This window comes from Triticum urartu, chromosome 1 (assembly GCF_003073215.2).
Source record: "Triticum urartu cultivar G1812 chromosome 1, Tu2.1, whole genome shotgun sequence".
NCBI classification, from domain to species: Eukaryota; Viridiplantae; Streptophyta; class Magnoliopsida; order Poales; family Poaceae; genus Triticum; species Triticum urartu.
The window spans coordinates 514,633,451-514,703,879 of NC_053022.1; the positions used below are offsets into that span (position 1 = coordinate 514,633,451).

The 70,429-nt window shown below is 44.4% G+C and overlaps 1 protein-coding gene and 1 non-coding gene across 3 annotated transcripts; one reads left to right on the forward strand and one right to left on the reverse strand.

Moving 5' to 3' along the window:
* Window positions 1–41,832: 41,832 nt before the first annotated feature.
* LOC125524453 (carnosine N-methyltransferase-like) lies at window positions 41,833–50,636 on the forward strand. Of its 2 annotated transcripts, XM_048689511.1 has the most exons (19): window positions 41,833–42,065; window positions 43,197–43,269; window positions 43,362–43,405; window positions 44,029–44,071; window positions 44,147–44,317; window positions 44,491–44,646; window positions 44,970–45,011; window positions 46,035–46,100; window positions 46,247–46,291; window positions 46,403–46,476; window positions 47,166–47,230; window positions 47,310–47,376; window positions 47,477–47,590; window positions 48,245–48,318; window positions 49,616–49,713; window positions 49,912–49,971; window positions 50,057–50,125; window positions 50,195–50,248; window positions 50,348–50,636. In XM_048689511.1, exons 1-19 carry the CDS (start codon window positions 41,986–41,988, stop codon window positions 50,417–50,419), a joined length of 1,467 nt encoding a protein of 488 aa, XP_048545468.1. In that variant the 5' UTR covers window positions 41,833–41,985; the 3' UTR covers window positions 50,420–50,636. The 2 variants fall into 2 exon arrangements, with proteins under 2 accessions (XP_048545468.1, XP_048545473.1); XM_048689516.1 differs by lacking the exon at window positions 44,970–45,011.
* A 1,233-nt stretch (window positions 50,637–51,869) lies between these two features.
* Window positions 51,870–51,941, reverse strand: TRNAD-GUC. Its single transcript has one exon. It is a non-coding gene; the product is annotated as a tRNA-Asp (tRNA).
* Window positions 51,942–70,429: the final 18,488 nt, after the last annotated feature.

The following is a 70,429-nucleotide window of genomic DNA, read 5'->3' on the forward strand; positions in this document are numbered from 1 at the left end:
ATTGTCACCACAGATAAGCACATGCAAGACATACATCAAGTGTTCTCAAATCCTTAAAGACTCAATCCGATAAGATAACTTCAAAGGGAAAACTCAATCCATTAAAAGAGAGTAGAGGGGTAGAAACATAATAAGATCCAACTATAATAGCAAAGCTCGTGATACATCAAGATCGTACCACCTCAAGAACACGAGAGAGAGAGAGAGAGATCAAACACATAGCTACTGGTACATACCCTCAGCCCCGAGGGTGAACTACTCCCTCCTTGTCATGGAGAGCGTCGGGATGATGAAGATGGCCACCGGAGAGGGATTCCCCCCTCTGTCAGGGTGCCAGAACGGGTCTAGATTGGTTTTTGGTGGCTACGGAGGCTTCTGGCGGCGGAACTCCCGATCTATTCTGCTCTTTGATGTTTTTAGGGTATATTGATATATATAGGCGAAAGAAGTCGGTCAGGGGATCCACGAGGGGCCCACGAGGGTGGGGGCGCACCTAGGGGGTAGGGCGCACCTCCCTGCCTCGTGGCTTCCTTGAAGCTTCCCTAACGTCTACTCCAAGTCTCCTGGATTGCTTCCGTTCCAAAATAACTCTCCCGAAGGTTTCATTCCGTTTGGACTCCATTTGATATTCCTTTCCTTAGAAACACTGAAATAGGCAAGAAAACAACAATTTGGGCTGGGCCTCCGGTTAATAGGTTAGTCCCAAAAATAATATAGAAGTGTATAATAAAGCCCATAAACATCCAAAACAGATAATATAATAGCATGAATACTTCATAAATTATAGATACGTTGGAGACGTATCAATTACCCAATGTCACTTGGGAATCCGTGAGTTGAGTGCCAAATCATACATCAAGTGAGTCGATATAATAGCCCATTGTCACCATGGGTATTCATATGCAAGACATACATCAAGTGTTCTAAAATCCAACAACTATTCGATCTGATAATAGTGAAACCTCAAAGGTAAAAACTCGATTAATCACAACAAGATAGAGAGGGGAAAACACCATATGATCCAACTATATTAACAAAGCTCGTGGTACATCAAGATCATGCCAAATCAAGAACAAGAGAGAGAGGGAGAGAGACGGAGAGAGAGAAAGATCAAACACATAGCTACTTGTACATGCCCTTAGCCTCGAGGGTGAATGATACGTCTCCAACGTATCTATAATTATTTATTGTTCCATGTTGTTTTATTATCAATCTTGGATGTTTTATAATCATTTTATATCATTTTTGGTACTAACCTATTGACATAGTGCCCAGTGCCAGTTCCTGTTTTTCCATGTTTTTTACATCGCAGGTAAACAATATCAAATGGAGTCCAAATGGCACAAAACTTTACGATGATTTTTATGGGCCAAAATGAAGCATTTGGGCCCTGGTTGCACCTGGGGGGGTGCCCCGAGGGGGGCACAACCCACCAGGGCGCGCCAGGAGGCCCTGGCGCGCCCTGGTGGGTTGTGCCCACCTCGGGTGCCCCCTGGACCGCCTCTTTGCTCTATAAATACCCAAATATTCCCAAAACCCTAGGGGAGTCAACCAAATATTCATCCAGCCGTCCCAGAGTCCAGAAACACCAGATCCAATCTAGACACCATCACGGAGGGGTTTACCACTTCCATTGGTGCCTCTTCGATGACGCGCGAGTAGTTCTTTGTAGACCTTCAGGTCCGTAGTTAGTAGCTAGATGGCTTCATCTCTCTCTCTTGATTCTCAGTACAATGGTCTCTTGGAGATCCATATGATGTAACTCTTTTGCGGTGTGTTTGTTGGGATCGATGAACTTCGAGTTTATGATCAGATCTATGTTTTTATATCCATGAAAGTATTTGAGTTTCTTTGATCTCTTTTATGCATGGTCTCTTATAGCCTCGTATTTCTTATCCAATATTTGGCTTTTGTCTGGCCAACTCGATCTATTTATCTTGCAATGGGAAGAGGTGCCCGGTAGTGGGTTCGATCTTACAGTGCTTGATCCCAGTGACAGAAAGGGAACCGACACGTATGTATCGTTGCCACTAAGGATAAAAAGACGAGATCTATATCTACCGCCATATAGATAAACGGATCTTGTCTACATCATGTCATCGTTCTTATTACATTACTCCGTTATTCCATGAATTTAATACACTAGATGCATGCTGGATAGCGGTCGATGTGTGGAGTAATAGTAGTAGATGCAGGCAGGAGTCGGTCTACTAATCTTGGACGTGATGCCTATGTAATGATCATTTCCTGGATATCGTCATAATTATTTGAAGTTCTATCAATTGCCCAAAAGTAATTTGTTCACCCACCATTTGCTATTTTTCTTGAGAGAAGCCACTAGTGAAACCTACGGCCCCCGGGTCTTATTTCTCATATATTTGCCTTTGTGATCTACTTTTTCCTTGCTTTTATTTTCAAATATATTAAACCAAAAACACAAAAATACTTTGCTGCACTTTATTTTATTTGCAATCTATTTATCCAATCTATTACAACCTTTCTCCCGTCAACTTGCCAATTTCTAGCGCCGTTACTCGAAAGGGATTGACAACCCCTTTAACACGTCGGGTTGCGAGGTGTTGTTATTTGTGTGCAGGTGCTATTTACGTTGTGTTGCTTGGTTCTCCTACTGGTTTGATACCTTGGTTTCGTAACTGAGGGAAATACTCTATCGTCATTGTGCTACATCACCCCTCCCTCTCCGAGGAAATACCGACGTAGTTCCAGCTACCATCAAGGAGAATTTCTGGCGCCGTTGCCGGGGAGGATCTTCAACATAATCAGGTTCCTAATCACAAATCTCATCTCCTTGCAATTTACATTATTTTCCATTTGCCTCTCATTTTCCTCTCCCCCACTTCACAAAAATTTGCCGTTTTATCCGCCCTCTTTTTTGTTCGCCTTTTTCTCGTCATATCTCATGTTTGCTTGTGTTGCCATGTGCCTTCTATTTGCTTGCATCTTCGCTTGTTAAAAATATATTGATATGGATCCTCACTCACTTGCTAATCTTTTTAAGATATCCAATTATGATGAACCAATCTCTAATGAGTTGAGTGCAGTAGATTATCTTTATGTATTTTTGCTTGAGAATGATGAATCTGAAAATTGTGATGAAGTGTTAAAAGAAGGAATTTATAAAGTAATTCATGATAGCTCATTGAATGAAAAGCATGATTGCAATGATGTTATTGTAAATTCTATTCATGTCGATTGTGCTAATAATATGCAAAAATCCAAGCTTGGGGATGCTAATATTGCTATGTCCACTACTTATTGCAATGATCATGATTGGGGTGATAATGATTCTTATGATCTTGACAGTTTATTTAAGCCTCATGATGAATATGTTTGCAATAATATTGAAAGTGGGTTCGGAAGAGTGTCAACTCTAGGTAAAAATAATCCCACATATTTGGAGAGTGTTCAATCTTGTGATTTTTTTGATAAAAGTGGGTTTGGAGAGGTCATGACTTTAGTTGATGTTAATCCCACTATCTTGGAAGATTATAAGACTTTTATGCATGTGGATCGTGAAAAGAAAATTTTATATGATAGCTATATTATTGAATTTGATTATGATCCTACATGTAATTATTATGGGAGAGGAAAATATTGTGGTAGAAATTTCCATGTTACTAAATTACCTCTAGTTATGTTGAGATTGCTATTGTTTCTTTCTTCTTACTTGCATGTGCTAGATGTTTCTTGTCTTGATAATTTGTTTGCTTATAAAATTCCTATGCATAGGAAGTATGTTAGACTTAAATATGTTTTTCACATGTTTTGTGATGCTCTCTTTGTGTTACAATTATTATCTTTCATGTGAGCATCAATAAATGCCTAGCTAAGGGCGTAAAACTATAGTGCTTGTTGGGAGGCAACCCAATGAATAAAATTTATTTTTGCTTTTTGCTTTCTGTTATTGTGTGTTAGCACAATTATTCTACTATTATTATTGTGTTTTTTTGTTTCAATTAGTGTTTGTGCCAGGTAAAGCATCTAGGATCTTCTTGGGCAATAGTTGTTTGATCTTGCTGAAAAAAACAGAAAGTTTGCGCTCACGAAATTAATTTCATTTTTTACCAGAGAGCGATAAAATACCCATTCCACTTGAAGTAGATCAACATACAAATTTCACAGGTCGTCCTAATTTTTCAGAGTTTTTTGGAGTCACAGAAGTATTCGAAATAGTCAGATTGCTATAGACTGTTCTGTTTTGACAAATTCTGTTTTCTTTGTGTTGTGTGCTTATTTTGATGTCTCTATGGTTTTCTTTCATGAGTTTTTGACATATAAAAGTTGGAATATAGTAGATATAATACAAAAACAAAATATGAATTGGTTTGATACATCACTTATAGTAGTGGTTTATTATTCTTATACTAACGGATCTCATGAAGGCTTTGTTGAGTTTTGTGTGATTGGAGTTTTCAAGTTTTGGGTTATCTTACGATGGATGAAGGAAGGATGTTAGAGCCTAAGCTTGGGGATGCCCTAGCATCCCAAGCAATTATCCAAGAATGAGCAACCAACTAAGCTTGGGGATGCCCCCGAGTGGCATCCCCGCTTTCTTCCAACAACTATCGGTATTTTACTCGAGACTATATTTTTATTCGTCACATGATATGTGTTTTGCTTGGAGCGTCTTGTATGATATGTGTCTTTGATTGTTTTTTTTGTGTTTTAAGTTATCAATCCTTTCTGGACACACCTATTTAAGAGAGCCAAAATTATGTCATGACTTGCTAGAATTGCTCTCTATGCTTCACTTAAATCTTTTATGATCTAGGACTTGCTCTAGTGCTTCACTTATATCTTTTTGAGCATGGTGTGCTTTCTTATTTTTGAAGAAATGCTCTCTTGCTTCACTTAGATTTGTTTGAGAGTTAGTAAAATTTTGAAGAAATTCTCTCTTGCTTCACTTAAATTATTTTGAGAGAAAGAAAATTTGTTATGCTCATGATCTTCACTTATATTTGGTTGAGCTTATGAAAAGCAACTCATGAAAATTAGTCCAAAAGTGATAGATATCCAAGAAGGAGAAAGTAAAAGAAAATGTCATGAAGATCATTGGACAAAATAAACTTGATTCTTAGTAATAGTTTTGAGATATGATAATGTGATATGTGAGTCATCTTGATGAGTAATTATGCTCTAGTAAGAATATGGGTGTTAAGGTTTGGGATTCCCTATGCAAGTACGAAATTCAATAGTCATGCAATGAAAATTATATCCTACTTGTGGTGCATTATTAGGTGTTAATTATGCTTAATGCTTGCTTATGAGATTATTCGTTTCTTGGTTGGTCGCTTCCCAATCTTTTGCTAGCCTTCATTTTGCACTAAGTATGTGTTGGAAATATGCCCTAGAGGCAATAATAAATTGGTTATTATTATATTTCCTTGTTCATGATAATCGTTTATTATCCATGCTAGAATTGTATTGATAGGAAACTCAAATACATGTGTGGATACATAGACAACACCATGTCCCTAGTAAGCCTCTAGTTGACTAGCTCGTTGATCAATAGATGGTTACGGTTTCCTGACCATGGACATTGGATGTCATTGATAACGGGATCACATCATTAGGATAATGATGTGATGGACAAGACCCAATCCTAAGCCTAGCACAAGATTGTGTAGTTCGTTTGCTAAAGCTTTTCTAATGTCAAGTATCATTTCCTTAGACCATGAGATTGTGCAACTCCCGGATACCGTAGGAGTGCTTTGGGTGTGCCAAACGTCACAACGTAACTGGGTGGCTATAAAGGTACACTACAGGTATCTCCGAAAGTGTCTGTTAGGTTGGCGCGAATCGAGACTAGGATTTGTCACTCCGTGTAAACGGAGAGGTAACTCTGGGCCCACTCGGTAGGACATCATCATATTGTGCACAATGTGATCAAGGAGTTGATCACGGGATGATGTGTTACAGAACGAGTAAAGAGACTTGCCGGTAACGAGATTGAACAAGGTATCGGGATACCGACGATCGAATCTCGGGCAAGTATCATACCGATAGACAAAGGGAATTGTATACGGGATTGATTGAATCCATGACATCGTGGTTCATCCGATGAGATCATCGTGGAACATGTGGGAGCCAACATGGGTATCCAGATCCCGCTGTTGGTTATTGACTGGAGAGTTATCTCAGTCATGTCTGCATGGTTCCCGAACCCGTAGGGTCTACACACTTAAGGTTCGATGACGCTAGGGTTATAGGGAATAGATATACGTGGTTACCAAATGTTGTTCGGAGTCCCGGATGAGATCCCAGACGTCACGAGGAGTTCTGGAATGGTCCGGAGGTAAAGATTTATATATGGGAAGTCCTGTTTTGGTCGCCGGAAAAGTTTCGGGTTTTATCGGTAATGTACCGGGACCACCGGGAGGGTCCCGGTGGTCCACCAAGTGGGGCCACCAGCCCCGGAGGGCTGCATGGGCCAAGTGTGGGAGGGGACCAGCCCCTGGTGGGCTAGTGCGCCCCCCCACTTGGGCCTCCCCTGCGCCTAGGGTTGGGAAACCCTAGGGGTGGGGGCGCCCCCCACTTGGCTTGGGGGGGAAGCCACCCCTTGGCCGCCGCCCCCTTGGAGATCCATCTCCTAGGGCCGGCCCCCCCAAGGCCCCTATATAAAGAGGGGAGGGAGGGCAGCCGCACCCCTTGCTCTTGGCGCCTCCCTCTCCCTCCGTAACACCTCTCCTCCCCGCTTGCGCTTGGCGAAGCCCTGCCGGGATCCTGCTGCATCCACCACCACGCCGTCGTGCTGCTGGATCTTCATCAACCTCTCCTTCCCCCTTGCTGGATCAAGAAGGAGGAGACGTCTTCCCAACCGTACGTGTGTTGAACGCGGAGGTGCCGTCCGTTCGGCACTAGGTCATCGTGACTTGGATCACGTCGAGTACGACTCCATCAACCCCGTTCTCTTGAACGCTTACGCGCGCAATCTACAAGGGTATGTAGATGCACTCCTCTCTCCCTCGGTGCTAGATGACTCCATAGATTGATCTTGGTGTTGCATAGAAAATTTTAAAATTTTGCTACGTTCCCCAACACTCGGCGTTTCGGTGCGGCGTAGGGGTACATGTAAATGGTCGTCGTGGTACTCGCGTTCGTTTCAGTAACTCGTTCGAAGCATCTGTGTGTTCTTCGGTGGTGTACTTGGCGATATCTGAGACGACCTTGACGCATCCGTTGTAGAGGTACTGGCGTTCTGTAACGTAGTTGTACACGCGTCGTTTAACTTGTCGATCCAAATGCTGCCGCTGTGTACTTGCGCTAATCCATGTTCGGGTGGTCGAACTTTGACATCAACAGCAACACAAGTGGAGGTACATGATTACAGTGCGCGTCGTCCACTACGCAGACAGGGCATGCAAGTCGTGTGGTACTTCTCGAGTAGTAGTAGGAGAAGCCGGGTCGTGTGCTCGTCAGCAGCAGCGAAACACGTTGTGCTGCTCAAAGAAGGCGCGACGCGCTTGCGGCCGAACGGAGGAGGAAGAGGCGCGGGCGCGAGGTGACGAAAGCAGCAGCTGCAAAGGGCAGAGCAATCGCACTGCGGCGCAGCTCGACGGCGGCAAGCAGCCAAGGGAACCGGGCAGGACGAAGGAGAGGCCGGCTGCGTACAAGAAGCAAACGAGGCGCGGCTTCGGTCCATGGCGACGGCGAGGCGGGTCAAGGGCGGCGGTGCTCCTGGTTCCAGCGGGAGGAAGAACATCCCAGTCGCCGCTCGAGAGGCGCGAAGCAGAGGGAGGAGAGGAGGCTCCAGCTTGGTCGTGGCCTCGTCGGCCGGCGAGGTGGAGCTCCGGTAGTGGCTCGATGGACAGAGGAGCTGGGTGGCTATGCGCGGGATCCAGAGAGAGAGAGAGAGAGATGGGGGTCGCGTGGGATCGAGAGGAAAGGGGTCGAGGGGATCGGGATCGAGCCGAGGGCTCTGCGGCACTGAGGAGAAGGGTTCGGCTGCACTAGGGGATCGATAGGAGGCAGCATTAGAGGAAAAGGTCGAGGGAGAGATGCTCGTTAGGGTTACGGGAGGAGTGGGCTGACTGCTGCTGGGCCTGCGGCTACAGGAGGCCCAAGAGGCAAGGCTAGGGTCTCTCTCTCTCTACTAAAAGAAAAGAAAAAAACAGAGATTAAGAAAGAAAAGAAAGAGGGGTTAGGGGAAGAAGTTGGACACGCAGATAATTTTCCCTGACTCACAAAAATGTGCTTGTTCCGGGAAAATAGAAAAGGCCATGATTGAGAGATCTAAATTTAAATCCATTTGAATTTAATTCAAATGGTTTGAATAAGTTCAAGGTAATTAAGAGTCCAAAAATATTCGGATTTTTGGTGGAGCTCCGGAAAATGACGAAAGAATAAATGGCAAGGTTAGAGAGCAACTCGAAGCAGAAAAGACTTGAGAGTTTAAATTGCAAGTGTGTCACGGTAATTCTAGAAGAATGGAAATATTTATAATAGCTCCCTAATATCGGGAGGATATGTTATAAAGAGAAGTCACCCTTCCCTCGGTTTAAATGGACCGAAGATCCATGCAATTTATTTAGTGAGTTTTAAAACGGGTTACATGATGACATGATGCAATGCACATGAAACTCAAGCAAACGACAAGGCAACAACAGCGATAACTGGAAGACACCTGGCGCATCGGTCTCGGGGCGTCACAACATCATCCCGCAACTAACTCATTAGTTGCAATGCTTGCAAGTCTTAAGTGATGTGCATTACCGAGTGGGCCCAGAGATACCTCTCCACAATCGGAGTGACAAATCCTAATCTCGAAATACGCCAACCCAACAAGTACCTTTGGAGACACCTGTAGAGCACCTTTATAATCACCCAGTTACGTTGTGACGTTTGGTAGCACACAAAGTGTTCCTCCGGTAAACGGGAGTTGCATAATCTCATAGTCATAGGAACATGTATAAGTCATGAAGAAAGCAATAGCAACATACTAAACGATCAAGTGCTAAGCTAACGGAATGGGTCAAGTCAATCGCATCATTATCCTAATGATGTGATCCCGTTAATCGAATGACAACTCATTCTATGGTTAGGAAACTTAACCATCTTTGATTAACGAGCTAGTCAAGTAGAGGCATATTAGTGACACTATGTTTGTTTATGTATTCACACATGTATTATGTTTCCGGTTAATACAATTCTAGCATGAATAATAAACATTTATCATGAGATAAGGAAACAACTAATAACTTTATTATTGCATCTAGGGCATATTTCCTTCAGTCTCCCACTTGCACTAGAGTCAATAATGTAGTTCACATCGCCATGTGATTTAATACCAATAGTTCACATCACCATGTGATTAACACCCATAGTTCACATCGACATGTGACCAACACCCAAAGGGTTTACTAGAGTCAATAATCTAGTTCACATCGCTATGTGATTAACACCCAAAGAGTACTAAGGTGTGATCATGTTTTGCTTGTGAGAGAAGTTTAGTCAACTACGGGTCTATCACATTCAGATCCGTATGTATTTTGCAAATTTCTATGTCAACAATGCTCTGCACGGAGCTACTCTAGCTAATTGCTCCCACTTTCAATATGTATCCAGATTGAGACTTAGAGTCATCTGGATCAGTGTCAAAACTTGCATCGACGTAACCCTTTACGATGAACCTTTTGTCACCTCCATAATCGAGAAACATATCCTTATTCCACTAAGGATAATTTTGACCAATGTCCAGTGATCTACTCCTAGATCACTATTGTACTCCCTTGCCAAACAGTGTAGGTATACAATAGATCTGGTACACAGCATGGCATATTTATAGAACTATGGCTTAGGCATAGGGAATGACTTTCATTCTCATTCTTCTGTCGTGGTCGGGCTTTGAGTCTTACTCAATTTCACACCTTGTAACACAGGAAGAACTCTTTCTTTGACTGTTCCATTTTGAACTACTTCAAAATCTTGTCAAGGTATGTACTCATTGAAAAAACTTATCAAGCGTCTTGATCTATCTCTATAGATCTTGATGCTCAATATGTAAGTAGCTTCACCGAGTCTTTCTTTGAAAAACTCCTTTCAAACACTCCTTTATGCTTTGCAGAATAATTCTACATTATTTCCGATCAACAATATGTCATTCACATATACTTATCAGAAATGTTGTAGTGCTCCCACTCACTTTCTTGTAAATACAGGCTTCACCGCAAGTCTGTATAAAACTATATGCTTTGATCAACTCATCAAAGCGTATATTCCAACTCTGAGATGCTTGCACCAGTCCATAGATGGATCACTGGAGCTTGCACATTTTGTTAGCACCTTTAGGATCGACAAAACCTTCTGGTTGCATCATATACAACTCTTCTTTAAGAAATCCATTAAGGAATGTAGTTTTGACATCCATTTGCCAGATTTCATAAAATGTGGCAATTTGCTAACATGATTCGGACAGACTTAAGCATCGCTACGAGTGAGAAAATCTCATCGTAGTCAACACCTTGAACTTTGTCAAAACCTTTTTCGACAAGTCTAGCTTTGTAGATAGTAACACTACTGATGGGCTGAGTAATTTCAAAAATTTTCCTACGCACACGCAAGATCATGTGATGCATAGCAACGAGGGGGAGAGTGTTGTCTACGTACCCAACGCAGACCGACTGCGGAAGCGATGACACGACGTAGAGGAAGTAGTCGTACGTCTTCACGATCCAACCGATCAAGCACCGAAACTACGGCACCTCCGAGTTCGAGCACACGTTCAGCTCGATGACGATCCACGGACTTCGATCCAGCAAAGTGTCGGGGAAGAGTTCCGTCAGCACGACGGCGTGGTGACGATCTTGATGAACTACAGCAGCAGGGCTTCGCCTAAACTCCGCTACAGTATTATCGAGGTATATGGTGGCAGGGGGCACCGCACACAGCTAAGGAATAGATCACGTGGATCAACTTGTGTGTCTAGAGGTGTTCCCTGCCTCCGTATATAAAGGAGTAGAGGGGGGGAGGCTGGCCGGCCAAGGAGGAGGCGCCAGGAGAGTCCTACTCCCTCTGGGAGTAGGATTCCTCCCCCCCCCCCAAATCCTAGTTGGAATAGGATTCGCGGAGGGGGAAAAGAGGAGGAGGGGGCCGTCCACCTCTCCTAGTCCTAATAGGACTAGGGGAAGGGGGAGGCGCGCAGCCCATCTAGGCAGCCCCTCTCTTTTCCACTAAGGCCCACTATGGCCCATTTAGCTCCCGGGGGGTTCCGGTAACCCTCCCGGTACTCCGGTAAAATCCCGATTTCACCCGGAACACTTCCGATGTCCAAACATAGGCTTCCAATATATCAATCTTTACGTCTCGACCATTTCGAGACTCCTCGTCATGTCCGTGATCACATCCGGGACTCCGAACTACTTCGGTACATCAAAATGCATAAACTCATAATATAACTGTCATCGTAACCTTAAGCGTGCGGACCCTACGGGTTCGAGAACAATGTAGACATGACCGAGACACGTCTCCGGTCAATAACCAATAGCGGGACCTGGATGCCCATATTGGCTCCTACATATTCTACGAAGATCTTTTATCGGTCAGACCGCATAACAACATACGTTGTTCCCTTTGTCATCGGTATGTTACTTGCCCGAGATTCGATCGTCGGTATCCAATACCTAGTTCAATCTCATTACCGGCAAGTCTCTTTACTCGTTCTGTAATACATCATCCTGCAACTAACTCATTAGTTGCAATGCTTGCAAGGCTTATGTGATGTGCATTACCGAGAGGGCCCAGAGATACCTCTCCGACAATCGGAGTGACAAAACCTAATCTCGAAATACGCCAACCCAACATGTACCTTTGGAGACACCTGTAGTACTCCTTTATAATCACCCAGTTACGTTGTGACGTTTGGTAGTACCCAAAGTGTTCCTCCGGTAAACGGGAGTTGCATAATCTCATAGTTATAGGAACATGTATAAGTCATGAAGAAAGCAATAGCAACATACTAAACGATCGGGTGCTAAGCTAATGGAATGGGTCATGTCAATCAGATCATTCAACTAATGATGTGACCTCGTTAATCAAATAACAACTCATTGTTCATGGTTAGGAAACATAACCATCTTTGATTAATGAGCTAGTTAAGTAGAGGCATACTAGTGACACTTTGTTTGTCTATGTATTCACACATGTATTATGTTTCTGATTAATACAATTCTAGCATGAATAATAAACATTTATCATGATTATAAGGAAATAAATAATAACTTTATTATTGCCTCTAGGGCATATTTCCTTCAGTCTCCCACTTGCACTAGAGTCAATAATCTAGATTACACTGTAATGATTCTAACACCCATGGAGCCTTGGTGCTGATCATGTTTTGCTCGTGGAAGAGGCTTAGTCAATGGGTCTGCAACATTCAGATCCGTATGTATCTTGCAAATCTCTATGTCTCCCACCTGGACTAGATCCCGGATGGAATTGAAGCGTCTCTTGATGTGCTTGGTTCTCTTGTGAAATCTGGATTCCTTTGCCAAGGCAATTGCACCAGTATTGTCACAAAAGATTTTCATTGGACCCGATGCACTAGGTATGACACCTAGATCGGATATGAACTCCTTCATCCAGACTCCTTCGTTCGCTGCTTCCGAAGCAGCTATGTACTCCGCTTCACATGTAGATCCCGCTACGACGCTTTGTTTAGAACTGCACCAACTGACAGCTCCACCGTTTAATGTAAACACGTATCCGGTCTGCGATTTAGAATCGTCCGGATCAGTGTCAAAGCTTGCATCAATGTAACCTTTTACGATGAGCTCTTTGTCACCTCCATATACGAGAAACATATCCTTAGTCCTTTTCAGGTATTTCAGGATGCTCTTGACCGCTGTCCAGTGATCCACTCCTGGATTACTTTGGTACCTCCCTGCTAAGCTTATAGCAAGGCACACATCAGGTCTGGTACACAGCATTGCATACATGATAGAGCCTATGGCTGAAGCATAGGGAACATCTTTCATTTTCTCTCTATCTTCTGCAGTGGTCGGGCATTGAGTCTGACTCAACTTTACACCTTGTAACACAGGCAAGAACCCTTTCTTTGCTTGATCCATTTTGAACTTCTTCAAAATCTTGTCAAGGTATGTGCTTTGTGAAAGTCCAATTAAGCGTCTTGATCTATCTCTATAGATTTTTATGCCTAATATGTAAGCAGCTTCACCGAGGTCTTTCATTGAAAAACTCTTATTCAAGTATCCCTTTATGCTATCCAGAAATTCTATATCATTTCCAATCAGTAATATGTCATCCACATATAATATCAGAAACGCTACAGAGCTCCCACTCACTTTCTTGTAAATACAGGCTTCTCTGAAAGTCTGTATAAAACCAAATGCTTTGATCACACTATCAAAGCGTTTATTCCAACTCCGAGAGGCTTGCACCAGTCCATAAATGGATCGCTGGAGTTTGCACACTTTGTTAGCTCCCTTTGGATCGACAAAACCTTCCGGTTGCATCATATACAACTCTTCTTCCAGAAATCCATTCAGGAATGCAGTTTTGACATCCATCTGCCAAATTTCATAATCATAAAATGCGGCTATTGCTAACATGATTCGGACAGACTTAAGCATCGCTACGGGTGAGAAGGTCTCATCGTAGTCAACCCCTTGAACTTGTCGAAAACCTTTTGCGATAAGTCGAGCTTTGTAGACAGTAACATTACCATCAGCGTTAGTCTTCTTCTTGAAGATCCATTTATTCTCAATTGCTTGCCGATCATCGGGCAAGTCAACCAAAGTCCATACTTTGTTCTCATACATGGATCCCATCTCAGATTTCATGGCTTCAAGCCACTTTGCGGAATCTGGGCTCACCATCGCTTCTTCATAGTTCGTAGGTTCATCATGATCTAGTAGCATGACTTCCAGAACAGGATTACCGTACCACTCTGGCGCGGATCTCGCTCTGGTCGATCTACGAGGTTCAGTAGAATCTTGACCAGAAGTTTCATGATCAACATCATTAGCTTCCTCACTAATTGGTATAGATGTCGCAGAAATAGTTTTCTGTGATGTACTATTTTCCAATAAGGGAGCAGGTACAGTTACCTCGTCAAGTTCTACTTTCCTCCCACTCACTTCTTTCGAGAGAAACTCCTTCTCTTAGAAAGGATCCATTCTTAGCAACGGAAGTTTTGCCTTCGGATCTGTGATAGAAGGTGTATCCAATAGTTTCCTTTGGATATCCTATGAAGACACATTTCTCCGATTTGGGTTCGAGCTTATCAGGTTGAAGCTTTTTCACATAAGCATCGCAGCCCCAAACTTTTAGAAACGACAACTTTGGTTTCTTGCCAAACCACAGTTCATAAGGCGTCGTCTCAACGGATTTTGATGGTGCCCTATTTAACGTGAATGCGGCCGTCTCTAGAGCGTATCCCCAAAACGATAGCGGTAAATCAGTAAGAGACATCATAGATCGCACCATATGTAGTAAAGTACGATTACGACGTTCGGACACACCATTACACTGCGGTGTTCCGGGTGGCGTGAGTTGCGAAACTATTCCACAATTTTTCAAATGTACACCAAACTCGTAACTCAAATATTCTCCTCCACGATCAGATCGTAGAAACTTTATTTTCTTGTTACGATTGTTTTCAACTTCACTCTGAAATTCCTTGAACTTTTCAAATGTTTCAGACTTGTGTTTCATTAAGTAGATATATCCATATCTGCTTAAGTCATCTGTGAAGGTGAGAAAATAACGATATCCGCCACGAGCCTCAATATTCATCGGACCACATACATCTGTATGTATGATTTCCAACAAATCTGTTGCTCTCTCCATAGTACCGGAGAACGGTGTTTTGGTCATCTTGCCCATGAGGCACGGTTCGCAAGTACCAAGTGATTCATAATCAAGTGGTTCCAAAAGTCCATCAGAATGGAGTTTCTTCATGCGCTTTACACCGATATGACCTAAACGGCAGTGCCACAAATAAGTTGCACTTTCATTATCAACTTTGCATCTTTTGGCTTCAACATTATGAATATGTGTATCACTACTGTCGAGATTCATCAAAAATAGACCACTCTTCAAAGGTGCATGACCATAAAAGATATTACTCATATAAATAGAACAACCATTATTCTCTGATTTAAATGAATAACCGTCTCGCATCAAACAAGATCCAGATATAATGTTCATGCTCAACGCTGGCACCAAATAACAATTATTTAGGTCTAATATTAATCCCGAAGGTAGATGTAGAGGTAGCGTGCCGACCGCGATCACATCGACTTTGGAACCGTTTCCCACGCGCATCGTCACCTCGTCCTTTGCTAGTGTCCGCTTATTCCGTAGTCCCTGTTTCGAGTTGCAAATATTAGCAACAGAACTAGTATCAAATACCCAGGTGCTACTGCGAGCTCTAGTAAGGTACACATCAATAACATGTATATCACATATACCTTTGTTCACCTTGCCATCCTTCTTATCCGCCAAATACTTGGGGCAGTTCCGCTTCCAGTGACCAGTCTGCTTGCAGTAGAAGCACTCAGTTTCAGGCTTAGGTCCAGACTTGGGTTTCTTCTCCTGAGCAGCAACTTGCTTGCCATTCTTCTTGAAGTTCCCCTTCTTCTTCCCTTTGCCCTTTTTCTTGAAACTAGTGGTCTTTTTAACCATCAACACTTGATGCTCCTTCTTGATTTCTACCTCCGCAGGTTTCAGCATCGCGAAGAGCTCGGGAATAGTCTTGTTCATCCCTTGCATATTATAGTTCATCACGAAGCGCTTGTAGCTTGGTGGCAGTGATTGGAGAATTCTGTCAATGACGCAATCATCTGGAAGATTAACTCCCATCTGAATCAAGTGATTATTATACCCAGACATTTTGAGTATATGCTCACTGACAGAACTGTTCTCCTCCATCTTGCAGCTATAGAACTTATTGGAGACTTCATATCTCTCAATCCGGGCATTTGCTTGAAATATTAACTTCAACTCCTGGAACATCTCATATGCTCCATGACGTTCAAAACGTCGTTGAAGTCCCGATTCTAAGCCGTAAAGCATGGCACACTGAACTATCGAGTAGTCATCAGCTTTGCTCTGCCAGACGTTCATAACATCTGGTGTTGCTCCAGCAGCAGGCCTAGCACCCAGCGGTGCTTCCAGGACGTAATTCTTCTGAGCAGCAATGAGGATAATCCTCAAATTACGGACCCAGTCCGTGTAATTGCTACCATCATCTTTCAACTTTGCTTTCTCAAGGAACGCATTAAAATTCAACGGAACAACAACACGAGCCATCTATCTACAATCAACATAAACAAGCAAGATACTATCAGGTACTAAGTTCATGATAAGTTTAAGTTCAATTAATCAAATTACTTAAGAACTCCCACTTAGATAGACATCCCTCTAATCCTCTAAGTGATCACGTGATCCAAATCAACTAAACCATAACCGATCATCACGTGAGATGGAGTAGTTTTCAATGGTGAACATCGTTATGTTGATCATATCTACTATATGATTCACGTTCGACCTTTCGGTCTCCGTATTCCGAGGCCATATCTGCATATGCTAGGCTCGTCAAGTTTAACCTGAGTATTCTGCGTGTGCAAAACTGGCTTGCACCCGTTGTAGATGGACGTAGAGCTTATCACACCCGATCATCACGTGGTGTCTGGGCACGACGAACTTTGGCAACGGTGCATACTCAGGGAGAACACTTCTTGATAATTTAGTGAGAGATCATCTTATAATGCTACCATCAATAAAAGCAAGATAAGATGCATAAATGGATAAACATCACATGCAATCAATATAAGTGATATGATATGGCCATCATCATCTTGTGCTTGTGATCTCCATCTTCGAAACACCGTCATGATCACCATCGTCACCGGCGCGACACCTTGATCTCCATTGCAGCATCGTTGTCGTCTCGCCAATCTTATGCTTCCACAACTATCACTACCGCTTAGTAATAAAGTAAAGCATTACATCGCGATTTCATTGCATACAATAAAACGACAACCATAAGGCTCCTGCCAGTTGCCGATAACTCGGTTACAAAACATGATCATCTCATACAATAAAATTCAGCATCATGTCTTGACCATATCACATCACAACATGCCCTGCAAAAACAAGTTAGACGTCCTCTACTTTGTTGTTGCAAGTTTTACGTGGCTGCTACGGGCTTAAGCAAGAACCAATCTCACCTACGCATCAAAACCACAACGATAGTTTGTCAAATAGACTCCGTTTTAACCTTCGCAAGGACCGGGCGTAGCCATACTTGGTTCAACTAAAATTGGAGAGACAGTTTCCCGCAAGCCACCTATGTGCAAAGCACATCGGGGGAACCGGTCTCGCGTAAGCGTACGCGTAATTTTGGTCCGGGTCGTCTCGTCCAACAATGCCGCCAAACCAAAGTATGACATGCTGGTAGGCAGTATGACTTATATCGCCCATAACTCACTTGTGCTCTACTCGTGCAAATAACATCAACATAAATAACCTAGGCTCGGATGCCATTGATGGGTTTCGTAGTAATTTCAAAAATTTCCTACGCACACGCAAGATCATGTGATGCATAGCAACGAGAGGGGAGAGTGATGTCTACGTACCCACGCAGACCGACTGCGGAAGCGTTGACACAACGTAGAGGAAGTAGTCGTACGTCTTCACGATCCAACCGATCAAGCACCGAAACTACGGCACCTCCGAGTTCGAGCACACGTTCAGCTCGATGACGATCCCCGGACTCCGATCCAGCAAAGTGTCGGGGAAGAGTTCCGTCAGCACGACGGCGTGGTGACGATCTTGATGTACTACAGCAGCAGGGCTTCGCCTAAACTCCGCTACAGTATTATCGAGGACTATGGTGGCTGGGGGCACCGCACACGGCTAAGGAATAGATCACGTGGATCAACTTGTGTGTTCTAGGGTGCCTCTACCTCAGTATATAAAGGACCAAAAGGGGGGAGGCTGGCCGGCCACAAGGGGCGCGCCAGGAGAGTCCTACTCCCTCCGGGAGTAGGATTCCCCCCCCCCAATCCTAGTTGGAATAGGATTCCTCGGGGGGGAAAGAGAGAGAGGGGGCCGGCCACCTCTCCTAGTCCTAATAGGACTAGGGGAGGGGGGAGGCGCGCAGCCCACCTTGGGCTGCCCCTTTCTCCTTTCCACTAAAGCCCACTAAGGCCCATATGGTTCCCGGGGGGTTCCGGTAACCTCCCGGTACTCCGGTAAAATCCCGATTTCACCCGGAACACTTCCGATATCCAAACATAGGCTTCCAATATATCAATCTTTATGTCTCGACCATTTCGAGACTCCTCGTCATGTCCGTGATCACATCCGGGACTCCGAACTAACTTCGGTACATCAAAATGCATAAACTCATAATATAACTATCATCGATAACGTTAAGCGTGCGGACCCTACGGGTTCGAGAACAATGTAGACATGACCGAGACACGTCTCCGGTCAATAACCAATAGCGGGACCTGGATGCCCATATTGGCTCCTACATATTCTACGAAGATCTTTATCGGTCAGACCGCATAACAACATACGTTGTTCCCTTTGTCATCGGTATGTTACTTGCCCGAGATTCGATCATCGGTATCTCAATACCTAGTTCAATCTCCATTACCGGCAAGTCTCTTTACTCGTTCCGTAATACATCATCCCGAACTAACACATTAGTTGCAATGCTTGCAAGGCTTATAGTGATGTGCATTACCGAGTGGGCCCAGAGATACCTCTCCGACAATCAGAGTGACAAAACCTAATCTCGAAATACGCCAACCCAACATGTACCTTTTGGAGACACCTGTAGTACTCCTTTATAATCACCCAGTTACGTTGTGACGTTTGGTAGTACCCAAAGTGTTCCTCCGGTAAACGGGAGTTGCATAATCTCGTAGTTATAGGAACATGTATAAGTCATGAAGAAAGCAATAGCAACATACTAAACGATCGGGTGCTAAGCTAATGGAATGGGTCATGTCAATCAGATCATTCAACTAATGATGTGACCTCGTTAATCAAATAACAACTCATTGTTCATGGTTAGGAAACATAACCATCTTTGATTAATGAGCTAGTCAAGTAGAGGCATACTAGTGACACTTTGTTTGTCTATGTATTCACACATGTATTATGTTTCCGATTAATACAATTCTAGCATGAATAATAAACATTTATCATGATTATAAGGAAATAAATAATAACTTTATTATTGCCTCTAGGGCATATTTCCTTCAGGTGCGCCCCCCTCTCTCCCCCCTTGGCCGCCCCCCTAGATGGGATCTAGGGCTGACCGCCACCCCTAGGGGTGGAAACCTAGGTGGGGGCGCAGCCCCTCCCCTCCCCCTATATATACTTGAGGTTTTGGGCTGCCATAGAGACGATTCAATCTCCTTCTTGGCGCAGTCCTACCCCTCTCCCTCCTCGTCTCTTGCGGTGCTTGGCGAAGCCCTGCTGGAGTACCACACTCCTCCTCCACCACCATGTCGTCGTGCTGCTGCTGGATGGAGTCTTCCCCAACCTCTCCTTCTCCCCTTGCTGGATCAAGGCGTAGGAGACGTCACCGGGCTGTACGTGTGTTGAACACGGAGGTGCCGTCCGTTCGGCACTAGGATCATCGGTGATTTGGATCACGACGAGTACGACTCCATCAACCCCGTTCACTTGAACGCTTCCGCTTAGCGATCTACAAGGGTATGTAGATGCACTATCCTTCCCCTCGTTGCTAGATTACTCCATAGATTGATCTTGGTGATGCGTAGAAAATTTTGAATTTCTGCTACGTTCCCCAATAGTGGCATCATGAGCTAGGTCTATGTGTAGTTTCTTTGCACGAGTAGAACACAAAGCAGTTGTGGGCGTTGATTTTGTCAATTTACTTGCTGTTATTAGTCTTATCTTGATTCGGCGGCATCGTGGGATGAAGCGGCCCGGACCGACCTTACACGTACTCTTACGTGAGACTGGTTCCACCGACTGACATGCACTAGTTGCATAAGGTGGCTAGCGGGTGTCTGTCTCTCCCACTTTAGTCAGATCGGATTCGATGAAAAGGGTCCTTATGAAGGGTAAATAGAAATTGGCATATCACGTTGTGGTTTTCACGTAGGTAAGAAACGTTCTTGCTAGAAACCTATAGCAGCCACGTAAAAACTTGCAACAACAATTAGAGGACGTCTAACTTGTTTTTGCAGCATATGCCTTGTGATGTGATATGGCCAAAAGGATGTGATGAATGATATATGTGATGTATGAGATTGATCATGTTCTTGTAATAGGAATCACGACTTGCATGTCGATGAGTATGACAACCGGCAGGAGCCATAGGAGTTGTCTTTATTTATTTATGACATGCGTGTCAACATAAACGTCATGTAATTACTTTACTTTATTGCTAAAGCGTTAGCCATAGTAGTAGAAGTAATAGATGACGAGACAACTTCAAGAAGACACGATGATGGAGATCATGATGATGGAGATCATGGTGTCATGCCGGTGACAACGATGATCATGGAGCCCCGAAGATGGAGATCAAAAGGAGCAAAATGATATTGGCCATATCATGTCACTATTTGATTGCATGTGATGTTTATCATGTTTTACATCTTATTTGCTTAGAACGACGGTAGCTTAAATAAGATGATCCCTCACTAAAATTTCAAGAAAAGTGTTTCCCCTAACTGTGCACCGTTGCGAAGGTTCGTTGTTTCGAAGCACCACGTGATGATCGGGTGTGATAGATTCTAACGTTCGAATACAACGGGTGTTGACGAGCCTAGCATGTACAGACATGGCCTCGGGACACATGCAAAACACTTAGGTTGACTTGACGAGCCTAGCATGTACAGACATGGCCTCGGAACACGGAAGACCGAAAGGTCGAACATGAGTCGTATAGTAGATACGATCAACATGAAGATGTTCACCGATGTTGACTAGTCCGTCTCACGTGATGATCGGACACGACCTAGTTGACTCGGATCATGTTTCACTTAGATGACTAGAGGGATGTCTATTTGAGTGGGAGTTCATTAAATGAACTCAATTATCATGAACATAGTCTAAATTGTCTTTGCAAATATGTTGTAGATAAATAGCTCATGTTGTAGCTCCCTGTTTCAATACGTTCCTAGAGAAAGACCAAGTTGAAAGATATTGTAAGCACTGATGCGGACTAGGTCCGTAGTCCGAGGAGTGTCCTCATTGCTACACAGAAGGCTTACGTCTTTGATGCACCGCTCGATGTGCAAACCCCTACAACGTCGTCTGTGGATGTTGTGAACACCTGACAGACACGTCCTGATGACTACTTGATAGTTTAGTGCACCATACTTTACGGCTTAGAATCGGGATTCCAATGACGTTTTGAATGCCATAGAACATTCGAGATGTTCCAAGAGCTGAAATTGGGATTTCAGGCTCATGCCCGTGTTGAGAGGTATGAGACCTCTGACAAGTTATTTTGCCAACAAGATGGAGGAGAATAGCTCAGCGAGTGAGCATGTGCTCAGAATGTCTGGGTGCTACAATCACTTAAATCAGGTGGCAGTTAAACTTCCAGATAAGATAGTGATTGATAGAGTTCTCTAGCCACTATCACTAAGCCACTAGATCTTCGTGATGAACTATGACATGCAAGGGATGGAGTTGATCCCGGAGCTGTTTGCGGTGCTTAAGACCGCAAAAGGTAGAAATCAAGAAGGAGCATCAAGTGTTGATGGTTTAACAAGACCACTGGTTTCAAGAAGGGCAAGGGCTAGAAGGGAAACTTCATGGATGGCAAATCAGTTGCCGCTCCAGTGATGGAACCCAAGGTTGAACCTAAACCCAAGACTAAGTGCTTCTATTGTAAGGGGAACGGTCACTGGTAGCGGAATTACCCCAAATGCATGGTAGATAAGAAGGCTGGCAACTTCAACAAAGTATATACGTGTTATTAATGTGTACCTCACTAGTACTCCTAGTAGCACCTGGGTATTGGATACCGGTTCAGTTGCTATTATTGGTGACTTGAAGCAAAAGCTACGGACTAAACGGAGACTGGCTAAGGGCGAGGCGACGATGTGTGTTGGAAGTGTTTCCAAAGTTGATGAGATCACCATCGCACGCTCCATCTGCCTTCGGGATTAGTATTGAACCTAGATAAATGTTATCAGGTGTCTACGTTGAGCATGAATATGATTAGATCATGTTCATTGCAATACGGTCATTCATTTAAGTTAGAGAATAATGGTTATTCTATTTACATGAATGATACCTTTCATGGTCATGCACCCTATGTGAATGGTTCATTGAATCTCGGTCGTGGTAATACACATGTTCACGCCAAAAGATGTAGAGTTAATAATGATAGTACCACTTTCTCGTGGCACTGCCGCTTAGGTCATATTGGCGTAAGATGTATGAAGAAACTCCATGTCGATGGATGTTTGGAGTCACTTGATTTTGAATCGCTTGACACATGCGAGCCATGGCTCATGGGTAGGATGACTAAGACCCCGCTTTCAGGTACAATGAAACGGGCAAGTGTCTTGTTGGAAATCATACATGCTGATGCGTGTGATCCAATGAGAATTGAAGCGTGCGGTGGATATCGCTATTTTCTCATCTTCACTGACGATTTGAGTAGATATAGGTATATTTACTTAATGAAGCACAAGTCTGAAATGTTTGAAAAGTTCAAGCAATTTCAGAGTGAAGTTAAGAATCATCATAGCAAGAAGATCAAATTCCTACAATCTGACCAATGAGAATATCTGAGTTATGAGTTTGGCAAACACTTAAGACATTGTGGAATTGTTTCACAGTTGAAGCCACCTGGAACACCACTGGGTTATGGTGTGTCCGGACGTCGTAATCGAACCCTATGAGATATGGTGCGATCTATGATGTCTCTTATCAATCTACTGTTTTCATTTTGAGGTTATGCGTTAGAGACAGCTGCATTCACTTTAGATAGAACACCATCTAATTCCGTTGAGACGGCGTCGTATGAACATTGGTTTGGCAAGAAACCAAGGTTGTCGTTTCTTAATGTTTGGGGCTGCGATGCTTAAGGCTTCAGCCGGAGAAGCTCGAACCCAAAGCGGACAAACACATCTTCATAGGATACCCAAAGGTGACAGTAGGGTATACCTTCTATCTCAGATTCAAGGGCAAATTGTTTGTCGCTAAGAACAGGTCCTTTCTCGAGAAGGAGTTTCTCTTGAAAGAATTGAGTGGGAGGAAGATAGAACTTGATGAGGTTGTCGAACCTTTAGTTCAACCAGAGAATGATGCAACACAGAAAGATGTTTTCTGTGGCACCTATGTCTGTTGAATAGGAAGTTAATGATAGTGATCATGAAGCTTCGGATCAAGTTGCTATTGAACCTCGTAGGTCAACAAGGATATGTACTACTCCTGAGTGGTACGGTAATCATGTCTTAGATATCATGTTGTTAGACAACAATGAACCTACGAGCTATGGAGAAGCGATGGTGGGCCCGTATTCCGACAAATGGTTAGAAGCCATGAAATCCGAGATAGGATCCATGTATCAGAACAAAGTATGGACTTTGATGGACTTGCCCGATGATCGGCAAGCCATTGAGATAAATGGATCTTTAAGAAGAAGACGGACGTGGGAGGTAAAGTTACCGTCTATGAAGCTCGACTTGTGGGAAAGAATCTTTTCACAAGTTCAAGGAGTTGACTACGATGAGAATTTCTCACCCGTAGCGATGCTTAAGTCCGTCGGAATCATGTTAGCATTAGCTGTATTTTTCAATTATGAAATCTTACAGATGGATATCAAAACAAGTTTTCTTACCAAGTTTTCGTAAGAAAAGTTGTATGTGATACAATAAAAGGTTTTGTCGATCCTAAGGATGCTAAAAGGTATGCTAGCTCCAGCAATCCTTCTATGGACTAGAGCAAGCATCTCGGAATCGGAATATATGTTTTGATGGAGTGATCAAAGATTTTAGGTTTATACAATGTTTGCTAGAAACTTGTATTTACAAGAAAGTGAGTGGGAGCACTACAACATTTCTGATAAGTATATGTGGATGACATATTGTAAGATCCGAAATAATGTAGAATTTATGGAAAGCATAAACGGTTGTTTGAAGAGTGTTTTTCAAAGGAAGACCTGGATAAAGCTGCTTAAAATTGGGCATCAAGATCTATAGAGATAGATCAAGGCGCCTGATGATACTTTCAAAGAACGCACACCTTGACATGTTTTTGAAGGAGTTCAAAATAGATCAGTCAAAGAAGGGGTTCTTACCTGAGTTGTATGGTGTGAAGTTGAGTAAGACTCAAAGATTGACCACGGCAGAAGAAAGAGGAAGGATGAAGGTCATCCCCTATGCTCTTGTCATAGGTTCTATACGGTATGCCATGCTGAGTACCGCACCTGATGTGTGCCTTGCCACATCTCTGGCAAGAAGGTACAAAGGTGATCTAGGAATGGATCACCAGATAGCGGTCAAAGTTATCCTTAGAGGAATAAGGAAAGGTTTCTCAGTTATGGAGGTGATAAAGAGTTCGACATAAAGAGTTACGTCGATGCAAGCTTAACACCTATCCGGATACCTCTGAGTAGAGATACCGGATACGTGCAATGGAGCAATAATTTGGAATAGCTCCAAGTGGAACGTGGTAGCTGTTGGGGAACGTAGTAATTTCAAAAAATTTCCTACGCACACGCAAGATCATGGTGATGCATAGCAACGAGAGGGGAGAGTATGATCTACGTACCCTTGTAGATCGACAACGGAAGCGTTAACTTGGTTGATGTAGTCGTACGTCTTCACGGCCCGACCGATCAAGCACCGAAACTACGGCACCTCCAAGTTCTAGCACACGTTCAGCTCGATGACGATCCCCGGACTCCGATCCAGCAAAGTGTCGGGGAAGAGTTCTGTCAGCACGACGGCGTGGTGACGATCTTGATGTACTACCGTCGCAGGGCTTCGCCTAAGCACCGCTACAATATTATCGAGGACTATGGTGGAAGGGGGCACCGCACACGGCTAAGAATATGATCACGTGGATCAACTTGTGTCTATGGGGTGCCTCTTGCCTCCGTATATAAAGGATCCAAGGGGGGTGCGGCCGGCCCTAGTAGGAGGCACGCAGGAGGAGTCCTACTCCTACCGGGAGTAGGACTCCCCTCCCTTTCCTTGTCCAAGTAGGAGAGGGGGAAGGAAGGGAGAGAGGAGAGGGGGGCGCCGCCCCTCCCTCCTTGTCCAATTCGGACTAGGGGGAGAGGGGGCGCGCGGCCTGCTCTGGCAGCCCCTCCTCTTCTCCACTTTAGGCCCATGAGGCCCATTAACCCCCGGGGGGGTTCCGGTAACCCCCCGGTGCTCCGGTTTTATCCGAAACTTCCCCGGAACACTTCCGGTGTCCGAATATAGCCGTCCAATATATCAATCTTTATGTCTCGACCGTTTCGAGACTCCTCGTCATGTCCGTGATCACATCCGGGACTCCGAACTAACTTCGGTACATCAAAACTCATAAACTCATAATATAACTATCATCGAAACCTTAAGCGTGCGGACCCTACGGGTTCGAGAACAATGTAGACATGACCGAGACACGTCTCCGCTCAATAACCAATAGCGGAACCTGGATACTCATATTGGCTCCTACATATTCCACGAAGATCTTTTATCGGTCAGACCGCATAACAACATACGTTGTTCCCTTTGTCATCGGTATGTTACTTGCCCGAGATTCGATCGTCGGTATCCAATACCTAGTTCAATCTCGTTACCGGTAAGTCTCTTTACCCGTTCCGTAATACATCATCTCACAACTAACTCATTAGTTGCAATGCTTGCAAGGCTTACGTGATGTGCATTACCGAGAGGGCCCAGAGATACCTCTCCGACAATCGGAGTGACAAATCCTAATCTCGAAATACGCCAACCCAACATGTACCTTTGGAGACACCTGTAGAGCTCCTTTATAATCACCCAGTTACGTTGTGACGTTTGGTAGCACACAAAGTGTTCCTCCGGCAAACGGGAGTTGCATAATCTCATAGTCATAGGAACATGTATAAGTTATGAAGAAAGCAACAGCAACATACTAAACGATCGGGTGCTAAGCTAATGGAATGGGTCATGTCAATCAGATCATTCATCTAATGATGTGATCCTGTTAATCAAATGACAACTCTTTGTCCATGGTTAGGAAACATAACCATCTTTGATTAACAAGCTAGTCTAGTAGAGGCATACTAGTGACACTCTGTTTGTCTATGTATTCACACATGTATTATGTTTCCGGTTAATACAATTCTAGCATGAATAATAAAATTTTATCATGATATATAAGGAAATAAATAATAACTTTATCATTGCCTCTAGGGCATATTTCCTTCAGTCTCCCACTTGCACTAGAGTCAATAATCTAGATCACATCAGCATGTGATTAACATCGATTGTTCACAACATCATGTGATTAACACCCATAGTTCACATCGCCATGTGACCAACATCCAAAGGGTTTACTAGATTCATTAATCTAGTTCACATCACTATGTGATTAACACCCAAAGAGTACTAAGGTGTGATCATGTTTTGCTTGTGAGAGAATCTTAGTCAACGGGTCTGCCATATTCAGATCCGTATGTATTTTGCAAATATCTATGTCAACAATGCTCTGCACGAAGCTACTCTAGCTAATTGCTCCCACTTTCAATATGTATCCAGATTGAGACTTAAAGTTATCTAGATCAGTGTCAAAACTTGCATCGACGTAACTCTTTACGACGAACCTTTTGTCACCTCCATAATCGAGAAACATATCCTTATTCCACTAAGGATAATTTTGACAGCTATCCAGTGATCTACTCCTAGATCACTATTGTACTCCCTTGCCAAAATCAGTGTAGGGTATACAATAGATCTGGTACACAGCATGGCATACTTTATAGAACCTATGGCTGAGGAATGACTTTCATTCTCTTTCTATCTTCTACCGTGGTCGGGCTTTGAGTCTTACTCAATTTCATACCTTGTAACACAGGTAAGAACCCTTTCTCTGACTGTTCCATTTTGAACTACTTCAAAATCTTGTCAAGGTATGTACTCATTGAAAAACTTATCAAGCGTCTTGATCTATCTCTATAGATCTTGATGCTCAATATGTAAGCAGCTTCACCAAGGTCTTTCATTGAAAAACTCTTATTCAAGTATCCCTTTATGCTATCCAGAAATTCTATATCATTTCCAATCAGTAATATGTCATCCACATATAATATCAAAAATGCTACAGAGCTCCCACTCACTTTCTTGTAAATACAGGCTTCTCCAAAGGTCTGTATAAAACCAAATGCTTTGATCACACTATCAAAGCGTTTATTCCAACTCCGAGAGGCTTGCACCAGTCCATAAATGGATCGCTGGAGCTTGCACACTTTGTTAGCTCCCTTTGGATCGACAAAATCTTCCGGTTGCATCATATACAACTCTTCTTCCAGAAATCCATTCAGGAATGCAGTTTTGATATCCATCTGCCAAATTTCATAATCATAAAATGCGGTAATTGCTAACATGATTCGGACAGACTTAAGCATCGCTACAGGTGAGAAGGTCTCATCGTAGTCAACCCCTTGAACTTGTCGAAAACCTTTTGCGACAAGTCGAGCTTTGTAGACAGTAATATTACCGTCAGCGTCAGTCTTCTTCTTGAAGATCCATTTATTCTCAATTGCTTGCCGATCATCGGGCAAGTCAACCAAAGTCCATACTTTGTTCTCATACATGGATCCCATCTCAGATTTCATTGCTTCAAGCCATTTTTCGGAATCTGGGCTCACCATCGCTTCTTCATAGTTCGTAGGTTCATCATGATCTAGTAGCATGACTTCCAGAACAGGATTACCGTACCACTCTGGCGCAGATCTTACTCTGGTTGATCTACGAGGTTCAGTAGTATCTTGTTCTGAAGTTTCATGATCATTATCATTAGCTTCCTCACTAATTGGTGTAGGTGTCGCAGAAACAGGTTTCTGTGATGTACTACTTTCCAATAAGGGAGCAGGTACCATTACCTCGTCAAGTTCTACTTTCCTCCCACTCACTTCTTTCGAGAGAAACTCCTTCTCTTAGAAAGGATCCATTCTTAGCAACGAATGTCTTGCCTTCGGATATGTGATAGAAGGTGTACCCAACAGTCTCCTTTGGGTATCCTATGAAGACACATTTCTCCGATTTGGGTTCGAGCTTATCAGGATGAAACTTTTTCACATAAGCATCGTTGCCCCAAACTTTAAGAAATGACAACTTTGGTTTCTTGCCAAACCACAGTTCAGATTGTGTCGTCTCAACGGACTTAGATGGTGCCCTTTTTTAACGTGAATGCAGCTGTCTTTAATGCATAACCCCAAAACGATAGTGGTAGATCGGTAAGATACATCATAGATCGCACCATATCTAATAAAGTACGGTTACGACGTTCGTACACACCATTCCACTGTGGTGTTCTAGATGGCGTGAGTAGTGAAACTATTTTACATTGTTTTAACTGAAGGCCAAACTCGTAACTCAAATATTTTACCTCTGCGATCATATCGTAGAAACTTTTATTTTCTTGTTATGATGATTTCTCCACCTTACTCTGAAATTCTTTGAACTTTTCAAACGTTTCAGACTTATGTTTCATCAAGTAGATATACCCATATCTCCTCAAATCATCTGTGAAGGTCAGAAAATAACGATACTTGCCGCAAGCCTTAACACTCATTGGATCGCATACATCAGTATGTATTATTTCCAATAAGACAGTTGCTTGCTCCATTGTTCCGGAGAACGGAGTTTTAGTCATCTTGCCCATAAGGCATGGTTCACAAGCATCAAGTGATTCATAATCAAGTGATTCCAAAATCCCATCAGCATGGAGTTTCTTCATGCGCTTTATACCAATATGACCTGGCAGTGCCACAAATAAGTTGCACTATCATTATTAACTTTGCATCTTTTGGCTTCAATATTATGAATATGTGTATCACTACGATCGAGATCCAACGAACTATTTTCATTGGGTGTATGACCATCGAAGGTTTTATTCATGTAAACAGAACAACAATTATTCTCTGACTTTAATGAATAACCGTATTGCAATAAACATGATCAAATCATATTCATGCTCAACGCAAACACCAAATAACACTTATTTAGGTTCAACACTAATCCCGAAAGCATAGGGAGTGTGCGATGATGATCATATCAATCTTGGAACCACTTCCAACACATATCGTCACTTCACCCTTAACTAGTCTCTGTTCATTTTGCAACTCCTGTTTCGAGTTACTAATCTTAGCAACTGAACTAGTATCAAATACTGAGGGGTTGCTATAAACACTAGTAAAGTACACATCAATAACATGTATATCAAATATACTTATGTTCACTTTGCCATCCTTCTTATCCGCCAATCACTTGGGGTAGTTCCGCTTCCAGTGACCAGTCCCTTTGCAGTAGAAACACTTAGTCTCAGGCTTAGGACCAGACTTGGGCTTCTTCACTTGAGCAGCAACTTGCTTGCTGTTCCTTTTTGAAGTTCCCCTTTTTCCCTTTGCCCTTTTCTTGAAACTAGTGATCTTGTCAACCATCAACACTTGATGTTTTTCTCGATTTCTACCTTCGTCAATTTCAGCATTATGAAGAGCTTGGGAATCGATTCCGTTATCCCTTGCATATCATAGTTCATCACGAAGTTCTACTAACTTGGTGATGGTGACTAGAGAATTCTGTCAATCACTATCTTATCTGGAAGATTAACTCCCACTTGATTCAAGCGATTGTAGTACCCAGACAATCTGAGCACATGCTCACTAGTTGAGCGATTCTCCTCCATCTTATAGCTATAGAACTTGTTGGAGATTTCATATCTCTCAACTCGGGTATTTGCTTGAAATATTAACTTCAACTCCTGGAACATCTCGTATGGTCCATGACGTTCAAAACGTCTTTGAAGTCCCGATTCTAAGCCATTAAGTATGGTGCACTAAACTATCAAGTAGTCATCATATTGAGCTAGCCAAACGTTCATAACGTCTGCATCTGCTCCTGCAATAGGTCTGTCACCTAGCGGTGCATCAAGGACATAATTATTCTGTGCAGCAATGAGGATAAACCTCAGATCACGGATCCAATCCGCATCATTGCTACTAACATTTTTCAACACAGTTTTCTCTAGGAACATATCAAAATAAACATATGAAAACAACAACACGAGCTATTGATCTACAACATAATTTGCAAAATACTACCAGGACTAAGTTCATGATAAATTAAAGTTCAATTAATCATATTACTTTAAGAACTCCCACTTAGATAGACATCCCTCTAATCATCTAAGTGATCACGTGATCCAAATCAACTAAACCATAACCGATCATCACGTGAAATGGAGTAGTTTTCAATGGTGAACATCGCTATGTTGATCATATCTACTATATGATTCACGCTCGATCTTTCGATCTCAGTGTTCCGAGGCCATATCTGCATATGCTAGGCTCGTCAAGTTTAACCTGAGTATTCTGCGTGTGCAAAACTGGCTTGCACCCGTTGTAGATGGACATAGAGCTTATCACACCCGATCATCACGTGGTGTCTGGGCACGACGAACTTTTGCAACGGTGCATACTCAGGGAGAGCACTTTTATCTTGAAATTTAGTGAGAGATCATCTTATAATGCTACCGTCAATCAAAGCAAGATAAGATGCATAAAAGATAAACATCACATGCAATCAATATAAGTGATATGATATGGCCATCATCATCTTGTGCTTGTGATCTCCATCCTTGAAGCACCGTCGTGATCACCATCGTCACTGGCGCGACACCTTGATCTCCATCGTAGCATCATTGTCGTCTCGCCAATCTTATGCTTCTACGACTATCTCTACCGCTTAGTGATAAAGTAAAGCATTATAGGGCGATTGCATTGCATACAATAAAGCGACAACCATATGGCTCCTGCCAGTTGCCGATAACTCGGTTACAAAACATGATCATCTCATACAATAAAATTTAGCATCATGTCTTGACCATATCACATCACAACATGCCCTGCAAAAACAAGTTAGACGTCCTCTACTTTGTTGTTGCAAGTTTTACATGGCTGCTACGAGCTTAAGCAAGAACCAATCTTACCTGCGCATCAAAACCACAACGATAGTTTGTCAAGTTGGTGCTATTTTAACCTTCACAAGGACTGGGCGTAGCCACACTCGGTTCAATTAAAGTTGGAGAAACTGTCACCCGCAAGCCACCTATGTGCAAAGCACGTCGGGAGAACCGGTCTCGCGTAAGCGTACGCGTAATGTCGGTCCGGGCCGCTTCGTCCAACAATACCGCCGAACCAAAGTATGACATGCTGGTAAGCAGTATGACTTATATCGCCCACAACTCACTTGTGTTCTACTCGTGCGTATAACATCAACATATAAAACCTAGGCTCGGATGCCACTGTTGGGGAACGTAGTAATTTCAAAAAAATTCCTACGCACACGCAAGATCATGGTGATGCATAGCAACGAAAGGGGAGAGTATGATCTACGTACCCTTGTAGATCGACAACGGAAGCGTTAACTTGGTTGATGTAGTCGTACGTCTTCACGGCCCGACCGATCAAGCACCGAAACTACGGCACCTCCAAGTTCTAGCACACGTTCAGCTCGATGACGATCCCCGGACTCCGATCCAGTAAAGTGTTGGGGAAGAGTTCCGTCAGCACGACGGCGTGGTGACGATCTTGATGTACTACCGTCGCAGGGCTTCGCCTAAGCACCGCTACAATATTATCGAGGACTATGGTGGAAGGGGGCACCGCACACGGCTAAGAATATGATCACGTGGATCAACTTGTGTCTATGGGGTGCCTCTTGCCTCCGTATATAAAGGATCCAAGGGGGGTGCGGCCGGCCCTAGTAGGAGGCGCGCAGGAGGAGTCCTACTCCTACCGGGAGTAGGACTCCCCTCCCTTTCCTTGTCCAAGTAGGAGAGGGGGGAGGAAGGGAGAGAGGAGAGGGGGGCGCCGCCCCTCCCTCCTTGTCCAATTCGGACTAGGGGGAGAGGGGGCGCGCGGCCTGCTCTGGCAGCCCCTCCTCTTCTCCACTTTAGGCCCATGAGGCCCATTAACCCCCCGGGGGGTTCCGGTAACCCCCCGGTGCTCCGGTTTTATCCGAAACTTCCCCGGAACACTTCCGGTGTCCGAATATAGCCGTCCAATATATCAATCTTTATGTCTCGACCATTTCGAGACTCCTCGTCATGTCTGTGATCACATCCGGGACTCCGAACTAACTTCGGTACATCAAAACTCATAAACTCATAATATAACTGTCATCGAAACCTTAAGCGTGCAGACCCTACGGGTTCGAGAACAATGTAGACATGACCGAGACACGTCTCCGGTCAATAACCAATAGCGGAACCTGGATGCTCATATTGGCTCCTACATATTCTACGAAGATCTTTTATCGGTCAGACCGCATAACAACATACGTTGTTCCCTTTGTCATCGGTATGTTACTTGCCCGAGATTCGATCGTCGGTATCCAATACCTAGTTCAATCTCGTTACCGGTAAGTCTCTTTACTCGTTCCGTAATACATCATCTCACAACTAACTCGTTAGTTGCAATGCTTGCAAGGCTTATGTGATGTGCATTACCGAGAGGGCCCAGAGATACCTCTCCGACAATCGGAGTGACAAATCCTAATCTCGAAATACGCCAACCCAACATGTACCTTTGGAGACACCTGTAGAGCTCCTTTATAATCACCCAGTTACGTTGTGACGTTTGGTAGCACACAAAGTGTTCCTCCGGCAAATGGGAGTTGCATAATCTCATAGTCATAGGAACATGTATAAGTTATGAAGAAAGCAATAGCAACATACTAAACGATCGGGTGCTAAGCTAATGGAATGGGTCATGTCAATCAGATCATTCATCTAATGATGTGATCTTGTTAATCAAATGACAACTCTTTGTCCATGGTTAGGAAACATAACCATCTTTGATTAACAAGCTAGTCTAGTAGAGGCATACTAGTGACACTCTGTTTGTCTATGTATTCACACATGTATTATGTTTCCGGTTAATACAATTCTAGCATGAATAATAAACTTTTATCATGATATATAAGGAAATAAATAATAACTTTATTATTGCCTCTAGGGCATATTTCCTTCAGTAGCAGCATCTACGATATAAAGTTTTGCGAAATACATAGGGATCTGAATATGGCAAGACCCGTTGACTACAACCTCTCTCACAAGCATAACATGATCAAACCCAGAACTGTTTGAGTGTTTATCACATAGTGATGTGAACTAGATCATTGATTCTAGTAGACTCTTGGATGTTGGTCACATGGTGATGTGACCTGTGAGTGTTAATCACATGGTGATGTGAACTAGATTATTAACTCTAGTGCAAGTGGGAGACTGTTGGAAATATGCCCTAGAGGCAATAATCAATTGGTTATTATTATATTTCCTTGTTCATGATAATCTTTTATTATCCATGCTAGAATTGTATTGATAGGAAACTCAGATACATGTGTGGATACATAGACAACACCATGTCCCTAGTAAGCCTCTAGTTGACTAGCTCGTTGATCAATAGATGGTTACGGTTTCCTGACCATGGACATTGGATGTCGTTGATAACGGGATCACATCATTAGGATAATGATGTGATGGACAAGACCCAATCCTAAGCCTAGCACAAGATCGTGTAGTTCGTTTGCTAAAGCTTTTCTAATGTCAAGTATCATTTCCTTAGACCATGAGATTGTGCAACTCCCGGATACCGTAGGAGTGCTTTGGGTGTGCCAAACGTCACAACGTAACTGGGTGGCTATAAAGGTACACTACAGGTATCTCCGAAAGTGTCTGTTGGGTTGGCACGAATCGAGACTGGGATTTGTCACTCCGTGTAAACGGAGAGGTATCTCTGGGCCCACTCGGTAGGACATCATCATAATGTGCACAATGTGATCAAGGAGTTGATCACGGGATGATGTGTTACAGAACGAGTAAAGAGACTTGCCGGTAACGAGATTGAACAAGGTATCGGGATACCGACGATCGAATCTCGGGCAAGTATCGTACCGATAGACAAAGGGAATTGTATACGGGATTGATTGAATCCGCGACATCGTGGTTCATCCGATGAGATCATCGTGGAACATGTGGGAGCCAACATGGGTATCCAGATCCCGCTGTTGGTTATTGACCGGAGAGTTATCTCGGTCATGTCTGCATGGTTCCCGAACCCGTAGGGTCTACACACTTAAGGTTCGATGACGCTAGGGTTATAGGGAATAGATATACGTGGTTACCGAATGTTGTTCAGAGTCCCGGATGAGATCCGGACGTCACGAGGAGTTCCGGAATGGTCCGGAGGTAAATATTTATATATGGGAAGTCCTGTTTTGGTCGCCGGAAAAGTTTCGGGTTTTATCGGTAATGTACCGGGACCACCGGGAGGGTCCCGGTGGTCCACCAAGTGGGGCCACTAGCCCCGGAGGGCTGCATGGGCCAAGTGTGGGAGGGGACCAGCCCTGGTGGGCTGGTGTGCCCCCCCCACCAAGGCCCAAGGCGCAAGGGAGAGTGGAAGGGGGCAAACCTTAGGCTCAGATGGGCCTAAGGCCCACCTAGTGGTGCGCCCCCCTCTCTCCCCCCTTGGCCGCCCCCCTAGATGGGATCTAGGGCTGGCCGCCACCCCTAGGGGTGGAAACCTAGGTGGGGGCACAGCCCCTCCCCTCCCCCTATATATACTTGAGGTTTTGGGCTGCCATAGAGACGATTCAATCTCCTTCTTGGCGCAGCCCTACCCCTCTCCCTCCTCGTCTCTTGCGGTGCTTGGCGAAGCCCTGCTGGAGTACCATGCTCCTCCACCACCACCACGCCGTCGTGCTGCTGCTGGATGGAGTCTTCCCCAACCTCTCCTTCCCCCCTTGCTGGATCAAGGCGTAGGAGACGTCACCGGGCTGTACGTGTGTTGAACACGGAGGTGCCGTCCGCTCGGCACTAGGATCATCGGTGATTTGGATCACGACGAGTACGACTCCATCAACCCCGTTCACTTGAACGCTTCCGCTTAGCGATCTACAAGGGTATGTAGATGCACTCTCCTTCCCCTCGTTGCTAGATTACTCCATAGATTGATCTTGGTGATGCGTAGAAAATTTTGAATTTCTGCTACGTTCCCCAACAATATGACCTCTACTTGTGCATCCAAAATCCTTTAAACCAGTTTTGCCACATGAGTCCACTATATCTACCTATATGCGGTATTCTTTTTCCGTTCTAAGCAAATTTGCACGTGTCATCTCTAATTTTCAAAATAAACTTCCCTTTTGTGTGTTTGTTTCGCTCGCGGAGCGGTGAGGGGTGGCTAATATTTTCCATGCTAGATGTGTTATTCTCAAGATGAGTGTTTATTCACTTGTCATTGCATGAGAGTAAGGCAAAGGTATTAGGGATGCACAGTCCCGAAATGCAAAAACAAAAATGAATTTACTTTATGTTATCAAATAATAAATTCCTCGGAAAGTGTTGGTATGGAGGGCACCCGTGGATACGGCTAGCCATGGAAAGTGAAAGTTATGGTGGAAAAAGGAATAAACTTTATTTTCTGTTTGGGAACCGCCTATGGCATATCTAGCATGGAAAGTGTTCAGAACTCTAAGTCGTTTTCGTTGGTGGGATGGATACACCTCCCAAAATGTTTTTATCTCAAATTTTTCGCTTTGAGCTCTGGCACCTCTACAAATCCCTACTTCCCTTTGCGAAGGGACTTTCTTTTACTTTATGCAATTTTTATTTTGAAATTTGAGTCTCCATCTTCTCTTATAAAAAGCACCAACTAGGAGGCAATATGATCATGCTCAAGTATTGGGTGTAGTTAACATTCGAGTTTGTTTCATGAATGGATCAATGTTTGAGCATGATGGGCTACGGATAACTTATTTTAGCATTGATATTTTGAAAGACATGGTTGCTTGTTGATATGCTTGAGTATCTAAATTATTATGTCAAAACTAGACTATTGCTTTGAATCACATAAAAGTCCAAATGTCAATGCTATAAAGAAAAGAATATGATATGACTTGATGAACAACACTCCACATCAAAAATTCTGTTTTTATCACTTACCTACTCAAGGACGAGTAGGAGTTAAGCTTGGGGATGCTGATACGTCTCCAATGTATCTATAATTTTTTATTGTTCCATGATGTTTTATTATCAATTTTGGATGTTTTATAATCATTTTATATCATTTTTTGGTACTAACCTATTGACACAGTGCCTAGTGTCAGTTCTTGTTTTTTTCCATGTTTTTTACATCGTAGGAAATCAATATCAAATGGAGTCCAAATGGCACGAAACTTTACGATGATTTTTTATAGGCCAAAAGGAAGCAGATGGGCCGTGGTTGCACTTGGGGGTGCCCCGAGGGGGGCACAACCCACCAGGGTGCGCCAGGAGGCCCTAGCGTGCCCCGGTGGGTTATGCCCACCTCGGGTGCCCCCTAGACCGCCTCTTTTCTCTATAAATACCCAAATATTCCCAAAACCCTAGGGGAGTCGACGAAATATTCATCCAGCCGCCGTAGAGTCCAGAAACACCAGATCCAATCTAGATACCATCACAGAGGGGTTCACCACTTCCATTGGTGCCTCTCCGATGATGCGTGAGTAGTTCTTTGTAGACCTTCGGGTCCGTAGTTAGTAGCTAGATGGCTTCATCTCTCTCTCTCTCTTGATTCTCAATACAATGGTCTCTTGGAGATCCATATGATGTAACTCTTTTGCGGTGTGTTTGTTGGGATCGATGAACTTCGAGTTTATGATCAAATCTATGTTTTTATATCCATGAAAGTATTTGAGTTTCTTTGATCTCTTTTATGCATGATCTCTTATAGCCTCGTATTTCTTCTTTGATATTTGGGTTTTGTCTGGCCAACTCAATCTATTTATCTTGCAATGGGAAGAGGTGCCCGGTAGTGGGTTCGATCTTACGGTGCTTGATCCCAGTGACAGAAAGGGAACCGACACGTATGTATCGTTGCTACTAAGGATAAAAAGACGAGATCTATATCTACCGCCATATAGATAAACATATCTTGTCTACATCATGTCATTGTTCTTATTGCATTACTCCGTTTCTCCATGAACTTAATACACTAGATGCATGCTGGATAGCGGTCGATGTGTGGAGTAATAGTAGTAGATGCAGGCAGGAGTCGGTCTACTAATCTTGGACGTGATGCCTATGTAATGATCATTGCTTGGATATCATCATAATTATTTGAAGTTCTATCAATTGCCCAACAGTAATTTGTTCACCCACCATTTGCTATTTTTCTTGAGAGAAGCCACTAGTGAAACCTACGGCCCCCGGGTCTTATTTCTCATATATTTGCCTTTGCGATCTACTTTTTCCTTGCTTTTATTTTCAGATCTATTAAACCAAAAACACAAAAATACTTTGCTGCACTTTATTTTATCTGCGATCTATTTATCCAATCTATTACAACCTTTCTCTCGTCAACTTGCTAATTTCTGGCGCCGTTACCCGAAAGGGATTGACAACCCCTTTTATCATGTCGGGTTGCGAGGTGTTATTATTTGTGTGCAGGTGCTGTTTACATTGTGTTGCTTGGTTCTCGTACTGGTTCGATACCTTCGTTTCATAACTGAGGGAAATACTCTACCGTCGTTGTGCTACATCATCCCTCCCTCTCCGGGGAAATACCGACGTAGTTCCAGCTACCATTAGTGAACTACTCCCTCCTCATCATGGTGGCCGCCGGAATGATGAAGATGGCCTCCGGTGATGATTTCCTCCTCCGGCGGGGTGCCGGAACAGGGCTCCAGATGGTATTTCAAAGGTATAGAGGCGTGCGGCGGCAGAGTCAAAGTTCTAGGGTTATTTCTGGTGGTTTCTCTATTTATAGGATTTTTTGACGTCGGTCTCTCGCTAAGATGGGCTAAGGTGGGCCCACTAGGCACCAGCCCACGACCAAGGCCCTGGGCGTGCCCTGGTGGGTAGTGGACACCTCCTTCACCTTCTGGTCCTCCCATGAAGCTTCCAATGCCTTTTTGTTCCAAAAGATCATTAAAAAGTTTCGTTGCATTTGGAGAACTTTTATTTATGTACAAAAAACAACACCATGTTAGTTCTAGTGAAAACAGCGTCAGTTCGGCTTAGTTCCATTCAAATCATATCAAAACCATATAAAATTGTTGTAAATATGGCATAAATACTTCATAAATTATAGATACGTTGGAGACGTATCATAGACATGGTATGGAGTAGTGTACTAGTAGGACTCCTGTATCCTAGGCCTTTTATATGATGCAGGATAGACACACGATGTACCTATGCCAACATAATGGCACATGCACGCAGGGGGAGCCGGTGGCATGTGCCGGCACCTGGGTGGCCGGTGTGCGTTATCGTGATGGTGTCATGGGGAGGAGTGCTCATTGTCAGGCCCCATGATGTAGCCATATCGGCGAACCTCGTTAACAAATCTCGGTGGCGTGCCTCGTGAGATTGCTTCATCCTTGGATTATTGACTATGCGCCTCAGACTATTCCAACAACACCGACCCAAACAACCCCGTATAACCGGGGCAGTGCCCGCGTGCAGCTTTTGGGCCACTGACCAAGTATCTCTCCCTTCCCTTACTTACCCCTTTGTGAGTGGACCTATATATATACCCCTTCTCCTCCTAGTCTAGGGATATCAAAGTATTAGAGACATATACCTCCCTAAGTGGGATTCCTCCATTCGTGATAGCTCCTCATGGAGAAGAAGACCACCTTGTGAGGTGAAGATTTCGAGGAGTATCAAGATCTCCACTTGTGGGGAAGATTCCCCCCTCTTCATCTTAGGACTTGGAGAAGAACCCTATCTTTCCCCCATCTCTCTCTTGTGGATGATTGAGATAAAAGATCTATCCATGCGTATCTTGTGTTGCTACTTGTGTGTCAATTTGCGCTAGTTCCCCTTGCAATTCCTCTACTTTTCCCTCGTGTTCTTTCTCAAATCCTTCCCCAATTCGTGAATATTGGACCACTCAACGACTTACCCCGTATCATCTTACCTTTGACTCCATAGCCATAAGGCATCTAGGAATACTCTTGATTTGGTCGGAGTAGTCGAACTTGATGAAGGAGGCAGGCTAGCTTTGATGGAGAGATTATCGCTAGCCCACAACCACTACTTCATCTTCTTATTTATCATCGGACTTGTCGAGGGTGTATCCATGGCCAACAAAAGGGCTTAGCTTGCTTGTCCTTCTTGTATGGTTTCCCATTGTTGAAGAAGGGCTTCTTCTTGCACTTCTTCTTCTCCTTGTCCTTGCCCTCTCTCATGCCCTTCTTCTTGTTTGGGCAATCTGCAATGAAAAATGACCTAGATCACCATAATTGTAGCATTGTTTTTGGGGCTTGGATGGTGATTTGGAGGTCTAGCTTCCTTCACCCTTCTCCCCCATGCCGTATGAGATTCCGAAAATTTGCTTCAAAACTCGTACCACCACAACTACTAAGCTCCCTAGAAAGGGAACCTTGTGGTGCATTGAGATTGTGGCAATGCTTTGAGCTCGAAAGTGGATGGGATGGTTGTATATGATCGTTGGGCCCATTCATAGATATGTGTAGCACGTGTGTGGCCTTTTTGCGTTTCATGTGTCAGTGTTGGTATGATTGGTGTTGGTGGTGGTGTGGTTAGTTGTCCCTATGGTCGGAATGTGTGTGAAAGGAAGTGGCGTTGGCCTGCTGATTTTTGTTATTGATGTGGGTGTGAGGGAGAGCTACTGTGTCACTACCTTGCCAAAGGGAGGAGTCTGTTGCACTGCCAACCTTCCACTCTTCCACGTGTTACCAACAACACCTAAAAAAAGAACACCAATAGAAAAAGGTCCCATGAATGTGAGCGGCGAGGCGCAAGAAAATTTCTAGTTATATTATGCCTCTGAAACCCTTGATTTTTTTGAGAAATCCCATAAAACTTTATTATGTCATCACAATGTTTACAAGGACGAAGATAAGATCACCGGGTTGGCCTAACCAAACATGACTCAACATTCGAGATTCTAAATTTGTGGCTAAAAGGGAATGTAGAAAGTGTAGTAGCCCTAGCCGTTATTTCATGTACTATAGCTCCAAAGTTTGCACCACTTCCCTCCTTGATCGCATCCATCGCCACCTTGCAATTTGAAGCAAAAAAAATTCTCGGAACATAGAGATCTTCGCCAGTGCCAAAGCTTCTCGGATTACCAAAGTCTGAAGGACCTGGGGATCGCATAGTCTCCTCATGACCACCACGGATGCCCCCTGAAAAATGCCTGACTCATTGCGACGTATGGCACTGACTGCACCAAAATTTCCATCTCTAGATACTGTCGCGTCCACATTGAGCTTAACGTGGTCAAGTGGTGGCGGTAGCCACTACGTTGGCCTTGGCGACGTCGTTGACCTTGATCCCACATTTGCACCTTGCATAAATTTGATATCTTCCAGATATCAAGCAATGGATTGGTCTGTGGCAAAAGGAATGAAACACATCCTCATGTATAGCTTTTCGGCGCGCACTCCAAATCACCCAAAGAGTCACTACCATCAATATAAACTGATTCGGTAGCAACAAATCGCTCATGGCGAAAAGCCATAATTTAGCATCAGTCTCATTGGTCTATGTTGCACCATCTCTTTGTTTGACAGCCCCAGACGCTCCTTGCCATACTACAACCGTTGAGTGAGTGACGCCAGCTATCCAAGGCTCTACAAAGAGGGCAACCCACATGTGGTGGCCATATTCCATCCTTGGAGGACATCACCGGTGGGAAGTGAATGTTGTGCAAGACTCCACGAGAAACACTCTTAACTTAGATGGCACATAAGTTTTCCAAAGAGACAACCATTCCTTGGACTCCGCAGCTGGGTTTGAAACGTCTTCCCTCTTCTCTAATCATGCTTCTCTCCCAAGATTAACTTCAACAAACATTTCGTATGCTGAACGAACTGAGAATCACCCCTTTGGATCATCATTCCATGCCCAGAAGTCATCAACTTGACGTGTACAGAGAGGAATATGTAAAATGGCTTCAACATCGACGGGAAAAATACCTCCCTGTTCCGGTCTATGATCTCTGACACAACTCGAGGCAGGTTAGAAACATGGGATGAAAATGTCTTCATGATCCCTTGTTGAGGGATCCATATTCGCCTTGAAGTACCTTCTCCAATTCTTCGAATAATGCCTTGGTTAATCAAGACCGTCAGCCACGTTGTGCCAAACTTGCGACGGGTGAGGACCCAGTTCTGCTTCTAGAACAGTACAAGAGGGGAAGTAGGTTGCTCTTAAAGTTAGAGCGCTCGATGAGTTTGGCTCATTAAAAATCCGTCATGCTTGCCTAGACAATAGAGCAAGATTGAAGATTTCTAAATCACGAAAACCCAAGCCACCAAGATTCTTCGGCCATGCCATAACATCCCAAGCAACCCAACAAGGTTTCCGTTTGTCACTTTTATTCCCCAACCAAAACTGATATATAATTGATGTCACACCCTCGCAAAATCCCCTGGGTAGCCTGAAGCATGCCATCCAATACACCGGAATTGCCCGTGCCATTGATTTTATTAGAATTTTTTTTCTTGCTGCTGATAATTTAGCCTATCACTTTCTCCCATACCTTATCTAGATATTTGAAAGTGCCATTTTTGGACTGTCTCACATCTGTCATACCCAAATATTTATCACCAAGTGAAACCCTCGGAAGTCAGAATATAATCCAGTAAAGTCGGATGGACCCAAGGCCCACGGCCTTGAAAAACCTGCCCCTCATTTCAAACCCACCAATTCCATCTGAACCCCTAAAGAAAAATCCATCTGAAGAAAATTAGCATCACCTAGCCGCCGCCGCCGGGGAACATGGCCGCGCGGCGGTATACCGAGCACGAGGAGGCGCTCGAGATCAAGTCCCTTCGGCGCATCATCGCCGCCTACATCAAGTACGCGAATCCCCGATCCCCATCCTCTCCTTCCTCCGCGAACCCTCCCGTTCCATCCTCATCGCTTCGGGCTCTCCAACCCCCGCCGCCATCGCCGCCGGTCCTCGGAGCGAGATTGAAAGGTCGTGTAGAAGGGGAGCGCGGCAGTTCCAGGGCGCTGCTTCGAGCTGTGGCCCGATTGGGTGGACTGGAGCTCGCGGTGGAGCTCAGTCCGAGTTCATGGTCGTCTCCTTCTGAGTTGTAGGGTTTAGGAATGGTTGCCCCAGTTCGAGTTCACTGGCGGCGATGGCGGGGGGCTAAGGCTTTGCTGTGTGCTCGACTGTTTGGGTTTCGTGAACAGCACCCCCCCCCCCCCCCCCCCCCCCCCCTCTTTGTGCTGGCGCATGGGTCGGATAAGATAGATTCAGTATGTAAACATTGATGTATTGGAGCTGATAGTGGATTGGATTGCGAGCAACCACGTCAGTCTGAAGGTTGGGGATGGGAGTGGCCGTTTATTTAATCATGTTATAGATGGAAAAAATCAATAGATAAACACCAATAATGCGGAGTTTCCTGGCATCCTTGCATTTGATTGTTGCTGATTGAAGCCATTGAGGGTGTGTAAAATGGTTGAGAAGCGACAGTGGATTGGATTTGCTAGCAACCACGTCAGTCCGAACGTTATGGATGGGTGATCCTCAAAAAAAAAACGTTATGGATGAGTGTGCCTGTTTTTTAATCATGTTAGAGGGAAACAAAAAAGATAACCACGCAATGCGGAGTTTCCTGGCACCCTTGCATTTGATTGTTGCGGATTGAAGTTGTTGGAGGGTGTGTAAGATGGTCAAGAAATGTGGCTATATTAATCAGAGTGCGCACATGGCGAACTAACTGATATGAATGCTAGGATTTAGTTGGTCTGTTGGATGTACTTAAAACACCATATTCAGGACATGTATATTTTTCCAGGTCTTGATTTCTTTGACGTTTCATCATTGATGTCACACAATTATGATGTTTGCTGCTTTTTATTGATTAGTGATAGCACAAAATGATATCTATAGAAGATAAAGACATGGAAACGGCATACCCCCTTTCTTTCCTGTTCTCTTCGAATATCAAAATACTGTTGTTTTGCTTTTGTAACAGCTATCAAGATGCAGCAGAGAAAGATGTCAAGAGATATGAACGTTCATTCAAAAAGCTTTCTCCTGCCCACAAGGTTTAGTTTTCATAGGGTCACCCCACATTCACCTTTTTTATTTATCCAGGTTATATAATGCTATATGCTCTCTGATGTCTTTCTCTGTTCAGGAACTTCTGTTTCACCTTGGTCTTAAGTACCAACGATTGAGATGGTAAGTAATATTTTGTGCTTAATGCTGAACCACCTATCTGTCAAGCTGTACATCATCTGAAATAGTGGTTTGTTAACTGTAATTTATTCATTTAGTCTATATGGAATCACCAAACCTCACTTTTTCAGATCTTTGATATGACTCTGGGTAATTGATTCATTTTATCCATATTTATCTGAGATTTAATGATGATGCTCTATGTTCAAGCCATCGGCTTATTATGAAGAAAAAACTACCTATACCCTTTTCAAATTAAGTTTGGCCATGCTTGTTCAATATCTGTCCTTTGTTTTGGCACTTGTGCATTATAGATATGTTTAAAATATGTGCTATAAATCAGTATCAGATGAATGACATGTAAGACAGGGACGGAGCTAGAAAATTTATACTAGGTGGTTGGTTGGGGGAGGAGTTAAACAAAGAACCTCACATGTGAGGTATTGCCAGGGCAATACATTAGAAATCGGGGGTAAACATTTTTTTACCATGGGGGTAACTATGCCCCCCTGCTCCATCCATGTGTAGCACTATCTGTACAGAAGCCTTTGTGCGTATAGCGTACTGTTCAGTACTGATTGATTCAACATTTTGACTACTGTTATTTGATGCATAATTACTTGCAGGTGTATATCCATGAATACATCTTTTATCATGAATATGCTTGAGGTATGGTCTTTTTGAGACTGTTTGATGAAAACTGCAATGCACGTGATGGTATTCTTAAAAAAGAAAGAACTGCAGGCATTTGAACCTCCTTTCGACATGAGTCAGTGTGTAGATGGTGATTGTCATGATTGTGCAGAGCACATGCACGGGCATAGTCATGCTGATACCATAAATAATTCCGAATTGCTTGCTCAGCATTGTTGCCCAGAGGAAGGTGCAAATACTAGAGAAACTGAGAACAAGAAGGTAATTTCTCAGTCTGAATCAGTTTATTTCTTAAAACATTAAACATGATAATGAGTGTTTTCACTTAGAAGTCTGTTACTCTGTTATCATATTTTTTGATTACAGCATTGGTGATATGTTGCTGAATTCCCCTTTATGTTGCATGTATAGTTTGACTGATTTATATTAAACAGGATGAGGAAGTCCACATGGTGGGTTCCTCCCAGCCTGCTGCCTGCAATTTGGGGATATCCCAAGGTGAAGATAAATCATGTAATGATGGTAAAGATGCGAGTGCAGCTGCTAACTGTCAAGATACAGATTGCTTTGCATCTTCTACTGATGAAAATGTAAGCTCATGTTGCAAGATCCGTTTTTATTCCAAATAATTCACATATGCATAATTCAAAATTCTTATCAGACAAGATTTTGAAATGTCTAAATGACTAGTGCACAAACATGGCATGCTTGTTATGTTCTCTTTGAGAACTTGTAATATATCTCTGGCGACATCAGTCAATATATTACCACTACCATTACTTAATAACCCTGATAATTCTGAACTTTTGATTGTGATATGTGCTGAATTTAGGACTAGATTCAAATGTACTTTATAAAGACTCTTCTGTAAATAGGGCATGTGATGAATAGATTTATCCCCAAGTTATTTCAGGAGGCTGTATTGCAAAAATATGCCTGGCAAAGAGTAAACCAGGTAATGTACTGGTACTCTTTCTTCCAGGTACCAATCCTTGTGGGTTTTGTTGCATAGTCACTTTCTTGGAAAAGTTTGACATTTTTTAAAGAGCTCCATAGTGTTAGAAAATACAAATAGGACATTCACCTGTGTTTTTGGATTTCTACATAAAAGTGGGTCATATGGCGTTTATTTGTGCCTTCAAGGGATTTATTCAAAAGTTCAAAGATTCACTGGGTGAATTTTGAACCAATTTAAGCCAAACTGGAACCTGGCAACATGCAGTTCCTTTTTCTCGAATACGCAGGAAAGCTGCACAGCATTGCACTAATAACAAATGTACCTAGAGTACAAACACACCCACATACTCCACTAAAACAGCTATAAACAGAGCGCCACAAGCAAGAAAAAGCACGACCAACACTCAACCATGGCCAAACTACGACTCTCCCATGGTCAGCCTGGCCAAGCCTTTTGCCCCAGCCATGCACCAATGCTGCTCCTCCTCTTTAATAGCCAGCAGCACCTTCTGGACATTAGGTGAACTCCCATTGAGGGCACAATCATTTCGATGCTTCCAAATCATCCAAGCACAAAGGGTGATCAAGGAGTTCAACCCAGCCTGCATAGAAACTGGCACCATAGAGATGGTTCAGTACCACAAGCAAAAGAAATGTACAGAAGGTGATTTGGAGTGCCAGGTCAGGTAACCTGCAGCTTAGCCAGAGTGATTGAGCCGTCCGTGCCATGCCATAGCCTCCCCACCAAAATTTAAGGATTGGACATAGGAAACTCCCATCAGATAAAGTTAAAATTGGAAATGGTTCAGCTTTTCTAATTTGCAGAACCAGTCGATGCTTCAGCTAACAGCGAACTATTCATAAAGTTAGGACAGGATATCACAAAGCATCTCACGAACACCTTTCAGTTTATCAAGAACTGAGTCCTGTTCTATAATATAATCATTTGTGCCTTCTATTTGAAGATAATAATGTGTTTAAATAACTGTTGATTATAACAAATCTGTTTTCTTCATTTCAGATAACTCCAGGGCACCGCAGGGCTCCATCTTTGCCACTGGATGTTCCTCCAGTTGATGTTGACAAAGTAATTGTTGTTATCATTTGATACATTCTCCTTTTGCCTGCATTTGATACATTCTCCTTTTCTTGGCGTTGACAAAGTAATTGTTCTTCTCAGAATTCTATCTGCTTTGATTCATCTAGCATTCACTTTTTTAACTATTTATGTAGGTAAGATGTATCATAAGAAATATTGTGAGAGATTGGGCCCAGGAGGTAATTTTCTGTTCAACTGTAGATTGTTTTAGAATGTGCTTGATGTAGACCTTCTATTTTTCTGCACTGTCCTAATGTTGATCTTTTTACCTTTAATTGTTTTTGTCCCAGGGTCAAATTGAACGTGATGAGTGCTATAAACCAATTCTTGAGGAACTTAATCGTCTTTTTCCTGACCGAAGCAGGTAAACATGCATTGTCTCTTATTGTTTCAGTAATGAAGAGCTACTGTACATTTTCAAATCATTTGCTAAGATTAAGAATTGATCTTGATTTAAGAGTGGATACTGGCAATAGTTTTTTGTCGTTGTGGGATAGACGGATAGTTGGTTGATAGGAATATCTAACAGTGTCATCTCCTTTGTGTTTGTGTTCACTAGTCTGCTTGCATGGCGGGTGGGGCTGGGGATTATTATAATGAAAACTGGCAAATCGTTTCAGATAGTATTGTTTTCTCAGTAATGATGGAAACGTGTTTTGAAGCTGCTCAGCGCTCCCAGAACCCTGTGAGGCTGAGCCTTCCTATTTTTCTATTTGTTCAATGAATCATGCAGAAGGAACAAATTGACAATGTTCTTGCAGATTCGTGTTTTGTCTTTGTACTCTTGTATCTTTGATTACAGGCGCACTGGTACTACTATTTATTAGCACATTTCCTTCAGGCTTTTGCTATATTAGTCTATTATCTTGGGTCAGAAGCACGTGATAAATGCCACCAAAACCTAAGACTGCGGAGCAAATTACTGTTCTTTTAGACGCTATTGATGGTGGATCCAAGCATTTCCATTGACGTCACAAACAAACAGAAGTTTTTTTCCTTCCAGATTTACTTCTAGTTTCCAGCACTGATCTGTGTATGTTCTGAAAATCACAGGCCACCTTCATGTTTAGTCCCTGGTGCTGGGCTTGGGAGATTGGCTCTGGAGATCTCTTCTCTGGGTACTGTATGGTGATGTTCAGTTGAAGATTAGCCAATACAATATATTTCTTGAATTCTGTATTGTATTCCCTTGAACAGGTTTTGTAAGCCAGGGAAATGAGTTCTCATATTACATGATGATCTGTTCAAGTTTCATTCTAAACCAGTATGCCAATCTATTAACTCTGTGCTACAGATATTATAAGCAATCGGCATCTTTATCAAACTGTGTTCATAATGCTAATAATACCACATATTTCTATCAGCACCCAAGAGGCCAATGAATGGACCATTTATCCTTGGATACACAACAATTGCAATTCTCTTTCAGACAAAGATCAACTTCGGGCTGTTTCATTTCCTGATATTCATCCCTCAAGGTATTGAGTACACCATGTTTAACTTCTTTATTTTCAGTGTCAGCACCTCTACAAAAATAATGTTTTCCCATGCATCATTCTTTGTACATTTGGTGCAAAGCTGTACATTTGGGATATATGTATTATTGAGTGCATTTAGATTATAGTATTTCCATGGGCCCAAGTACAGTTATGCTGACTACATTTGTAGGTAAATTGTGTTGTAGGATTCTGTATGAAATACAAATCAGCTTATGGAATATTTGAGAAGATCAAAGTGCATTATGGGTCCTCAAACTATTTCTGGGGTGTCATATAGGTCCTGGACCTTGAAAATCGTCACCTGGGTCCATGGAAATAGTTTTGAGGGCCCAACTTTTTTATCCACACAATTTTGACTTTTGGATGTTAATTTTTTTTTTGGCATTAAAAATTGTGTCGTTGCATAGTTACATTTGACTTCCTAATCTAAATTTTGTTTCATTTGAGTTTGAGTTTACTGATAGAGCTTGTTTCAGTCTGCTGGCATTATTTATACTGTAGGCAAAAGCTGAAATTTTATTTCTATTGAGTGTGGACTTTGATTTCTCGCGGATACACTGATTGTCATATGTTTGTATGCTTCACGTTGGTATATTTAGCTCACTTGTATTGGGTCCTCTTTTCTATTAACAGTGCTGGGATAACCGAAGGATTTTCGATGTGTGCTGGAGATTTTGTAGAGGTCTACAATGAGGAAAGCCAAGAATGTAAGATCACTTGCTCTCTTACGATTGGGGCTTTTAGTAAACTAAGCAGGGGTCAAACAAACAAGAACAACAACAAAGCCTTTCAATCCCAAACAAGTGGGGGTAGGCTAGAGCTGAAACCCATCTCACACGATGTTGGATAAGCTTCTCTTCAATTGGTGCTACCCCAACTCTATCACGTATATCATCAATCCGGACCCGATCCTTTCTTGTGTGGCCACATATTCATGTCAGCATGCACATCTCTGCTACACCTAACTGTTGGACATGACACCTTTTAGTTGGACAGGGGTCAAAATGATTTATGATTTGAAGAGTGTTCTGGGGCCCTTTGGCTTGTGGTGCACATATTTGCCACATGAACTATTGGTTATTATGTTAAAGGAATACTGAACGTTCTTCTCACGGACCAGGAAAGCTTCTAGTTTTAGGTGCATTAATGATGAAAAAATTGACCCTTACACGACTTTCTCAACTAAAGAGTTATATGTTGTTTCAGAATCAGCTTAACTGTGCTTTTGCTTGCTACAATCCTCCATTAAAGAGGCATGTAACTGCAGGAAACTGAAATAAGGTGGTTGGATTGTTAGACGCAGTGTGGTTAAATAATTATTGACACATGGATACTCCTGTAATGGGGTCAGTCCATCACTCCATCTTGTCTAAGCATATAAACGTGTTAATAATTGCAAGCTGCATCTTGTTTGTATCCTAAAAGGAGAGAAAGTTTGAGCTGATTTTGTTTGTCAGATTGTCGGAATTTGAAATCACAAGGAAAAGCATGATTTATTCTGTTGGGTTAAACTGCCAGATCATAATCTGTGGTGTTGTTGCATCATGTACATATGAAGTACAAAGCATGCTTTCGCGGGAAACATATTCAGTATTTTTTGTTCTGCTACTTTGTTTGGTTTTGTTTCAGGGCTGCATATAATACATAAATTGCGTTAGGAGTAATGCCTTTGTTAACTTTCAAAAGAAAAATCTCAACAGTTTTGTACTAATGTAGTGGGTGCCTGAGTGGTTGCAAAACAAGCCTGTAATTTAATCTGCTTTGCGTTTGTCGGTATTAACTTGGAGAGGACTAAAGCACACCCCTTCTGTAACCATGTAGGCTACTGATGCATTATTACTTTTCTCATGGATGACAACAAGTTGAAGTCCTCTTGGAGTTCAATGTTCTTGCATTTCTCTGTTTACTGCTTGCATTATTACTTTTCTCATTTTGTATAGTCCGTACTTGCGTAATGGATAAATGCTGTTTTGACACTCTTACAATTCTTATCTGCTCTTCCAGCTGCATGGGATGCTGTTGTAACTTGCTTCTTCCTCGATACGGCACACAATATTGTTGAATATATTGAGATAATATCAAAAATTCTCAAAGATGGTGGAGTGAGTTCACTTGCTCTAAGATTTTAATTAGGATATATGTTCTTCATGAGAACCAGTAGTGCACATGTTATTTTGTGAGCTGATTGGTAGGAAGTCATTATTTAGTATAAGTTGTTTCTCCACTCTCCAATGCTATTATACCTGCTCTTTCTGTATTTACTATAATCAATAAGTAACTGCGGCAATTTGAATCAACAGGTCTGGGTAAACATGGGTCCGCTTCTTTATCACTTTGCTGATGCCTATGGACCAGATGATGTAATTACTCTTTTCTTGACCCCCATTATTTATACTAATTGAAGGTGGCATTATCAGTTGACATAATTTGTCTCCTTGAACTCAGGATATGTCTATCGAACTAAGTTTGGAAGACGTGAAAAGGGTAGCTTACCATTATGGATTTGTGATGGAGGTGAGGGTTTATGCACTATAAATTGACTATCGCTGTTTCCACAGATTTTATTAACATGCAATTTTGCAGGTGGAGAAAATGATAGATACCACTTACACAGCAAATATGGTATCGATGATGCAGGTAAACTACTAACAGTTGACTGAATTATGTGACGTATAACATTGAATTCAATCTATGTACGACAACCGGTCTTATCTCAGCATCTGGTTTGAGTCGCAGAATCGATACCGCGCGGCATTTTGGACGATGAGGAAGGATGCGTCTCGGTCGAAAGCTAAAAAGCGGCAGTGAGGCGAAGATCCCCCGTTTGGTGTGAAATTCGCGTCAAAGTTGTTAGAAATTTAGAAAGAGTGATTTGGGTCGGTCCCATTGGTGATGTTTATCCTGGGACAAACGAGGATGATGTGTTTGGTGCCGCCATTGTCGCACCATGATATACTAGTGTTGATACTTGGACCTCAGAGCGAAACTGTGCTGTGAATCCTGTGATATAATTTGCTTGGCGTCACTTCACTTCTAGCAAACGGCGACGTGATGTGCCCCGAAAGAAGGGTTGACCATTACTTGGTGTGGGGGTGACGTGCAGCCGATAGTCTATCTGGAAACAACGAGGAATCCAAAAGAATTTAGCACTCCCTCCATTACATAATGTATCGCATATAGATTTCTTAAAAAGTCAAAATTTACAAACTTTGACCAAGTTTGTAGAGAAAAACATATAGATCTAGAATATGAAATACATATCCTAGGGTACATCACAAGACATACTTTCATGTTGTCTCTAGAATACGAAATACATATCCTAGGGTACATCACAAGTCACACTATGCATCTGATGAAGATGTGCAATGCTGTGAGGCGTCCGATAGAATGAGAATAGATGGGCTGTCTAATTTGGCGCTTTGTTCAGCTGGGTTCTGGTCCCCTAATTAGCTTTTGCTGTGCTTGCAGTTAAGACTTGCGGTGGTATCCTGCCCCCTGCTGGCTTTTGGTGTAATAGGCTGTAGTAGTATTGAGATTGTTGAATTTGCCCCCGCAAAAAAAAAAGATGATTGTTGAATTTGATGCTGTCCAGGTTTTTGCCTCATGGCATTCGTTTCGACGGCGGGCAAATGAAGTGGGTTTCCTGGCAGTGCTTGAGCTCGCATTACCTCTCTCCCTACCCCCTAATTGTTTCTAGAAGTATTGTATTTACGTTCATTTGCGATGTAAAGGAGTTATAGGCCGGTTCGGAAAAAAAAATCACAAGTCATACTTTTATGTTGTCTATATTTGATATTGTAGATATAAATAGGTTTCTGTTGATCAAAGATTGTTAAGTTTAACTATCAAAAAATCTATATATTATAAAATGGAGTGAGTAGTAAACATACTTTGTTGGCTACCTTTAAGACCCAAGCCAAACATGTTGGGTACTAAAATAAAAAAGCACCGTTGCCGGGGATCGAACCCACTTCATTCGCCCGCCGTCGAAACGAATGCCATGAGGCAAAAACCTGGACAGCATCAAATTCAATTGCGATGTAAAGGGGTTATAGGCCAGTTCAAAAAAAATCACGAGTCATACTTTTATGTTGTCTATATTTGATATTGTAGATATAAATAGGTTTCTGTTAATCGAAGATTGTTAAGTTCAATTATCAAAAAATCTATATATTATAAAACGGAGTGAGTAGTAAACATACTTTGTGGGCTACCTTTAAGACCCAAGCCAAACATGTGGGTACTAAAAAACAAAAAACGCCGTTGCCGGGGATCGAACCCGGGTCACCCGCGTGACAGGCGGGAATACTTACCACTATACTACAACGACTTGCTTGTGCTTGCATCGAACTGAAGCTAACTTGACTGTTATCAACTAGCTCCCTCAGGCCCCACCAAGCAGCTAAGCACGCTGGCTCTGTTCTTGCCTTCACTAGTAGGTTCCGCCACAGACAAAGTCCCCCTTGTTTTCTAGCAGCACCGTGCTCCACGTGATCTGTGCCTTCTCCTTCATGAACTCCCCCATTATCAGAGAAATCTTTCTCGTCCGCACGCCGGGGACCAGTACACCATCACCGTAATAACCCTTTTTTTTCCAGATTCCGCAATATAACCCTACTCATGAACGCCAGGGACCGAGCACCCTGAGTTGTGGGAGTTATGGACGTCCATGCAACCGAGTTTTTTCTCTTCCAAAAATGATCCAGATCTATTATCAAAGTTCATCGAAAGTACAAAGTATCTCAAACATAATAAAAAAATTACATTAAGAGCCTGTTCGGCAGCTCTCCGGCTCCGCAGCTCCGCTCCTGAAGCGGCCGGAGCGGAGCGGCCTGCGGTGTATTTTCTGGGAGTTGCGAAAGTGGTGCTCCGTCAGCTCCCGTATTCTACGGAGTTGGACAATTCCCGAACAGGGCCTAAGATTCCAAGACCACCGAATAATCACTACCGCCGTCAGAATGAGCCGTCGACGCGCCGTTGTCGCCACTCCCCCAGTGGCAGAGCCACGTTGAGAGGAGTGTGGTCGATTGACCACACAGGTTTTTGGCAAATCCTCTGTACACAAGTAGAAATCATGTATGTTTTTTATAAAATTAGTGAAAACACATGTATTTGACATCACAGATTTGAAATGACATCACAGACTTCTGATCCCGGCACCGCCACTGCGCTCCCCTATCGGAGCCAGCTTGACCTTGTCGATTATATAGCCGGAAAGTCTTCGTGCATGTGCCCCTAAGGACTAGCACTCTGGAGCCGCAGTTTTCATCGTTGAACCTTGAATAGATTTGAAGCACCTGACACCAAATCTCGCCATTTGACAATAAACCATAACCTCACCGCCCCAAGGAGATGGCACGAATCTACGTCGGAGCTTCATCGACAATGTCCAGATGGACGAACTCGAGGAGGATCTGAGCACGGAAAACAAACTCCAGATAGAAGCGCCACACCTGCAAGGACTAAAACCCTAGCCTAAACTACTAACCGGGGCGGAAGCACTGGGATCCCCCCACCCCAACCACTGGTCACTGGAGCGGCATGCAGAGGGGAGGCAAATACACAGGCTCATGGCGACTTCATGGCGGCTTCACATCAAGGCTCTTCCAGTACTCATGGCCGGTCTCGGCCATTGTGACGGCGGTAGACGAAGGAGAATTGGAGGAAGTGGCAGTGCGCCGGTGACTTGGATGGAGGGAGATGGGGCATGGAGGGGGTCAGGTTTTGTGGCGTCACCATCCGGCTATAAATAACAGGTGCCCAGGCAGGCGGAGCAGTGGCTTGAATGCGGGTGCCCTAAGTTGGCTTCTCGTTCACCGCGCGCTATGAATGCCGGGAAGACGGACTGCCGATTAACCGGCTTGAATGCAGTAGGAAGTGGTCTCATCGTCCCGTTTGGTCACGTCCACTATGAACCGACATGAAGAATGTAGCGCGGAGAGCAAGCGAACATGGCGGGAGAGGCGGAGCAACGGCTTTAATGGGGGACTCTTGGAGTTGGCGTCTTATTCGCCGCACCGGTATGAATGTCGGGTAGGCGGATGGTCGGTTAACCGGCTGAATGTAGTCGAAAGCCATCACGTCATGTCATGTCCGATTTGAACCAACATGAATGTGTCGCAGAGGTGAGCGGATGCGATGGCGGGTTATTGGATGGGTCCGTATTGCCAGATGAATGCGGGGTGGAGGTGAGCGGATGCAGTAGGAGAGGGTTTTTGGGTGGGTCCTCATTGCCAGATGCATACATGATGGACGTATGGACGCCCGCAAACCGCCCGCAATTTGGTTTTGGTTTGTGAGATTTTGGACATCTGAATTGGTGCGGACAATTTTGGTAACCACCGTTGGACAGCTAAAAATGCTCGGACTGATCTCGATTCGAATATTTAGGGGCAATTTGATGGTCCATATTGGAGTTTCCCTAATCACTAGTGTTGTTGCCTTTGGCCGGTGGGCCATTCTTTTCTTCCTTTTCCCCTTCTATTTTGTGTAAACAACTGAAAACACTCAATAACTCATGGACAAGCATCTAAGCAATGGCATGAGAAGTTCAACACTACTCTGACATCTGTTGGCTTTGTTGTTAACGGAGTTGGCAAATGTGTATACTATCGCTATGGTGGGGGCAAAGGAGTTATACTGTGTTTGTATGTTGATGACATACTAATATTTGGGACCCACCTCAAAGTCATTGAGGAGGTCAAGGCCTTTCTATGTAATAACTTTGAGATGAATGATGTTATCTTGAACATCAAGCTACTGAGAAATACTGAGGGTGGAATTACACTTTTGCAATCCCACTATGTTGAGAAGATTTTGAGCCGTTTTGGATATTCGGACTGCAAACCTTCTACAACACCATATGATCCTAGCGTCCGGATTCGAAACCTCGAAGGCACGGCTGTAGATCAATTGAGATATTCTCAAGTGGTTGGTTCACTAATGTACCTAGCTTGTGCTACTTGTCCTGACATCTCATTTGGTGTGTGCAAACTGAGTCGGTTTGTTTCCAATTTAGGAGATGTGTATTGGCATGCTGTTGAGCGAGTGATGCGTTACTTGCAAGGTAATGCAAACTATGGTATTCACTATTCTGGGTACCTAACGGTACTTGAAGAGTATTGTGATTCTAATTGGATATCTGATGCTGATGAGATGAAAGCCACAAGTGGATATATCTTTACACTTGGTGGTGGTGCTGTTTCCTGAAAGTCTTGCAAGCAGACGATCTTAACCAGATCGACTATGGAAGCAGAACTCACAACATTAGACACATCATGCGTCGAAGCAGAATGGCTTCGAGTGAAGGAAATATGCCCTAGAGGCAATAATAAAGTTATTATTTATTTCCTTATTTAATGATAAATGTTTATTATTCATGCTAGAATTGTATTAACCGGAAACTTGATACATGTGTGAATACATAGACAAACAGAATGTCACTAGTATGCCTCTACTTGACAAGCTTGTTGAATCAAAGATGGTTAAGTTTCCTAGCCATAGACATGAGTTGTCATTTGATTAACGGGATCACATCATTAGAGAATGATGTGATTGACTTGACCCATTCCGTTAGCTTAGCACTTGATCGTTTAGTATGTTGCTATTGCTTTCTTCATGACTTATACATGTTCCTATGACTATGAGATTGTGCAACTCCCGTTTACTGGAGGAACGCTTTGTGTGCTACCAAACGCCACAACGTAACTGGGTGATTATAAAGGTGCTCTATGATAACCCACAAGTATAGGGGATCGCAACAGTTTTCGAGGGTAGAGTATTCAACCCAAATTTATTGATTTGACACAAGGGGGGCCAAAGAATACTCTCAAGTATTAGCAGCTGAGTTGTCAATTCAACCACACCTGGAAACTTAGTATCTGCAGCAAAGTGTTTAGTAGCAAAGTAATATGATAGTAGTGGTAACGGTAGCAAAAGGTAACAGTAGCAAAAGTAATGTTTTTGGTTTTTTGTAGTGATGATAGCAATAGCAACGGGAAAGTAAATAAGCGAAGAACAATATATGGAAAGCTCGTAGGCAATGGATCGGTGATGGAGAATTATGCCGGATGCGGTTCATCATGTAATAGTCATAACCTAGGGTGACACAGAACTAGCTCCAGTTCATTGATATAATGTAGGCATGTATTCCGAATATAGTCATACATGCTTATGGAAAAGAACTTGCATGACATCTTTTGTCCTACCCTCCCGTGGCAGCGGGGTCCTAATGGAAACTAAGGGATATTAAGGCCTCCGTTTAATAGAGTACCGGAACAAAGCATTAGCACATAGTGAATACATGAACTCCTCAAACTATGGTCATCACCGGTAAGTATCCCGATTATTATCACTTCGGGGTTAGCGGATCATAACACATAATAGGTGACTATAGACTTGCAAGATAGGATCAATAACACTCATATATTGATGAAAACATAATAGGTTCAGATCTGAAATCATGGCACTCGGGCCCTAGTGACAAGCATTAAGCATAGCAAAGTCATAGCAACATCAATCTCAGAATATAGTGGATACTAGGGATCAAACCCTAACAAAACTAACTCGATTACATGATAGATCCCATCCAACCCATCACCGTCCAACAAGCCTATGATGGAATTACTCACGCACGGCGGTGAGCATCATGAAATTGGTGATGGAGGATGGTTGATGATGACGATGGCGACGGATTCTCCTCTGCAGAGCCCCGAACGGATTCCAGATATGCCCCCGAGAGGTTTTAGGGCTTGGCGGTGGCTCCGTATCGTAAAACGTGATGAATTCTTCTCTCTGATTTTTTCTCCCCGAAACACAATATATGGAGTTGGAGTTGGAGTCGGAGAGGCACTAGGGGGCCCACGAGGTAGGGGGCGTGCCCTAGGGGGGCAGGCGCGCCCCCACCCTCGTGGACAGGTGGTGGGCCCCCTGGCCTTCATCTTTTGCAGGTATATTTTATATTTTCCAAAAAGTTGCTCCGTGAAGTTTCAGGTCATTCCGAGAACGTTTGTTTCTGCACATAAATAACACCATGGTAATTCTGCTGAAAACAACGTCAGTCTGGATTAGTTCCATTCAAATCATGCAAGTTAGAGTCCAAAACAAGGGCAAAAGTGTTTGGAAAAGTAGATACGACGGAGATGTATCAACTCCCCTAAGCTTAAACCTTTGCTTGTCCTCAAGCAATTCAGTTGACAAACTGAAAGTGATAAAGAAAAACTTTTACAAACTCTGTTTGCTCTTGTTGTTGTAAATATGTAAAGTCAGCATTCAAGTTTTCAGCAAAGATTATAACTAACCACATTCGCAATAACGCTTAGGTATCAAGTTTACTCATACCAATAGCATAATCAACCAGCGAGCAATAATAATAAATCTCGGATGACAACACTTTTTCAAAACAATCATAATATGATATAACAAGATGGTATCTCGCTAGCCCTTTCTGAGACCGCAAAACATAAATGCAGAGCACCTTTAAAGACCAAGAACTGATTCATGGTAAAAGAGATCCAGTCAGGTCATACTCAATGTAAACTAACAATAATGAATGCAAATGACAGCGGTGCTCTCGAACTGGTTCTTTTTAATAAAAGGATGATGACTCAACATGAAAGTAAATAGATAGGCCCTTCGCAGAGAGAAGCAGGGATTTGTAGAGGTGACAGAGCTCGGTTTTGAAATAGAGGTGAATAATATTTTGAGAGGTATACTTTCATTGTCAACATAACAACCAAGAGATGGCAATATCTTCCATGCTACACACATTATAGGCGGTTCCCAAACAGAATGGTAAAGTTTATACTCCCCCTTCCACCAACAAGCATCAATCCATGGCTTGCTCGAAACAACGAGTGCCTCCAACTAACAAGAGTCCCAGGGGGAGTTTTGTTTGCAATTATTTTGATTTAGTTTGCATAAAGCATGGGACTGGGCATCCCGGTGACCAGCCATTTATCTCATGAGTGAGGAGCGGAGTCCACTCCTCTTGAGAATAACCCGCCTAACATGGAAGATACAGACAACCCTAGTTGATACATGAGCTATTCGAGCATACAAAACAGGATATTTATTTGAAGGTTTAGAGTTTGACACATACAAATTTACTTGGAACGGCAGGTAGATACCGTATATAGGTAGGTATAGTGGACTCATGTGGAATAACTTTGGGGTTTAGGGGATTGGTGTGACGACCGGATCGTTAAGCTACAGTAACCTCTACTAATGATGCCACGTCATCATGATTAATGTGGTTAATCTCACGTTAGTTCAAAACCGATCCAAAATTCAAATTTAAAATAAAGTCGAACAATAAAGTTTTCAAACAATAAAACTAAAATCTTCTAGAGGGGGAAAATAATCCATAATAAATATTAGAGGAGAGACCACATTTTTATAATGTGTTTACATGTTCAAAACTAAATAAGATAGTGATTTAAACGTTTAATTAAAAATGCCTTTTATTATTATGAAATGCTAGACTATTTTCTTTAGTGGTCAAACTTGTTATTAGAGAGGTTTAAATTACAACACTATTTTTGGTGCCAATTGTATATTTTAGAAAACAAAAAAAATTAAACAATAAAATAAAATAGAGAAGAAAATAAGTAAAACGGAAAACAAAAAAACTAAAATAAAAGCATAGGCCACCCCCTCTCCCATGGGCCTCGGCCCACCAGGCCACCACCTAGGCCGGCCCATCCCCACTCCTCCCCTTAACTCCCCACTCCCACCGAACCCTAACCTGTACCCCCCACGATTCCCCTTTCCCCTCGTCACCCTTCCAGCGCCGCCTCCCGCGCACACACGACACACGCACACAGACGTGCAGGGGAGGGGCGCCCCTATTCGGTCCCCTCCTCTCGACGCGCACGCGCCCAATGGCCGCCGCCTCCGCCCTGTAGCTCCTCCAACATCGCCGTACCGAGCCCCTCCGCCGGATCCCCCTCGTCCCAACCCCTCCCCGCCGGCTCCTCCAACCTCGCGCCGCACCCCTGCCTCTGTGGACGGCCTCGACCTCCACCGGCTTCACCGAGACCTCCACGAGCTCCGCTGTGAGCCTCTCCGACGACCCCCTCTCAACCTCGTCGCCGTAATCGCCGTTCGCGTCCTCCCGTTGCTACGCCCGGTGCCTTGCTCCGTGCACGACCAGGCTGCGCCCGCGCCGGCCTCCGCCCCGCGCCTGCCGTGCTGCCCTGGAGCTCCGCGTGCCCGCTTGCCTCTGGACGCGTTCACCGCGCCCAGCCCGCGACCTGGGTTCCCCCTGCCGTACCCGCGCGCTCAACCCATCCCCTGGCCGCGTCCGCCTGGGCGTGGTGCACTGGCCGCATGCCCGTGCTGCCCCGCTCCGCCACCCTGCCTGCTCGTCCTCACGCCGCACTGCTCCACCGACGCGCCCGAGACACGCTGCCGCCCGCCATTGCTCGCTACTGCTACCGCCGCTGCTCCCTGCCTACGCCCTTTTCCTGCAGCGCCCGCCCCGCTCGTCTCGCCGGCACCGGCGCTGCCCTCCACCGGAGCCGCCCCGTTACCGGCCGACCCTTGCCCCCCTGCGCATGACAGTGGTCGCCGGTGCATAGTGCCCGGTCAGGAGGCCGGTTGGCCACTGCCACCTGGGCCCTGCCAAAAAAAGAGAGAGGTTAAAAAAACAGAGGATATAAATAATAAATTAATTAATTAGTTGATTAGTAATTTAATTAGTTAAATTAATTAACTAAAACCTAATTAGTCTAAAACAAACTGTTAACTTAAGTCTACTAAACAATGAAGGTGGGGTCCCACCCCTTGTTGACCAGTCAAAGTTTGACTAGTCAACTGGGACCCCGTGGACCCACATGTCATTCTATGGTGCACTTCTGTGTACACAGATCTGGGTGCACCTAGCATTTTCCCATTTATTTTCGAATTACAAGTAAATCTAGAAAATTTGAAAATCATTTAAAACTTTGGAAAATCATATAAAATAATCCGTAACTCAGATGAAAAAACTTTGTACATGAAAGTTTCTCCGAACGTCGATATGAATCCGAATACGCAGCCCGTTCGTCCGCCACACATCCCTAGCATATCGAACATGCAACTTTCCCCCTCCGGTTCATTTGTCAAAAACGCGAAACACCGGGAATACTTTCCCGGATGTTTCCCCCCTTCACCGGTATCACCTCATACCGTGTTAGAACACGTCTAACTCTGCCTATTGTCCTGTTATGCACTTGCTTGCTATGTATTTACTGTTTCTCCCCCCTCTTCACTTCGGTAGACCCCGTGACGATGCTGATGCCCCTGTGGTCGACTACGTCACCGACGTCCCTTCTTCTTGCCAAAGCAACCAGGCAAGCCCCCCCTTTGATCACCAGATATCGCCTACTCTTCTCTCTACTGCTTGCATTAGAGTAGTGTAGCATGTTACTGCTTTCCGTTAATCCTATTCTGATGCATAGCCTATCCTTGCTACTACTGCTGTTACCTTTACCTGCTATCCTACTGCTTAGTATAGGATGCTAGTGTTCCATCAGTGGCCCTGCACTCTTGTCCGTCTGCCATGTTATACTACTTGGCCGTGATCACTTCAGGAGGTGATCACAGGCATATACTATATACTTTACACTGTTACATTACCTGTGGTACTATTCGGAGTTGGGGGCTGAAGGGGCAGGTGGCTCCATCCCGGTAGAGGTGGGCCTGGGTTCCCGACGGCCCCCGATTGTTACTTTGTGGCGGAGCGACAGGGCAGGTTGAGACCAGCTAGGAGAGAGGTGGGCCTGGCCCTGGTCGGCGTTCACAGATACTTAACACGTTTAACGAGATCTTGGTATTTGATCTGAGTCTGGCCACTGGCCTATACGCACTAACCATCTACGCGGGGACAGTTATGGGCACTCGACATCGTGGTATCAGCCGAAGCCTTCGTGACGTCAGCGACTGAGCGGTGCGCGCTGGATTGGAACGTAAGCCTGCTCTTGTATTAAGGGGGCTAGTTCTGCTTCCGGCCGCCCACGCAACGTGCAGGTGTGCAATGGGCGATGGGCCCAGACCCCTGCGCCATAGGATTTAGACCGGCGTGCTGACCTCTCTGTTGTGCCTAGGTAGGGCTACGACGTGTTGATCTTCCGAGGCCGGGCATGACCCAGGAAAGTGTGTCCGGCCAAATGGGATCGAGCGTGTTGGGTTATGTGGTGCACCCCTGCAGGGAAGTTTATCTATTCGAATAGCCGTGATCTTCGGTAACAGGACGACTTGGAGTTGTACCTTGACCTTATGACAACTAGAACCGGATACTTAATGAAACACACCCTTCCAAGTGCCGGATATAACCCGGTGATCGCTCTCTAACAGGGCGACGAGGAGGGGATCGCCGGGTAGGATTATGCTATGCGATGCTACTTGGAGGACTTCAGTCTACTCTCTTCTACATGCTGCAAGACGGAGGTGGCCAGAAGCGTAGTCTTCGACAGGATTAGCTATCCCCCTCTTATTCTGGCATTCTGCAGTTCAGTCCACCGATATGGCCCTTTACACATATACCCATGCATATGTAGTATAGATCCTTGCTTGCGAGTACTTTGGATGAGTACTCACGGTTGCTTTTCTCCCTCTTTTCCCCTTTCCATTCTACCTGGTTGTCGCAACCAGATGTTGGAGCCCAGGATCCATACGCCACCGTTGACGACGGCTACTACTACACTGGAGGTGCCTACTACTACGTGCAGCCCACTGACGATGACCAGGAGTAGTTTAGGAGGATCCCAGGCAGGAGGCCCGCGCCTCTTTCGATCTGTATCCTAGTTTGTGCTAGCCTTCTTAAGGCAAACTTGTTTAACTTATGTCTGTACTCAGATATTGTTGCTTCCGTTGACTCGTCTATGATCGAGCTCTTGTATTCGAGCCTTCGAGGCCCCTGACTTGTAATATGATGCTTGTATGACTTATTTTATTTGTAGAGTTGTTTTGTGATATCTTCCCGTGAGTCCCTGATCTTGATCGTACATGTTTGCGTGTATGATTAGTGTACGATTGAATCGGGGCGTCACAAGTTGGTATCAGAGCCGACTGCCTGTAGGAATCCCCCTTCCACACTCCTTGGCCGAAGTCGAGTCTAGGCATTGCAAAACTTTTTACTAACATGGCTGTGTGCCTTACGGGCCGACGTCGCCATCTGGGTGGTATTAGGATCTTTTACTCCTTGACCTTTACTCCGGGACTCTGATCTCTCTTCTATTCGGGTTTACTGAATTTACTAAAATCTAACTTTAGGATCTCATTACTACTTCCTCCCGGAGAACCCCCCACTCCAGATGATTGCTCCGTGAACCAGAAGAATTCGAAGATACTCTCCAATATTCTCTCGAGACCTTGTGCCTGTCGCTTTTGCAATTCCCTACCACCGAAACATCCCTATGGATAAATACTTACACATGTCGTTCTTACTTTTATTCCCAGTTGATCTTGTTATTACAAGATACCCCAAAATTCTCTCTAATGTTCCGAGAATACTTTGTGTCTACTGCCTTGCAGTTCTTGCCACATGAATATCCCTACGGATAATTTCTCACCCTTACCGAGTATCCACTCCTCCCCGGTTGATTCATGTATGTCACCAATCTTCGAAATACCATTCGATCTTCCGAAAATCCTTAGGACCGTATTGCTCTTGAAATTCTTGCTTGCTGGCATTATGGTTAATCCCATAAGTCTCGTAATCATATTGGCATCCCTTGTCATTATCATTTTGAGTCCGTTGATTCAAAATGTTGTGAATGCTCGCAATCCTCAATCAGATCCTAGAATTCATCCTTTCGGCTCAGACGTCATTTTAAACATGAGCTGAATCTCGACCAATAAATTGTTGTAGATTTTACCCCTAAGCTTACTCAACCTATCCATCCTTAATCAGAGCGTTTGCTTCTGATCCCTTGATTTGAAAATCATAATTCCTTTACATGTGAGCTTTGAATTAGCTAGTTGCTTCTATAATCCAATGCCTTCGCATTGTTTCTTCCTCTGGTTGTGTGCCGATACTCACATCAGCTTCGCTATGGACCGTCGGATCCTTTGTTGAAATATCATCCGACAGTGTCCTTCATATTCAATCACCTTGTGAGTTCTTCCCCGGATACATAATGCCTTTGGTAAATTATATCCTCTGCTTTCTCAAGCATGCTCTACCTTCGAGCTTGTATAAATTATTCCTGAAATTTGTGGTATATTGTCGGTGTCAAAACCGGCGGATCTCGGGTAGGGGGTCCCGAACTGTGCGTCTAGGCGGATGGTAACAGGAGGCAGGGGACACAATGTTTTACCTAGGTTCGGGCCCTCTTGATGGAGGTAAAACCCTACGTCTTGCTTGATTAATATTGATGATATGGGTAGTACAAGAGTAGATCTACTGCGAGATCAGAGAGGCTAAACCCTAGAAGCTAGCCTATGGTATGATTGTTGTTCGTCCTACGGACTAAAACCCTCCGGTTTATATAGACACCGGAGAGGGCTAGGGTTACACAGAGTCAGTTACAATGGTAGGAGATCTACATATCCGTATCGCCAAGCTTGCCTTCCACGCCAAGGAAAGTCCCTTCCGGACACGGGACGAAGTCTTCAATCTTGTATCTTCATAGTCCAGGAGTCTGGCCGAAGGTATAGTTCGGCTATCCGGACACCCCCTAATCCAGGACTCCCTTAGTAGCCCTGAACCAGGCTTCAATGACGATGAGTCCGGCACGCAGATTGTCTTCGGCATTGCAAGGTGGGTTCCTCCTCCAAGTACTTCATAGAAGATTTTGAACACAAAGGTAGTGTCCGGCTCTTGTAGCTCGGACCTTAGCCCTTCTCAGCAGAGCTCGTCTTTGGGGGATCTTCTTCCGGAGATGATGGAGAGCGGAACGCCTCCCCCTGCCGTACTGCCTTGCGAGGCGGGCGACCCTGAGGTATCGTCGCGGAGGGTTTCTTCGAATCCGGCAGAGCCGGAAGGTAGTCATATGGCCCCCAAAGCCCTCCGTGTCCGGCCTTCGAAAAGGGCCATCGGACGAGTCCGGCGCCGTCTGGTGCGCGGTCGGAGGAGCTGAAGGATCTGCTAGGGCGAGCATCTATCTCAGAGGAGCACCGTGCATTGATGGGTACGGTGATTGAGAGGATTTCATCTGCGGAGAGCGGATTGCACGAGGCCGTCAGGAGTTTGCTGACAGGTTTTAAGGTACGCTAAATAATGTACCCTTTTTGGACAGTTGCGCATAAATAAGATGCGCCCTGTGTAGATAGTAGCCCCTGAGACTCTGTGCATTGTCAAAAGTGACGGCGCACAGAGGATCATAATCCCAGGTCTAATATGCCGCCTTCATACGTAGGTGGCGAAGTGTCCGGTGGCAAGCCGGACTGACGAATTTGCCGAGCTAAAGCGGGAACTTGATGTGGCCGATGCCGACATCGCACTTGTCAACAAGCGGCTTGACGAGGCACAAGTAGGGATGAAAATGGAGTGGAAACTTTCCGTTTTTCCGGAGGAAAAATGGAAATGGAGAGGAAATATGAAAACGGAAATGGAAATTTGCAAAATGGAAGTGGAAATGGAATTTTTTATGCGGAAACGGAAACAAAAACGGAGCAGTGTTTTCCGGTGGAACTTGCATGGAAACGGAACTTTCCGTTTCCATGAATATGGAATTTCTGTTATTACAATAGACCTATAGCTACTTTGTAGCCCGACCACTAAAGAGAACACAATGACACAATTAGTAGAATGGATCTAAGGCCCAACTGCTACTACAACACATGTACTCAGCTTGACCATATACGCAATTGTCTGGTACTACTACAATACTATGCTAAGTTGCTCTTATTTTGTAGTGGTGTGAACAACTCATTAAATTTGTTTGTTTTGTGTGTATTTCTCTATGATTCAAGGGGTTTTTGAAGTTCCGATCGATGCCTATTTTTGTTTCCGTGTCTGCTTTGTATTCGCCTCGTGTCCGTTTCCGGTAGTATCTGTTTCCGTATTCATTTCCGGGGTTTCTGTATTCGTTTCCACTTCTGCAAAAAAATGTGAAAACAAATATGATAGCACTTAGTTTCGTCCGTTTCCGCTCCGTTTTTATCCCTAGGCACAAGGTATGTAATTCCTCCGGCGGCACCTGGTAAGAGGAGCTTTATGCCGGTATCTTACAATGTGTGCGCTTGATGCAGATGGTGCTGCTGCCATGGAGAATCTTCGGGCGGAACTTTCCCGAGCCAAGGAGCAAGCCAGGAAAAGTGATGCGGCTGCCGGAAAGGCAATTGAAGAGTTGAAAGCCGAACAGGCTGCTCACTGCCGAAGCAAGAGGGAAATGACCGAGATGGCCGTGAAGCTGAAGAACGCTACTGACCGTTGCAATCTTCTTGAAAAAGAAGATCGGGCGGAACAGACGGACCTAGAGAAGGTCGTTTCTGATGCCAAGGATGCTCGCTCTACAATGAGAGCTATGAAGGAGGAGCTGCGTCAGGCCGGAGAGATCGCGGCTGGAAAGCCCTTTATGCTGCGGAGGAAGTTCTGTGATCCTAAACATGCTCCGTTAGACCGGATGTGGAGTACGGCGGACACCTATCTGGATTTGGCAGCGAGTGCCGCAGATGCGGCCGAACACTTCCGAGATCAAGAAGATCGCGAAGTGGAAAAGCTCTTTTGGTCGCAGTTCCACAATCCAGAGCGTCCACTGTCATTAGCCGATCGTTTGGCTGAATGGGCCGAGCTAAATAGGTTGTCTGGACTCGCCATGAAGTATGTCATGAGTCATCTGTGGCTAGAGAGGCCGGAGCCGAAAAGTTATTTCAACTTAGTGCAGCAGTTCCTTGGTGCGGCGCCGCATATCGATGCGATGAAGAGGTCAGCGTGCATAGAGGGTGCGCAGATGGCTCTTGCCCGTGTGAAGACATACTGGGCGGAAATGGAGGCCACCGTTGTTGCATCCCCAGACTCAGATGGAAGCCGAGTACCTGCCGAGCACTATTTTCAGGAAGTTCTGCAAGGTGCTCGTTTAATAGAGACGCAGTGCTCGAAGGATACTATATTCGAATAGCATATATTATTGTAAAACAATATTTTGATAAATTGTAGAAGCTTTTTATACTTGTGCCTGCAAGTATTATAATACCTCCTGTGCGGCCGTTTAACATATATGTATATATAATCTGCAAGATGGCAGTCGTCGGCTTTAGCCCCCACGCACATAATGCGGGGGTGTTCGCAGAAGGTGCATTTTCACAGTTGATCCAACGTCTTGGTCCTACAAAGGAGGTGATAGCGCAGCGAACTAGGCAATCGGACTATGATGCTTTATCACTTTCACTTAGCCATAGGAGTTTGACAGTGAGGCTACTTATATAGCCCCTGGTGGTGCCTGCGCTCGCCCGAACTCAGGGCGCGTATGTGCCTGGCCGGGAAGCGGCCCTTCGTTAATGCGGAGGAATCCTAAAGATTCCGGTAAGTCATCGAGTGGTTGACCAGTCTCACGCTATATCATGACAGTCAGTTTTCGGCTTTCTCTACTAAGGTGCTCGCCTGGCCGAACCGGGGCACAATCGCAGTAGTTCTCCTGGTGCCGCCTTAGCCGATAGAGCGGAACGTAAGGTAGCAAAACACAGGAGCCGGGCAAACCCAACATTTGACCAAAGACATGATTCGGAGCTAATGCATATAAGGCCAAACTCGCGACGCCGAACACTCCCTAAGGTATTCGGTCTTTATGAGGGCGGGCGGGATAACACCCTTAGTAATAAGACCCTAGTGTCCAGGTACGCGCAAAACTCTGACGTGGCCACATGCCAAAACGCCAGCCTCCTCCTTGGTTATACCAAGAAACCAAGGGATGTGTATCAACAAGAGACAGTAAAAAAGGTTTACGCAGGGTCTTAATCTGAAAAGAATCCTTGGAACAGGTCCCTGCTGCACGTCTGCGCCTGTGTCTCCGTTGTGCCGTATCCTGGACGGGCGTAGCACGGTGTTCATCTGTAAAAGAGAGGAACTTAGTTTAGGAAAGATCGTGCCGAACATGAGTTATACTAAATAAACAAAGTATAAATCGAAATGGGTAAAATTGAGCTTTATTGTCTCTTGTTTTATATGCGCGGAGCCCCTAGTACAGGGGTATACGGCTATTAAGCCTTTATCAATTGTATGTTTATGCCGGACTCATCTAGCCGTGTCCGTGGTCTTGACGACCTGTTTAGGTGCTTTGGCTGGTGAAGCCGCTTTATTGTGGGGCTGTCAAGGCAGCCACACTGTCTTCCGCGCGGGGGGACACTCAATGTTTTCCCTTTAATGAGATGATACCTCGTGGACCGGGCATCTTAAGCGTGAGAGATGCATAATGCGTATTGCGTTAAAGCGGGCGAAAGCTTCGCGTTCCAGCAGTGCTTGATAGCTACTTGAGAATGGGGCGATGTGGAAAGTTAGCTGTTCGCGACAGAAGTTATCGGGGGAGCCAAACATAACTTCTAGCCGGAGAGAACCCATGCAACGGGCATCCGGGCCTGGCGTTACCCCTTGAAAGGAGGTTTTGCTATGGCGAATTTTTATTGGGTCTATCCCCATGTTGCGGATTGTGTCCTGGTGTAACAGGTTTAGACCGCTGCCACCGTCCATCAGGACATTTGTAAAGTGGAGTCCGCCGATTATTGGATCTAATACCAAGGCAGTCCAGCCTGCGTTCCGGATACTTCTAGAGTAATCCTGATGGTCGAAGGTGATCGGTTTTAACAACCATTGGCGGGACTCCTTTGGGATAGGCCGTATGGCACGTATCTCTGTTGGCGCCATTCTGTTTGTCACGTGAAGTAAGTTTACTATTTTGACTTCTTGTGGGAAATCCTTTTGTTTCCTGGTGCTCTGCTTGTGGGGTTCGTCGTCTTCCTCACTTGGTGTGTCGAACCCCTTGTGTTCGGCGTTGAGTTTGCTGGATTGCTTGAAAACCCAACAATCTCTGTGGGTATGGTTCGCAGGCTTCCCGGGAGTACTGTGTATTTGACATATCTTGTCCAAGATTTTGTTTAAGTTGGATAGCTCGTCCCTGTTATCCTTGAGGGGCGGCTTTCTCTGATTCTGCCACGAGCTTTTGAATCCGGCGTTGACCGCCGTGCTCTTTGGGCTGTTTCTCTTATTCCGGCGCTGGTCCTTGTTGCGTCGGGGTTTTCCGTTTCCATCCCTAACTTCGGATGTACTTGGGTCGCTGGTGCTACATCTTGCCAACCAGCTGTCCTCTCCTACGCAAAAGCGGGTCATGAGGCTTGTTAATGCGGCCATTGTTCTTGGCTTTTCTTGGCCGAGGTGTCTGGCGAGCCATTCGTCTCGAACGTTATGCTTAAAAGCTGCTAGGGCTTCTGCGTCCGGACAGTCGACTATCTGATTCTTTTTAGTAAGAAATCTGTTCCAGAATTTCTGGGCTGACTCTCCGGGCTGTTGAGTTATGTGACTGAGATCGTCTGCATCCATAGGGCAGACATAGGTCCCTTGAAAATTTGCCCGGAAGCACCCTCAAGCTCTTCCCAACTTCCAATGGTGTTTTCGGGAAGGCTTTTGAGCCAATGCCGGGCTGGCCCTTTAAGCTTGAGGGGTAAGTATTTTATGGCGTGGAGGTCATCTCCTCTGGCCATGTGTATGTGGAGGATATAATCCTCGATCTAGACCCCAGGGTCTGTTGTTCCGTCATACGCCTCTATGTTTACGGGCTTGAATCCCGCTGGAAATTCATGGTCCAGCACCTCATCGGTGAATCATAGGGGGTGTGCGGCACCCCTGTATTTGGGTGTGCCGTGATGTTCGGATATTTGTTGTGTTGCATTGCTTACTAGAGCTTGCTTTCTTGGCCCGTAGATAGATCTGGCTAGGCCATCTTTTTGATGCGGATCCTTTGGTGGATCGCGTGCCGGCTTGTGTGCGTCACCGCTTGCCGCTCCATGCTGGCCATGTGGTCGTCTATCCGACCGGGTGGCTTTCCTATTTTTTGACTGCGGCGGCTCTAAGGCCTCCTCGTCAAATTCAGGCAGTAGCTTTCGCTTTGGATAGCTTTTTGTGCGACGACTGCCGCCATATTTGTCTGCGGTGCTGCATACTTTGCTCCATCTGATTCTGAGTGCATCTTCCGTAGTTTTGAGCTTCCGCTTCTGCTTTTTCAGGCTACGCGCAGTAGCGACGAGCCCTTCGTGGAGGTTTTTCTGCTCCATGAGCCTATCCGGCGTAAGGTCGTCCGAACTGTTGTTTTCGCCGGGGACGGGGTGTTCGGTTTGTTTATCCAAGTTGCCCTGTTCGGACGGTTGCTCGAAGGCATGTTCGTCGTCCGCCGGCTCGTCCTGCTCTATGGCTGGGTCTGTATGGCTGCTGTCTCTGTCGAGGCGGGGCTTGGAGCAGCGCTTACGTTGCCACTTTGATTGCTTTTCGAGTGAATGATCCCTCATTGCATCCCTGTGTTCCTCGTCGTCGCTTCCTTTGGGTGTGTCCACCATGTATACATCATGAGATGAGGTGGCTGTCCAGTGCCTTATAGGCGTTGGTTCATGTTCATCTCCTACATCGTCGTCCATACCGTCGATGTCTTCGGAGTCGAAGACGAGCACGTCGTTTAAATTATTGACAGTGGCTACGAAGTGGGTGGTGGGTGGGCTTTGAATTTCTTCATCATCCGCATCCCAACCTTGTTGACCATAGTCCGGCCACTGCTCTCCTAATAAAGAGAGAGACTTTAGTGAATTCAGAATATCGCCGAAGGGTGAGTGCTGAAATATGTCCGTGGCGGTGAACTCCATGATCGGCGCCCAATCGGGTTCGATCGGTAGGGGCGCGGAGGGCTCGGAGTCTGGAGAGGAGTCCAGCTCCTTGGAGTCACGGGCTTCGCAGAGAATAGGGCTGGTGTTCGGCTCGATCGCCGTAGAGATTGCAGCTCCCGAGGCGGTGTCCAACTGCCCATCCTCGATTGGCGTAGTTGGCTCCGAATTAAGGGTCGGAGCTGATGCGGGTGCGGCGCGCTCGGCTGCGGCTCGAATCCGTCGAAGATCAAGTCTCCGCGGAGGTCCGCTGTGTAGTTTAAACTTCCAAATATGACCTGACAGCCAGGGGCGTAGCTTTCGATCTGCTCTAGATGGCCAAGCAAATTGGCCCGCAGTGCAAAGCCGCCAAATACGAAGATCTGTCTGGGGAGAAAAGTCTCACCCTGGATCGCATCATCGTTGATGATCGGAGGAGCCATCGGGCCTAAAAGTGACGACACAGAGGAACTCTCAATGAAAGCACCAATGTCAGTGTCAAAACTGGCGGATCTCGGGTAGGGGGTCCCGAACTGTGCGTCTAGGCGGATGGTAACAGGAGGCAGGGGACACAATGTTTTACCCAGGTTCGGGCCCTCTTGATGGAGGTAAAACCCTACGTCCTGCTTGATTAATATTGATGATATGGGTAGTACAAGAGTAGATCTACTGCGAGATCAGAGAGGCTAAACCCTAGAAGCTAGCCTATGGTATAATTGTTGTTCGTCCTACGGACTAAAACCCTCCGGTTTATATAGACACCGGAGAGGGCTAGGGTTACACAGAGTCGGTTACAATGGTAGGATATCTACATATCCGTATCGCCAAGCTTGCCTTCCACGCCAAGGAAAGTCCCTTCCGAACACGGGACGAAGTCTTCAATCTTGTATCTTCATAGTCCAGGAGTCCGGCCGAAGGTATAGTCCGGCTATCCGGACACCCCCTAATCCAGGACTCCCTCATATATGTTCCTAAGAGGCCTTGATGGGTTGGACCTATGCCTTTTCTAATCTGTGTGAACCCGGAAACTACTACGGGTCATACTCTACTATTGTC

Excerpts from the sequence above, each read along its gene's own strand:
- LOC125524453 (XM_048689511.1), top strand. The coding sequence starts at position 41,986 with ATGGCCGCGCGGCGGTATACCGAGCACGAGGAGGCGCTCGAGATCAAG. Across the intron at positions 45,012-46,034 it reads CCTGGCAAAGAGTAAACCAG|ATAACTCCAGGGCACCGCAG; the intron begins GTAATGTACTGG and ends TCTTCATTTCAG. Across the intron at positions 46,477-47,165 it reads CTTTTTCCTGACCGAAGCAG|GCCACCTTCATGTTTAGTCC; the intron begins GTAAACATGCAT and ends TGAAAATCACAG.